Source organism: Coffea eugenioides, chromosome 6, assembly GCF_003713205.1.
Source record: "Coffea eugenioides isolate CCC68of chromosome 6, Ceug_1.0, whole genome shotgun sequence".
NCBI lineage: Eukaryota > Viridiplantae > Streptophyta > Magnoliopsida > Gentianales > Rubiaceae > Coffea > Coffea eugenioides.
In genome coordinates this window covers 55802649-55874737 of record NC_040040.1, presented here as the reverse complement: position 1 = coordinate 55874737, position 72089 = coordinate 55802649, and the positions used below count along the sequence as shown (strand labels likewise).

The following is a 72089-nucleotide window of genomic DNA, read 5'->3' as shown; positions in this document are numbered from 1 at the left end:
ATAATTACATTCTATGATCAACTTTGCAAAATTTAATACAAACAAGTGTAGGCTAAAAGAAGCATGAATACCAAAACAATAAAATGCTGTCGGAAAAATTTTCTATATTGGGAATAAAAGATGAAACATCTTAACAGACCCCATAAAGTTTTGATACTGAATTACTCACTAAAAATATGCTAATCACAAGTTAATATCAGCTCATAACAATAGGTAGCATTGAGGATGTCCAATTGGTTTTGTTAGAACAAATTCATATTGATGTTCAATGGATTCCTAGATAAGCAAATAAGGTTGCACATAATTTAGCAAACTAGGCTAAATCTACCAATCTAACTGAATCTCTTTGGAATTCCTCCTGACATTGTCAAATAAATTGTGTTGTATGATTTCCAGCTAACTTATTAATAACTTGTTTGGATAGGAAGATTTGAAAAAACTACTTCAAAATTTTTTCTACTTACATCATAAACACAATTTTCAACCACTTTTTATCTCATATACATTACATCACAAAAAGTGTTACAGTAATTATTTCAAATAACCTCCTATCCAAACAAACTCATTGGTTTTGCGTTTTCTATATACATATACATATACATATATATATATATATATATAATGAAAACAATGGGTATTACTCCTCAATCTTCTCCACATATATATTCCGTGTAGATGTGGGACTTTATGAAATTATTGAAATTGTTATGGCCAGGCTGAATTCCTCATTTGAACCTAAGCTGATATCATATCCTATCCAATGAAGGAAAAAAAAATCCTGAAAATGACAATAGCTGACTTATGAATTAAAGAAAAGAACACTTATGAAATTAATTAATCTCCACCAAAATTAATGACGTGAAATCTAAATTAATTTTGTAAAGAATTCAATCCTGTGTTTGTGTAATGAGAAAACAACAATAGCTGACTTATTCATATGTTGTACGGATATTCTTGAGTAGTACTTGTTGCTTGGGTGGCCATAAGTCAATGTTATTAACAAAATCCCAATGAGTCTTTTGACTGAACAAGAAAAGAAATTAAATCCCACTACAAAGCCCACTATACATGGTGCGATAATCGGATATTTCCAAATACAATTAGAGCTGATCGCGCTTGTGCAACTCAAGATTTTCGGGACTTATTCCCTGAGTCAAAAATCAAACATGTGCATTCTAAAAAATAATAATAATAATAAAAAAAAAAAATCCCACTACAAAGCCGTACCTACCTCTGTAAAGCTGATCCGTGTTGAATTGCCCAAGTTGGGACGGACGAGCGGCCAATGACAATGACCAAGTCACCAGCAAATGAAAGAGACCCCATCAATTGACGCTGGACTTGATTGATTCTCCAGTTAGTTACAAGGACAAATAAATCTTGTCATTTCTTGAAATTACTCGAGTAGAAATTTTGTAAGCATGTGTCTTGGCATATCGAAGAGATGGTTGCTGTTGGTTATTAGTGGAATTATAAGTCCGTTCATCTGTTAAAGGTCATATAGCTGGTCAAGCGTCATCGAGTGACAAATCGGGATTAAATGTCCCTATATAGACTCAAATTTTTTTTGGTCCAAATATATAGACTCAAAATTGGCTCAGCGAATATTGTCCCTCGGTTCGAGAAAATTGATGAGAATTAAGAGTCAGCCACTTTATTTTCAAGTTTGGCTGTAGGTTCTAGAACTCTGTCTCATGTTACAACATTAATATCTCATATTTGTGTCATCAAACAGAACAATTGATTATTGAATTTTCATTAGGCAATTATTAAAACATTTAAATCATACCTAAGTTTTTATGTAAATGCATACACTCATCGTTATTGTACCTCTGACTTTTCCAAAAAAAAAAAAAGAATGCCTGAACCCTTCTTAAAGATTGCCAATGGTATCCATTAGCCAAACTGTTTTTTATTTACTATAGACAAACAACTATTTGTTTCTACACTCAATGGACATTCTACTAGACGCAAAATATTTTAGGTGAGATAATTTGGTTTCTTTCACGCATGAATTGAAGAAGAAAATGATTTATCAACATCGTCACTACAACTTGAGGTAACCTATGCTAGTGTATAGCCCACTTGCTAGAAGATATCACATATTTAGTAATCCTCAAATAAATCAATATATCTTATTAAAACAGTAGGAAAATATGCTGGATTTTGATCTACTAGGCTTGGTGCCCGCGGTTTCGTGGGGTGTCCATTATTGACTATTTTAGGGTAATTGAAGATTTATTTAATAATGTACGCTTAGAGTGCTTTGTATGATAATAGAGTTGGAATAGTGGATAGATGACCGATGTATTGGATTGATTTATTTATAAATAGACATAGTAAAATTGATGTGATTTGTTGCAATAGTAGATAGAGGAGTAATATATTGGATTGATTCATTTATAAATAGATATAGTAAAATTGATGTGATTTGTATTGTGTTTTTCAAAATTAATATGATCTAAAGATTTAACGGATAATATTGGTTTCAAAAAAATTTGTCTTTTTTATTATAATTTAGTGATAAGTAAATATTATTTAAATTAAAGGAATATATATTAATTTTTTAAAGTTGATAGGATGCAAAATTAGGTTGAGAATTACATTGATAGATTGGGAAAATGTATATTTATTGATTGAGTAATCCTTTTTTAATTCAACAAATGTTAGATTGATTCATTCATAAACAAATGTCACTGAAACTAATGATATTTGAATTATTTTTTTAAAATTAACAGGATTTGAAGATTTAAACATAACATACTCTTGGATAGTTTGCTTGTTCATTGATAAGATAAATTAATAATGTTTAATAATTCAATGTTATACACTACTAAAATACTTATTTATCGATCAAACAACTCTTTTTTAAGTCAACTAATATCACATTGATTCATTTATAAGGGAACGTTTATATTATGATCGCTTCATATCAATAACACTTATGTCATATTGTTTAATTTTAAAATGAAAAAGTCCTATATTAGTAATTCTGCGATTAAGAAACATTATTCAATAAATAAAGATTTTTGAATGGAGGGAAACTCTGTTTTGTTCTCAAACCAGTTAGTCATGAGCTAATAGAAATTGGTAGAACTTGTTTATATTTATTAGTTGCACAGTGAATTTTTATTCATTTATAAACAAACATCTAGTTGATGATCACTTTGTATTCCGCCGCATCTATGTTATGTCACTCAATCTTAAAATGCAAAAGCTTAAAGTTAATAATTCAGTGATTAAGAAATATTACCGAAGTAACATTTTTAAAACAAAGGGAAATTATGTTATAATTTTAAAATAATCAGTTGTATTAATGTAAGTTAATACAAAGCAGTACAATTGGTTATATTTATTAGATACACAGAATTTTTGTCGATATATATATTTTCCAAAAAATCAATATTCTTTTGATATATATATATTATGCAGAAAATCAATATATATAAAAGGGCACACAAATAGGATGTAAGAATATATAGATTTGTTACGTGTGAATCTCAAAATCGTGACTTCTATTTTGGGATTGGAAAATAGTTACTTCAATTTCGGAGTAGCAAAATAGTGAAAATATTATATAGCAATATAGCGGGAGAGTCCCTCTAAAGGGTACCTTCGCAACTGGGCTCGTGGAATTTGGTATGTGTCGGGTTTCCCAGTAAGAATCTTCAAATGGTCTCCAGCCTTTCACGTAGACAAAGAACCCTCTGTTGTTCCGGTTTGGTTCCAACTACCCAAGTTGCTGCTGCACTACTTCCACAAAGAAGCGATCTTTTTTGGGATGACTTGGTACACCCCAACTCAATACCAAGTGGCGACTCCTACTTTTTTCTAAAATCTTTTTAGAATATTATTTTGGCCAAACCGTCGCATCTAAAAGTCCCATGTGTTAGGGTGGTTATCTAAATTTAACCATTGGTGAAAACCATCACCTATTGAACCCAAGATCTATATGGCGATTATTAAGAAATAAATTAACAAGAAAATTGCGGAAGCGTACCTGAATCCATATTGATAAACTTGATACTTGAATCCCTAGAGATTTGGGGTGGCCTTCCAGGTCAACAGGTATTCACCGATCCTTTGAGAGAGGCCTTTAGTTTCTCTCTGGTATCTTTCCTGACGATGGGATATCAGGGAAGAGGTATTTTGTGGTATTAGGGAATACGACAACTAAAACGATACCTGTGACCTGGGGACCATAACCCTATTTATAGGTAACATTCCTGTTACCTTTGGAGCCCTATTTCAGCCCATCATTGAAATAGGAGCCCATAAGTTTCTACACATAAAAGGGCCCACATCCTATTAGATACATTAAACCCAAACTATATTTGATCACTTTAATTGGGTTTAACCTTAATTGACAGTTTGCAATACATAATTATTCACATATAAGTCCAATGTTGGATTAAGGATCCAACAATCTCCCACTTGGACTATATGTGTAACCTTATAATTATATTTTGCAATTAACCGTATGAGCTCAACTTTACTGTCATTATCACAATGTATCTGCAACCAATTCGGTCCATCAATTACACCAATATAGGATCAAAGCGGCCTTTGTTACAATTTCGTAACTCGACCCATCAATGGTCACATATATCAATGCAATTGAATGACATGAATTATGATGTGGATGTGTAGCATGAAAAATTTCATGTAATGTGACCAAAACATGCCTATTTCCAACTGGTCCACCTTAAATTTTATGAGATCAAACCATACCAAAATTAGAGTGCAAATAAATCCAAACTTTATTTATGCATAAAATATCCTTAAATCCTTAATAACTGAAAAATATCATAAGAGCATTTAAAATAACAAACTCCCACAAAAAACTATACATCATTTAACACGACACCCATATGAGCAGTATGCTCATGAAACATTTTGGGTGGCAATCCCTTAGTAAGCGGATCCGCAACCATGGAGTTTGTCCCGATGTGCTCTATTGATAACTGTCCATTCTGCACTCTTTCTTTAACAGTCAGGAACTTGATATCTATATGTTTAGATTTGGTCGAGCTCCTATTGTTATTGGAATATAAGACTGCTGACTTATTGTCACAGAATAATTTGAGTGGTCTTTCAATGCCATCCACTACACGTAATCCTGTGACGAAATTTCGCAGCCAAATTCCCTGATTGGATGCCTCATAACAAGCTATAAACTCTGCAGCCATAGTGGAAGATGCTATGAGGGACTGTTTAGCACTCTTCCAGGATATGGCACCTCCAGCCAACAAGTAGACATAGCCTGACGTTGACTTCATAGTATCTTTGCATCCAGCATAATCGGAATCAGTATACCCAATGATCTCCAACTCATCTGACTTCCGATACGTGAGCATGTAGTCTTTTGTTTTCTGTAGATACCGTAAGACCCGTTTGGTTGCTTTCCAATGATCTAATCCAGGATTACTCAAATATCTACCCAACATTCCAGTAATGTATGCAATATCCGGACGCGTACATACTTGAGCATACATTAGACTCCCTACTGCTGAGGCATAAGGAATCTTTTGCATCTCTCTTTCCTCAAAAGCATTCTTGGGACACTGCTCAAGACTAAATTTGTCTCCTTTAGCCACAGGGGTGTCACCTGGTTTACAATTTTGCATGCCATACCTTTTAAGGACCTTTTCGATATAGCCCTTTTGTGATAGTCCTAAAATACCCCGAGAGCGATCACGGTGTATCTGTATGCCTAACACAAAAGATGCATCACCAAGATCTTTCATCTCAAAATTCTTAGTTAGAAATTTCTTGGTTTCATGCAATAGACCAATATCGTTGATGGCAAGCAAAATGTCATCAACATACAATACCAGAAAAATATATTTGCTCCCACAGAACTTATGGTATATACAATCATCCACTAAATTCATCTCAAAACCAAATGAGATGATCACCTGATGAAATTTGAAATACCATTGTCGAGACGCTTGTTTGAGCCCATAGATGGATTTTTTAAGTTTGCAAACCATATTCTTTGGATCTCCTGATACAAAGTTTTCTGGTTGCACCATATAAATCGTCTCATCAATGTTACCATTGAGAAACGCTGTCTTTACATCCATCTGATGTAACTCAAGATCAAAATGTGCCACTAATGCCATAATAACTCTAAAGGAGTCCTTTGAAGAGACTGGAGAGAAGGTTTCTTTATAGTCGATACCTTCTTTTTGTGTAAATCCCTTAGCGACAAGACGAGCTTTGAATCTTTCCACATTGCCTTTCGAATCCCTTTTGATTTTAAATATCCATTTACAACCAATGGGTTTCGCACCTTCTGGCAATGGGACAAGATCCCAAACATCATTGTCCTTCATGGATTTAATCTCCTCATTCATGGCATCGATCCACTTTTGAGAATTTGAACTTTCCATGGCTTGACGGAAGTTGATTGGATCATCTTCCATCAATCCAGAGTCATCCTCATGTTCTTGGAGAAAAACAATGTAATCATCTGGCACTGCACTTCTCCTTTCTCTAGTGGATCTTCTTAATGGCACTGGTTCTTGAAGAGGAAGAGTTTGTTCTTCTATAACAGTTTGCTCTTCGACATTGTCTTGATTTGTTGTATCATGATCAAATTCAGGAATAGGGTCCTGAGCAAGAGTAATGACACCTGTGGGAATATTAATATATTCCTCTTTAAAGACAATGTCCCTTACTGTATGTTCTCCCCCAAACTCGACATCCTCAAAGAACCGGGCATTTCCTGTCTCAAAAATTGATTTGGCTGTGGGATCATAAAACTTGTAACCTCTGGATCTTTCAGAATATCCAATAAAATAACAACTAATCGTTCTTGAATCCAGTTTCTTTTCATTTGGCCTGTAAGGCCTTGCCTCAGCTGGACACCCCCAAACATGCAGATGCTTTAAACTGGGCTTTTTCCCTGTCCAAAGCTCATAAGGGGTTTTGATAGTTGCTTTAGTTGGAACTCTGTTAAGAATATATGCTGCAGTCTTAAGTGCTTCTCCCCAGAGTGACTCTGGTAAGGTGGAATGACATATCATACTCCTTACCATGTCTTTAAGCGTTCTATTTCGTCTTTCAGCTACACCATTCATAGTGGGTGAACCCGGCATAGTGTACTGTGGAACGATACCGCATTCCTCTAGGTATTTAGCAAATGGTCCTGGACGTTGTTCACCTGAACCGTCATATCTACCATAGTACTCACCACCACGGTCAGATCTGACGCTTTTAATTCTTTTGTTGAGTTGATTCTCAACTTCGGCCTTAAAATTTTTGAACACGTCCAGTGACTGTGACTTTTCAGAAATGAGATATATGTAGCCATATCTTGAAAAATCGTCTATGAACGTTATAAAATATTGTTGACCATTCCAAGCAGATGTAGGAAATGGTCCACAAATATCTGTATGTATAAGTTCTAAGACGTCTAAGGACCTATTGGCTTCAAATCTCCTTTTATTGGTTTGTTTCCCCTTTATACAGTTAATACAATCATTAAAATCTGTAAAATTCAAGGGGTCGAGAATTTCATTTGACACAAGTCTTTCCATTCTCCGTTTGGAGATATGTCCTAATCTCTTGTGCCATAATGCAGCTGAATTCTCATTGGCTAATTTTCTTTTAACTCCTCTAGTACTCAAATGCAGAGATTCATTAAATGAGACAATTGTGTCAATTAAATATAGATTATCGTAGTGCATTAAAGAACCAGAGCCAACCAATTTTGAATCATGAAACAATTCAAATTTTCCATTTCCAAATGAACAGAAATAACCAAATTTGTCCAAAGCAGAAATAGAAATTAAATTCCGTCTAAATGACGGTACAACAAATGTCTCATTGAGATCCAAATAAAATCCGGTCTTTAACAATAATCTAAAAACTCCAATTGCCTCAACTTGAACTGTTTTGCCATCGCCCACGCAGATATATCTTTCACTATCATTGGGCTTTCGGCAATTCAGGCAACCCTGCATAGACACACTGATGTGAGTTGTTGCACCGGAATCTAACCACCATGTGTGTCTAGGTACCGAAGTTAAATTAACCTCAGAACAAACCAAATTAAGAAGCATACCTTTCTTAGCACGCCAAGCGTGATAGTTGGTGCAATGCTTCTTTTGATGCCCTTCAGCCCCACAGAAGAAACAACTATTCTTTCCCTGATCATTTGATTTCTTTTGTTGTTTCTTTTGTGGCGCTGTACCTGCAGCTCCTTTTTCCTTCTTTCTTTTAAGTCCCTTACTTTTATTATTAGTGGTTGACACCAGATGAGCACTTTCTGTCTGCTCTTGCTTCAACCTTTCCTCTTCCTCTACACAGTGTGAGATGAGTTCATTTAGAGACCAAGTCTCCTTTTGACAATTGTAACTCACCTTAAATTGGCTAAATTGTGTAGGAAGAGATATTAAAATCAAATGCACTAGTAACTCTTCGGAGAGTTTCAACTTAAGTGCATTTAATTTCGAAGCAAGATGAGACATCTCCATGATATACTCTCTGATATTGCCTTTACCACTATATTTCATTGAAACCAGGCGTGTCAAGAGCGTACTAACTTCAGCCTTTTCGTTCTTGACAAACCTTTTTTCAATGTTCTGAAGGAACTCTTTAGCGGTTACAGTCGTTTCTGACATTGTTCCCCTGAATGCTTCTGGAACGGCCTTTTTAATGATCATCAGACACAAGCGATTTGATCTCTCCCACCTCTCATTATTTCTCTTTTCATCAGAGGTACTCTGATCTGTAAGAGGTGGGGGAGAATCATCCCTTAACGCAAGGTCGAGATCCATTACTCCAAGTACTATCAAAAGATTTTCTTTCCAGGACTTGAAGTTTGTGCCATTCAGCATAGGAATATTATTGATGTTGGAAGTAATATTTGTAAGATCATTCGCAACTGAACAGAAAACATAATATAATTAAAACAATGCTCACATAAACCAAAATAATAATAAATTTAAATAATGGCAGTCCCATCTCAAGATATCGATATTCCATTAATATTTCGTCTTTGGACAAAAATATTAACTTCTGAGTGATATCTTGGTGCAGTAATAAATACTGATAATAATAACATGTCGAAAATAAATTTTCCTTTGGGCCAATTTATAAATCACATGTAAAATCCAAATAATTATCACGTATTTATTACCACAAGTGCACATGTAATTTTATTAAATATGGACCTTCCTTTGGGCCGATCAATATTCATAAAATTACAAGTACTCAACTAGTTATATTCTAAAATAAATTAATTTTCCTAATAGAGGTCACTTTGGTGGCATATTATGTCAATTAATTTATTCCAAAATATATATAATCATACCAATATTCAAATTTAAAATTATACAAATTAAACAAAATTTTGATTAAAGTCAACTTTAGTCAACTCCAATCAACCAATTAATTGGACCAAAACTTATTGGACCAAAGGTCCATATCCATAATTTGACCCAATTTACTATTCAAGCCCAAAAAAATTTTCTTGAAATCCATAAGTACTTTACAAAATTACATATTTAATGGGCCACACATATGAATTTTATAAGGCTTGAATATTATATTTAACTTTATTAGGATTCACTTAAATTAAAGAAAACCCTAATATTCTTAACATAAATTACATGTGAACTGGCTCTTAAACAAAATACGCAGTTAAAGAAGATAGCAACAATTGATTGACCACATCCAGAGAATAAGCCAACTAAGTATCTTAGTAAAATAAAGCAGCTAAAGTTTGACTACTGTAGGATCTACCAGAATGTCATAGCAAAACAATTGATTCGTGTAACTCATGAATTGCATTAAGTGAATCGGCCAAGTGAAAACAACAAAGCAAACAACCATGGTTTGACTATTATGGGATCTGACCGAAGGCACAACCATAAGCAACTAAACAAGATAACTATTTCATTCTCGTGGGATCCACTGAATTCAATGATCTAAGTTGACCAAAGCTGCAAAACAAAGGTATAATTGATACAAGAATGCATGCCAACGGAGTCATATGCCACCGTGGAGCCCACTGAAAGTCAAAGCCATAACCTTTTGTTTTCATGGTCCAGGATTCATGTTGAATCAATAAAACCAAGTGGGACCACTGAATTTAATCAAACACTGAATCGTATAATTCATGAATTAGCTATTGTCATGAAAACTGACTGAATCCTTATTGCAAACAATCTGAGTGCCGTAAAACCCGAAAGCCGAACACAATGCAATAAATTCTTCACAAATATTATACATAATTTTCTTAAACACAAAAATTACTAAATCCATATTATTTCCTAATAATCAACCATAAGGGGCTCTGATACCACTTGTTAGGGTGGTTATCTAAATTTAACCATTGGTGAAAACCATCACCTATTGAACCCAAGATCTATATGGCGATTATTAAGAAATAAATTAACAAGAAAATTGCGGAAGCGTACCTGAATCCATATTGATAAACTTGATACTTGAATCCCTAGAGATTTGGGGTGGCCTTCCAGGTCAACAGGTATTCACCGATCCTTTGAGAGAGGCCTTTAGTTTCTCTCTGGTATCTTTCCTGACGATGGGATATCAGGGAAGAGGTATTTTGTGGTATTAGGGAATACGACAACTAAAACGATACCTGTGACCTGGGGACCATAACCCTATTTATAGGTAACATTCCTGTTACCTTTGGAGCCCTATTTCAGCCCATCATTGAAATAGGAGCCCATAAGTTTCTACACATAAAAGGGCCCACATCCTATTAGATACATTAAACCCAAACTATATTTGATCACTTTAATTGGGTTTAACCTTAATTGACAGTTTACAATACATAATTGTTCACATATAAGTCCAATGTTGGATTAAGGATCCAACACCATGGCCTTTCCCTTTATTTCTCACAATTCACACACTTCACATATCTCATGCACACTACACATTATGATTTCAAACCACTTTATTCTTTCTTATTTTTTTCAAAACAATGGGGCGCAACACTTGTTGCTCAAAACTTCGATTTTAGTTTCTCTTGTTTTGTTTGAAACTTGGTTTGGAACTCTTGTTGTGTTAAAAATTTCAGAGGCTCATTTACTTCTTGTGAATTTTGCTGAATTTCCAAACATTGCTAAAAAACCAAGACTGGTTCTGTCCTATCTTCTTGAAACTGTAACTTTGAGTTGAAATTTGAATACTTTCTGGTTAGAATCTTGGAAAAGTGTTTTCAGTGAAATTTTAGTACTTTCAATCTAGTTTTCAAAGGTATAAAGTTTTCTATTTTTGGACTTACGAAACTCAAGATCTAATTTTTCAAGTTTTGTCGCGTAAAACTGAGAGTTTCTGGTTTCATAAGAAATGAACCTTTAAGAACTTTCCATTCTCCTTTGCAATTGTTGGATGGTTTTAGGTGTCATTTCATGGTGGAATACACGGTTCCGTTAGAACTTTAAACCTTCATTTCAAGTCTTGGTTTCCAAAGGTTAAACCTCTCTTAATACATTTTCTTGATTGTTCCACTTTATTGGTTAATGATAACTTATTTTATACTTGAGAAATGAACTTCAAATCCTAGTTTTTGCCTTGGTTTCCGTGAGTTTAAACTCCAAAAAGGGAACGTTCTGGTTAGAGTAGTTCTTGGTGAATTGCACTAGTTTTGTACTTGAATTTTGAAACCTTAATTTTGATATTTTTCTATGAAATGAGTGGAGTTTTGGGTATGTTTGACTCCATTAGTTTGGAAAAATGTGAATACTCTTTATCTTCTAAAGTTTGGACATGAGATTTAAAGTTTTGAAAAATGAAAACCATTTACTCTTTTCTCGATTTTCATACCAAAAGTGAAAATGGTACTTTCTCTTGGATTGAGATTTACTTACCATGACATGGATCAAAAACGACTTTTGAGTTCTCTTTGAGCAGTATTTCAATGATTTAGCAAGAAAAATGCTTTTAAATTGATTCGAACTTGTGACCTTAAACCTTCATTGGTGAATTTCAATTTTCAATAAAATAAACCTTTATGATGCATTGTTCTAGTTCTAGGCAAGCGAACTTTCTTCTTTGTATGCTTAATTGTCTAGGGTATCCGTGAGTGATGGTTGGTAAATATTTCTTCAGGTGCTCAAGAGGGATTCGAAAGGAATTCCGGCGAGAAACACTAAAGGACTTATTTGCTCATTTACTTTTGACTTGGTGAGTGTCAAGTGCATGACTTGTTGTATAATACTTGAAATACTTCCTGTTGAATATGTGAATTAGACTTGTCGAGTTGAATGTGTACTTTATCGCACTCATTCTCTTTTACTTGGTTAGATAATTGACTTGCTCATACTTGAAATTATACTTGTGTTTCACTTGATGTCGATTGGAGTGAATCTCATCGACTTATACATGTAATCGTGGGGGACGCCCAAACTCATTGGCTAACTTTGCGACTCGAGTCAGCATGGGCTTGGTCGAGAAGCTTAGTGAACCGTGAGAAATCATAAAGCTTGATCTTTTGAGATCTTGCTTGGCATACTCGCGTAATATTGCCATGATATACTCGAATAATATCAAAACTTTTGACGAGTGGGCCAGGTATAGTGGGTGTAACGGTGAACGAAAATCTTGAAAAAGTGGAGTTTCTACGGATTTGATACTTGCTCGGTTGACGGAGAGTCAACGTGGGATTTGGATCAAGACCTTGACCAAGCTGCATGGGTTTAGCTCCTGAGAGCTCCAGTATCCTTAATTGTTTCTACTTACTTTTCCTACTTGAAATGTTAATTACTTGAAACTTCTAGTTTTATTATTATCTCGATTTTCTTTCATGCTCTCTTCTACTTGCTCTATTATGTGCTTGCATATTTTTTTCTTGGCCTCACTGAGCGTTAACTCACCCCATTAGTTTGTTTTCCTTAACAGGCGTTCGGAGTGGAAAGTTTTTTTTGGAGAAGCCGACTTGATAACCTTTTGATTATAATTTTGGATATAATTAATTGGTCGACTTATGGTGGTTGTAATTATGGGGAGATTTGATGTACCTTTGAAAACTTGTAAAGTAAGATTTGAATATTTATTTAAGAAAGCGACCTTTCCTTGTATATACTTTTATTATTGGTTATTTACCTTTAAATTTGAATTGGATTCGTATTGAGTCCAGGTGAGAGCTAGGCAGGCGTCCCGCCGATACCCTTGGGTTCGCTCTAGGGAGAAGTGGGGGCGTCACAGACGGGATCCCTTCATTTGGTAGATGTCGGAGTTCGCGTCAAAAGGTTTGAATGGCTAAGAGCTAAACATTTTCCCTTAAAAAAACCCAAATATGAGGAACATTTTTTAAAAAAAATGGAGAAAGTGTATGCAAATATGAGAATATGTTACTAGTTGTATTAGCTTGCTGATCCATGAGTTTAATGTTGAGATTTTGCTTAATAGTCGAACCATTTGTTAACTGGTTGAATATTTTATGTTCCTTAGATTAGTTAGTCGAAAATTGGAAGAGTTCTTGATCTTGAAAGCTAACTGGAGAGATATTTCTTGCAAATTAGCCACTAATGATTGACATATGTTTTAATTGTATCTTGACAATAGATGATTTGATTGATGTCCATTGTTTGAATTCGATTGTTTGATTTATTGTTCTCATGCTTGAGGACAAGCATAGTTTAAGTGTGGGAAAAATTGATAGGTTGTATTTTTGTTATTAATTTTATGATTGTTTTCTCCTTTTATTTTACCAAATATTCATTAATTGGTAAGTTCTACTTATTTTTAGTAATTTGTACTGGTTATAGAGATTTGGAGTAAAAAGGGATTAAAAGGCGTGATTTCTTCACTAAACCTGTAGTTCAGCATTGTCACGGCAAAATTAGGACTCTACACGTCTGGAGGCTCGGGATTTGGCGCGTGACCTTTGATCTTAAATTGAAGAAGTAAAAGTCGGATTCTACACCAAATGGATAGCCTCCTACTTTTGTTGAAATACTAGTTTAGGCTATTTTGTAGGATATTTTGGAAACGATTTGTTGACTTATTAGGATTAGAACTCTTTGGTTAGATAAGTAATTTAATGTTAGTAGGAAACAAAAAAAGAGGACAAGAGGATCGTTCCTTTTATTCCTTCTTTTCTCCACGGGATGGGCTAGTAGTTGATAGGTAACTTTTCTTTTCTCCTTAATCGGGAGAAACAAACAAACGTCTTATCTTTTTCCTTCGATACTTCATCTCATCTTTTTGGAGAATAGTCTCGGCAATCAATCAATATATTTTGCTTGTGGCTTTTTCCATGGAGATGAACTAAACTACTATTTCTAGTAAAGAAACAACAGAAGATTTGGTTTATCTAAAATTGTGAGATCGAATTGATTATTTTTATTTCTTTTATTTACTGGTATTCGTATGTTCTCTGATTTAATTTCTTATGATTATTAGTTTATTTGAATATCAAGGACGTCTGATATTTAATTTAATCTAATAATCTAAAACTAGTTAGAGTAATTAAATCCACAATTATTTAATTATTTTAAATTAGTGATGACTAGCATAATTGGGTTTGTGTCAGGGGAACATATGGTTTAATTTAAAATAACCATTGTAGCGTGTTATTTGGTTAGAACATAACTTTTCTAGTTCTTAAGGCAATTGAAAAATTCAACTCTAAGATCGTATCTAGAGCTATTTCTTGATTAAGGAAGTGATTAACGACCGTACCTTGATCATTGATATAGTAAGGAGAAATTGATTGCCATTGCGTGTTTGGCAATTATAACTTATTTATTAGTGAGTAAATGAAATTACCATTGCATCGATGATCAATTGAGTGAACCATCTCCAAAATTATTTCTTGGATAGAGATTATTCATGATTGATTTAATTTTGCTAAATTGTCATTTAGTTTTTATTTTATTTAATTTATCTGAGTTGTTTAATTATCCTTAATTATATAAAAATCCCCCGAACTTTGGGCATTAGAAGAAACGAATTATCTCCAGTCCCTATGGATTCGACCCTACTTACCCTATATATAAAAATTATATTTTCTTGAATATATATTTATTATTGCATAGTTTCAACACCTGTCAATTCCCTAAATTTAGAAATTTAGCTACTCATATGATATAAAACAAGAAAGAACATAACTTCATTGCATGCACATATAATAAATCACAAGTAAAGAGAGAGAAAGAGAAAGTTTAGCTAAGATGATGAACAAACTCCCAATATCTTCTATTTCTTCAACAAAATAAGTGATACAATGAATTCTCTAAGTTTTTCTTACAAGTTTCTAACTAGAGAGAATAAGAAAAGGCTAAAACTGAACTCTTCAACTAAAATCTGATAATAACTCTCTCTAATGATTAACTCTCTCTTTCTTCATTGATTTTTACACATATCATGTTAGGAGAGTCAAAAGGTGGTTCATGATGTGACATAAAGCTCTTGTTCTTTTCCTTAAGGAATCTTGAGCATGTACAACTGAAATTTTGAGTTAGAATTGAGCTAGAAAGTAGTGTAAAAATAGAGCAAGTTACAGAGAAATAGAGCACAATACGCGACCTCTGAATACGCGACCTATGCCCACGTATTTGAGATTGTGTTTTCTCATTTGGTTCGCTTTCTTGCTTCTTTTCTACTTCAATTGATCACTAATATCATAGGCAAGATATCCAAATGTTTGCTCATGTTTTTCACCAATAATACTTGCATTTGATGCCCTTCTACTTTCTGAATTGCCGTTGAATCAAGCACTAATGAGTTCGAATTGAATCCATCACGATCCACCATTGATAATTCTCCTCAAATCCTATGAATATGACCAAATTTGCACATTAAATTATTCAAATGAAACTTGCAAAATTTAGAGATTTAGAGAGCAAGTTACATCTTAAAACTCCTAACTTGTACCAAAAATAAGTACAAAATGCTACTAATAACCATATATAATAAACACTTATCTTACATGTTATGTATACATGCAATAGTTTAACTTCTCATATAGATTCTTATATCTAAAAAATACAAGCATTTTTATGTATAATTATCCTAGTAAATTTATATTTGTAGTAGGCTCAAGTAAGTTGTGCTGAAATACTTAACGAGTTTTACCTTGGCTCAAAATTCATATGGATCATCAATGATTTCAAGTAGTTTATGTTACCACATTTTTCTTTTAAGTGTGTGAGTTGTTATACTGCTATAGTAGTATTTGATTGTTGTCCTTCCATTTTGTTGTTTCGAAGTGAAAATGCTTTTGCTCTAATTTTTATAGGACTTTGTACATCACAGAGAAAAAAATTGGCCACTTAGTGTTCAAATTTATATGACTAAATTATGGCTTTAACATTTGAAGGTGATTGTTTGTACAATAGCAAATTTAAAATACTGTAAAGTTACGTACAAGGAAAGGTACAATTGGACACACACAAAGAAAATGTAGACTTAGAAACTAAATGATCTAAATTGACACAAAAAAAATTCAATTGATAAAATGTTAATTTGAATAGCTTGGTAAGAATTGCCCTATTACATTATTTTTAAATCAAGTGGATAAAATCGGGATTAGGGCCTCAACAATTGTCTTAAAAAGGAAATTGGTCTAGAGGCAAGTACGTCTTAATTGTCCAAGTAAGAATATTATTCCCGATTAATATTCATACTTGGACAATTAAGATATACTTGCATCCTGTCAAGATGGGGATTAATTGCATTAGATGTTGAGCTGATTGAATTGTAAATGAGAGCAAAACGATGTAGTTTTTAGAATTAGCTTTACTTGGGGTGGTTAAGTCGGTTAATGACCAAGTACCAGAATTGTTATGATTGTTAGAAATAGTGAGACCCACAATTGTACATCAACAGAATTTTGGCAATAACAGATTCATCACACTCTCTCTATCCTTTCCTCTCTAATTCTCTCCCTCCTCTGCTCTTCTCCCATTTCTTCTTTCTACTCTTCTAGAATGATCATCCACCTAGCTTGATTCACGAATTTCACTTGAGTTATTGACAATTGGTAGTCAGAGTTGTAGATCCATGGAGCTTATCCTGCAAAACCATGGAAGAAAGCACAAGATTCAGAACATTAGAGGAGCAAGTAAAAAAACAAGAAATCAAACTTCAAGAATTGGTGGAATCTCTGCACTCATACTAGTCTAAGCAACAACAGATTAGGAATGAGCTGAAAATGGAGCTCAAAGAAAACAACAAACGGATGGAGAATCTCTTCTAACAAGAATGGAGCAGAATTTCAATAAAATCCTAGAGCAAAAGTTCAATAATCTTCTAATGAAGATGCCCCTAGGAAGGATAAGGCAACAGAAGGGGACGGCAAAGTGATGATAGATCAAACACCAATTTTGCCAACTCCACCAGCTCATCAGAGGTTGCAAACTGAAACGGAGGTTCAGAAAACCTTCAAGAAAGATTGGAGTAAATTTCAAATTCCAAATCCTCCTAAGATTGATTTACAGTTGTTTATTGGAGAGAATCCTAGAGATTGGTTACGCAAATGTAACAAGTATTTTTTGAACTATCAAGTCCCGGAGGAACAGAAAATTGAAGTAATTGAAATGTATTTAGAAGATAGAGCTGACAAATGGTTTCAAGGAGTAAAAATTGAGAAACCTAGACTGAGTTGGGAAGAATTTGGGGAACTATTGTGTAGGCGGTTTAATGATAGAACTTGCAGGGATGTAGTGGAAGAGTTTAATAAACTGCAGCAAGTAGGTAATGTTAAGGACTATCAGGAGAAATTTGAAGAACTGAAACCCTTGATGATGGTCAAAAATCAAAATCTTGATGAAAACTATTTCATTTCTATCTTCATAAGTGGGTTAAAGGAGGAAATCAAACCTATGGTCAGGATGTTGAAACCTACTACATTAACTGAAGCTTTTGAGTTGTTTTAGTGGCAAGAGTACTCCTTAAGAGTCCAAAATAAGAGTTCTAAAGAAAATACAAAACATCTGGGGAAGCACAGATTTGGTATGACAAGGAGTGATGCCACAACTGCAGGAATTAACTCGTACAAACTTCCTATCAACAGTACTTCCAAACATCCTAAGCTTAGAAATTCACAAGAGGATGCAAGAGATTTAAAGAAGATCTCAGCACAGGAGATGCAGTATAGGAGTAATGGACTATGTTTCAAATATGGGGAAAAATATGGGGTAGGCCACTAGTGTAAGGTTGGTTATTCAAACTGCATGTTACTGGAAGAGGACGATGATTCTGCATTTGAAGATGCGTTGGGAGAACAGAATGAACAAACTAGAAATCCTAGGCAGACTATGGAAATGTCCTTACATGCCTTATCTGAGGCCTTAAAAAGAAAAACAATCACATTCACGGGTATTTTTGATGGGGAAGAAGTGCTAATACTAGTAGATACTCGGAGCTCAGATAGCTATATTAGTAGTCAGTTGGTCATTGGAATGGACATTAATTACTAGTGGATTGATCAACCATTCATCATGGGAAATGGAACATGTGTAACTAGCAATGCTATTTGTCCTAATGTGCGCTGGATAATTAACCAACACAATTTCAAGTTTAACCTCAAAGTAATGGAACTTGAGGATCGCGATATAATATCAGGAGTGGATTGGATGACACACTTCAGTCCCATCATATTTGACTTCCAACAACTCAGAATATCATTGTACCATGAAGGAGATGAGATTCATTTGCACGAACAAGCAGAAGATTGTGATATGGACCTGATCGAAGGAAAAGATTTGAGGAAGTTCATCGAGTACAAAAGACAGATGTGCATGGCAATGAACTCACAAAATAATGAAGAGGAAGGAATAGAACCTACACCATAGGAAATAGTAAAACTGCTATAGGAATATGAAGATGTGTTTCAGACTCCAAATATCTTGCCTCCAAGCAGAAGTGTAGACCATGAGATGCCTCTCAAACCAGATGCACAACCATTTAAACTGAAGCCTTACAGATACCCTCATTGCCACAAGGAGGACATAGAGAAGTAGGTTTCTGAGATGCTTCAGAAAGGCCTAATTAAATATAGCAACAGTCCCTTTGCTTCTCCTGTATTGCTAGTCAAGAAGAAAGAAGGAACCTGGAGATTTTGTGTAGACTACAGGAAGTTGAATGATATCACTATCAAGGACAGGTTTTCAATACCTGATGTGGATGAGCTATTGGATGAGCTAACAAGTTCTGTATTCAAAACTAATTTGGATCTTGCTTAAAGCCATTAATCATACAGTTATTTCTTTGATTCCTAAAGTTGATTGTCCCACTGAAATCAAGCAATATAGACCTATTAGCCTTTGTCAAGTGGTCTATAAAGCCACAGCCAAAATTCGAGTTAACAGGTTAAAGCCTTTTCTCACTCACTGTATCAGCAAAAATCAATCTACATTTGTTCCAGGTAGGCAAATACTAGATAATGTCATCCTGTCTCATGAGTTAATGCATTTTCTCAAAATGGAAGGCATGGTAGAGTTGGGTTCATGGCTGTGAAACTGGATATATCCAAAGCATATGATAGGGTGGAATGGAAATTTTTGAAAGCCATAATGGAAAAAATGAGATTTTGCTCCACTTGGATAGGCTGGATATTATCTTGCATTAGTTCAGTTTCATACTCATTTAGCATCAACGATGAACATAAGGAGTACATTACCCCTACCAGAGGCATAAGGCAAGGCGATCCCCTCTCTCCCTATTTGTTCATATTGTGTTCAGAGGGATTCTCAAATCTCCTACAGAAAGCAAAAGTGGGAAAGGAGTTGACAGGGGTAAAAGTTAGTAGAGGAGCTCCAGCAATTACACACTTGTTCTTTGCAGATGACTCCCTAGTGTTTTGCAGAGCTTGTACTTAGGAAGCTGATAAACTTAGAAAGATCCTACAAGTGTATGAAGAGGCAACTGGACAGCTCATTAACATGGACAAATCAGCAGTCTTCTTTAGCAGGAACAAGTGCCAAACAGTGAGGGAAGAAATCTGTCAGGTCATGGGATCAATGCAACAAGTTAGCCAGGGTAAATACTTAGGCCTGCCTATGATCATAACCAGAACAAAAGAGCAAGTATTTGGATTTATCAGGAATTCTATAGACAAGAAGCTGCAAGGGTAGAAGAACAAATTACAGAGTCAGGCAGGAAAGGAAATAATGCTCAAATCAGTGGCAATGGCTATGCCAATATATACCATGTCTTGTTTCAGACTGAACTCCAAATTATGTAGAGAGATTAGCTCCAAAATGGCAAATTATTGGTGGGGGGAGGCAGAAGGAAAGACAAATGTGCATTGGATTGGATGGAAGAAGATGACAAAGGATAAAGAGGCTGGGGGATTGGGATTGAAAGACTTGCAAATGTTCAATAAAGCCTTGTTGGCAAAACAAGTTTGGAAGCTGATTACTCAACCAAACTTGCTTGTCAGTAAGGTTCTGAAGGAGAAATACTATCCCAAGCAGTCTCTTTTCAATTGTAAGGTCCCCAATAATGCCTCCTGGATCTGGAAAAGTATTTCAACTGTAAGAATGGATATGCTAGAAGGAATAAGAAGAAGGATTGGCAATAGCAGAGGAACAACAATCTGGGAAGACAAGTGGATCCCAAACAGGCCAGATGGAAAACAAACAACTGATAAGCCACATGGATGCCATCTGAAATAGGTCTCAGAATTGATCACCAACAGCAGGTAGAATAGAGTTCTCATCTTTAAGACATTCTGCCCTCAAGATGCTGAAAGTATTATGAGCATACCAATAAGTGTGACAAGAAGAGAAGACAGCTACTACTGGATACATGCTCAGAATGGGCAGTATACAGTACAATCTGGATACAAGAGATGGATGAAGGGAAGGGAACAAGAAGGTGGAAACGCAGGAGAGCAGGCTGGTCTAAGCTACAAAGGTACATCCACTATTGTCTGGAAAGCACTGTGGAATCAGAATGTGAAGAAAAAACTGAAGGTTTGCATCTGGAAATGTCTTCATGATGCTCTCCCAATCAGAGAGCTAATATTCAATAAAACAAACAAAGGCAATCCCATGTGTGGTGGCTGTGGAGAAAATTTAGAAACATTAGGACATATGTTGTTTCAATGCAAGAAAGCCAAGGAAATATGGGAGATGGCTCTAGTGCAATGGGATGGCTTAGTGCACCTAACAGAAAACTTCCAAAAATGGTGGTCTGCTATGATAGAAGCCCAGATGATCAAAGGAAGCGAGGAGCAAATCAACCTCACAACCAACATTCTCTAGCAAATATGGAAAGGCAGAAACAATAGAGAATTCAATCAGAAGGATAAGGAACCCCACAGGATAATTGAAAAGGCTTCTATAGAGTGGATGGAATTTGAAGAGGCTACCAAAGGGAGGAAAGAGAGAAGGAGCATTCAGGAAACAGGAGTACAACAACGGATTGAACAAAATCATGAAGCTGGGAGCATGAGAATACTGTTAAAGATCCATACCCAAATGGACAAAGGTCAGTATACAGTGCGGCTACAAATCACTCAGGACTACTACGTGCAGCTTGGGCACCTAGAGAAAGAATGACAGGAGATCCACTGCAAGATCAAGCGGAAGTTGTCAAACTAGCTCTAATGAATGCTGCCAATCAAGACTGGAGAAACATAGAGGTGGAGCTAGACAGCAGTAAACTGAAGGAATACATTGTGGACTCAAGACATAGTAGTTGGCGGGTGGCAACTCTAAGAGAGGATATTCAGTCCATTAGTAGCATGTTTCATCAGTGCTCCTTTTCAGTAACTAATACAAGGAAACAAGATAGTATTAAACTGAGCTTGCATGCTCTTAATAGCTGGTTCGATGAAGAATGGGTAAATTCCAATCTTAGATGCTAACGCATCAAGGATCATCATGGGACAATTGTCTCTTTTGTTTGGACCTTTGTCCAATTACTGTAAAGCTTTTGTGATAAAATACAATCTAACGTTTCGACAAAAAAAAAAAACCAATTTGGATTTGACTGCAGGGTATCACTAGATCAAGGTTGAACCACAGGACACTTTGAAGACAGCCTTTCAAACTCACTGTGGACATTTTGAATTCCTAGTCATGCCTTTTGGGCTTACAAATGCTCGTGCTACATTCTAGTCATTGATGAACCAGGTATGTCAACCTTACCTGAGGAAATTTGTCCTGGCCTTTTTTGATGATATACTAGTATATAGTCCGACACTGGAAGATCATATTCAGCATCTGAGGATTGTATTGGGTATTTTGAGGGACAATCAACTATATGTAAAGAAGTCTAAGTGTGCATTTGCGCAAAAGAAAGTAGATTACCTGGGACACACTATCACTGATAAAGGGGTCAGCATGGATGACTCTAAGGTCAACAGCATTTTACTGTGGCTAGTACCATAGTTTGTTAAAGAGTTGAGGGGATTTTTAGGACTCATGGGCTATTACAGAAGGTTTATAAAGCATTATGGTCTTGTGTGTAAACCACTTACTGAGCTACTAAGGAGGCACAAGCTTGTTTTGACCACCTTAAGAAACTGATGTGCTCAGCCCCAGTTCTAAAGTTGCCAGCTTTCAAGAAGGCTTTTATAGTTGAAACAGATGCCAGTGAGGGAAGCATTGGTACGGTCTCAATGCAAAGGGGTGTGGTGACCCCACTTCCCCCTAAGGCGAACCAGAGGGTTGGCGGGCCGTCTGCCTAACTCTCGCTAGGACTCACGCAAGCACACTAATCCAAATCCTTCCGGAGATTTAACCTAAGCTATTACAATAGAGATTCAACCAAAATAAATCGATTTCTATCACCACATTAACTTCAAAGATAACAGCGTCCAAGGTTAGCCAATCGACGGCGCCTAAACACTTCACACGTTACTCACAAGTGTTAAAACCATACCATACCAACACAAACATACAAACCAAATATCAGAATTAGGGATTACACTTTTTCAGCTTCAAGTGGCAATCCGAAATGAAAGGTACAATGCTTAACTTAGAATTCATTACAAACCGAAATTCAAATTCAAGTTGTTCAAGTACACTCATAGGAAATATAAGCAGCTCATATTCTTTCAAACTTCACAACCTGTAAGGAAAACAAATGGACGTGGGGTGAGCTAAAACTCAGTGGTGCCCCAAAACATGCAATCACATAAGGCAAGTAACGAGTATTTAAATTTCACACTTAGTAAAAACAGATAACAGCACAAGGTAGGATACAGGGGCTCTCATGAGCCATTTTCCTCGCTTGATCACCATTCATCGTAGTTGACCCTCCGTCAACTCTCACTACTTATGATCCATGTAGAGTGTCTCATTTTGTTACCTAACCCGTCACCATTCATACCCCTGTCCAGGGCCCGAACGCCGACTAAGGAAGCAGTATATTCGAAATATATCTTTAGAAAATTGGGAGCAGTATACTTGAGTATACCCTCAGGAAATTGGTCGAAGGATTCACCCAGCGACATTTCCGTAGTTGGATTCAGGAGTCGAGGGATTCACCCAACGACGCAACTACATTTTGATTCACGGATTCATGAGAAAAATGCTTCACGCAAGTCACCACTCGAACGGCTAGTGCGGTAAAGTACACACTGCTCACTTCGATGGATCTAAACTCGTTTTGCAATTTATCACATATTGAGTCAAGAAAGTACTTTAACCAAGTAAGCATAGAACAAGTAGGGACACTCACCAAGAGTGAAGTTACTGATCAAGTTGGGAATCAAAGGCTGCGTCCTCGCTAAACCCTAAAATACCAAATTTTAAAACTATAAGTTGGCTATACTAGTTCTAGGATTATGTAGGAAAATTATTCGCAGTATAGCTAGCTTATTTGTTTGGAATAAGTCACAAACCATGTATTATTAAAACTAGTAAAATACTTTGTAAAGTTTCTGTAATATCCCTTTTATTGTAAAAGTGTTACTAAAACTAATTTTACGTGAAATAATGTTTCTTGCCGAACAAGTTTTCTACGCTTTTAGCTAAAGTCACTAAAATCTCGTATTTTAGAAATTTTCCTCTAGAACTAGTCAAGGACAATTTTTTTTTTTAACGAAAGAAAAGGAATTAAGGCGAGACTTGAGTTTTTGAACCAGGTGAAATCATTTCCTAAAAGTAGTAAGGCTAATTTAAGCTTAAGTAGAAAACGTCGAGTCGGCAAGGTTTAGAAAATCCCCACACCAGAATTGCTAACTTAAACGTTCAATACTAAGCTTTATCGATTAATGCTAAGCACCAAAGTTTTTGAATAGGTTGCTTAAGCCTTCGCGAATTCGCAGGGTTGAAACGAATTCACAAATTCGATCCCATTTCGAAATCACATTATGGTTCAAATTTGCCAACGCATCAGAATCACATTCCAATAGCAAGTCACTAGGGTTTCGTCAATCATTAGCCCTAGGTTTCAATAATTTCATTTCTGATCAAGAATAAAATAAATGACCAAAGTTTCGTCAATCATTAGCACTTGATTTTGACAAGCTCATGTCACACTTCAACTTAATCACAATAATTATAAGGCCCCCAAGCAATTTCCAGCAGTTAAGTTTCATTACACTTTAACACTTGTATAAAATCATTCAAATGACCAAGGGTTTCATCAATCATTAGCCCTTAGCATCCAACAATTATTTCTCATAGCAATAAGGCCAGAATTTCAAGCGTTTAAGATCACTAACTGGTATATGGACTTAAGGCAGGATTGGCGACAATATTTTCATCCAAGACCTCAACAAAATCTCATTACACATAATCAAATGCAGATTAAACATTTCACCATAGTTATTTTCCAAAATTTTGCATTCCAATACCGATAACTTTATCACAATATTACAGTCATAATAAAATCAAATTGTCACTCCAAAATGCACAAGTAAGACCTTCTTAATATAGTTTAAAGTGAAATCAATGAACATAAGATATTTTACAGCTCAAAACAGCATTTTTAGAACTAAAATCCGCCACAAGAAATCTGGAAAATTCCTTTACTACTTCTATCAACTCGCTTGAAAATTTTTCAGGTCTATACTTCAACATTTTTGTTTAATTCAACCCACAATTCAGGTATTTCACATCTACGCACCTTATAGAACTTTAAAACAGCATATTCCAGGCATTTCTAACCATTATGCTTCAAAGAAAAATTTTCAAAACCAAGCTGAGATTCCAACTCAACCTTCGGCTTTCCACGAAGAAAATTTCCAGCAATTATATTCCAACAATATATCGAGTATTTCATCGCTAAGCAACTTACACAGCTTAAATCACACATCTCACATGTATTTCTAAAACCTTACATTCCAAGGAAAAATAAGATGAAAATCCAGAAACCAATTAAAATTTCCAAACACAAACCTCTCGGCTATCAAAACTTTTCCAGTACTTAGAGGTTTATAAGTCCAGCTTTTCCTTGGCTAAAACAGAGTGTTAAGGGCTCAAATTCAACATGCCATCACTTAGCTAGTTAATTAACCTATCTAGCACAGAAATTAAGTTCGATTAACGATAAAAGTCCTCTAAAATTTCCAGAAATTTCTGGCTAGTCTCGGTTGCAGCTGCATGAAAACTGATTGCATTTTGTTTTTTTTTTATTTTCAGTACTAACTCAACTAATTAACTTCATGCAAAGGTCCATTATCTTGTTATTAACTAGTTAGTTATGGTTATAAGCTCAAAGCAACAAAATTAAACCAAATGAAGCTGCATAATTCAAGACAAGCTCTCGGCAGGAACATTTCATCACAACAGAGTTTTTGTGCTCCTTAATTCATCATCCGAATGCACGAAGTTATCATGCAAGGCTTTAAATAAGTTAATTAGTTACTGATTAGTTACTTAATCGACATTGCAAGCTCAGATTATCAAGGATTATACAGATTAGTTTAGCATCAATCCATAACAGTCTTGCAAGTTCAAGATTCCAGCGCATGACAGCAAAATTTTTTTCTTCTTCCGATGGTTTAAAATCAACATGCAAAGCTGGAACTAACTTATTCATCTTGTCTTAAGCTAGGGATACACATCTTTAAGTTCAGATTGCCACAGGGAAAGAAAATGAAGCAGCATTTTCACCTCAGCTCCTCGGCTGAAACATTCATCGAAACAGAATTTTTCTAGTGGCTTGATTTCATCAACCGACTGCACAAACAACACATGCAAGCTCTGATATGACTTCATCTACTAGTACTTAACTTAATTTAGCCCAGAAATTACCTCAGATACCAGCTAAGCCTACGCACAAGAAATCTGAAATTTCTTTCTTCCTCTCGGCTCTCACGCACAGGTTTGGTTCTGGGTTTGGTAGCTGTGAGGTTGCGGCTGGAACTGATGAGATGTAGCTTGGTTGAAGTTGAAAATGGTCACAGCTAGAAGAGGGAAGGGTGTAGGTCGATTGTTCTCACGCGGTGGTCTCCTGGTTTCTTCCCTCAACTCGCGGACAGAACAGGAAATTTTCAGCTCAGAGATTTCCTTTCTGCTTGCTCTCGGTTGCAGCTGGTAGCTCTCACTCCTCTCGGTCGATACTCACGAGGCAAGGTGGAGTGGAATGTTGCTTGTGATTGTGGTCCGAGATGAAGTGGTGCTGGGGAGGTGGAGTGTATGGAAGGGTTGAGTGTAGAAATGGTAGAAGTTGCATTGGCCGGATGGTGAGGTTGATCATAATGTTGTCCGGGAATGTTTTGGGATTGCATGGTGATTTTGTGATATTGTGAAGGGTAGTTTAGACATTTCACATTGCCCTACTAATCCTTACTTGAGTCCTTGATTTTTACTTAACACCAAAAATTTATTCCAATGCAAATTAAACTCCTAATGATACACTAATATCACCAGGTTCAATTATCGAAATTTTTACGTCCTACACGTATTTAGTATACTTATATTGTTTTTACCTAAAATTTATCGGCTTCGTCCAATCGTGAGAATTTTTGGTAGTATTTAACGTTATTCACTGGTTAGGATTAATTATTGGACTTCAGGTGATTTATTTTAATATAGTAACATTAATCCACTCAGGTGATATTACTTTAGCAAAATAAAACTAAGTACTTTAGTATTTTATGTTGAGGTGCTAAAATTTATTCTAACTCTAAAAGTATTAATTTAGTCTAGCAAAACCGAGAAATTTCATGTCTTAGAAAAATTATATTATTCCTTTCATGAAAAGTGTTTTTACGCACTTATTTTGAAACAAGTGAAAGTAATACTAGTATTTACTAATGAATTAAAAGTGCAAATGAAATATGAAATGATATTTGTATATATATTTTCAGGGTTCTCACATTCTCCCCTCCTTACGAAGAATTTTGTCCTCAAAATTCACATTTTCTAGAGAAATAAATCGGGGTGTTTTTTCTGCATTTTTTCTTCTAATTCCCAAGTTGCTTCCTCGAATCCGTGATTCTTCCATAAAATCTTCACCAGAGGAATTTTCTTATTTCTCAGTTCCTTTACTTCTCTTTCTAGGATCTTGACTGGTCCTTCCTCGTACATCAATGACTCATCCACTTCAATTCCCTCCAATTGCAGCACATGGATTGAGTCGGGGTAATATTTCCTAAGCATGGAGACATGAAAGATGTCGTGAACCTTAGCCATGCTTGCGGGCAATTCCAATTGATATGCTACTTCTCCAATTCGCTTCAAGATCTCAAAAGGTCCGATATATCTTGGTTTTAGCTTCTTACCCTTCTTGGATACTACTCCGCTCTTCAAGGGTCTAACTCTTAGGAAAACCTTGTCTCCTACTTCAAATTCCAAATCTCTCCTCCTTGTGTTGGCGTAGCTCTTTTGTCTACTCTGGGCAACTTGAAGCCTTTCTCTAATTAGTTTCACTTTCTCCTGGACTTCTACTAGCCAAGGTATTGCTGTTGGATTCACCACTTTCTTTTCTCCAACTTCATCCCACTGAATCGGAGATCGACACCTTCTCCCGTACAAAGCTTCATAAGGTGCCATTTGAATCGAAACCTGATAGCTGTTATTATATGCAAATTCTACTAAGGTCATGTATTAGCTCCATTTACCTCCAAAATCTAGTATACACGATCTCAGCAGATCCTCCAAGGTTTGAATTGTCCTTTCCGACTGCCCGTCGGTTTGGGGATGGTACGCAGTACTAAATTTCAACTTGGTCCCCAAAGACTCCTGAAATTTCTGCCAAAAACCCGAGACAAACCTTAGGTCTCGATCAGACACGATACTTACAGGGATACCATGTAATCTTAGGATCTCTTCTGTGTATAACTTGACCAGTTTTTCCAAGGGAAAGCTCATGCTTACGGGTAGGAAATGTGCAGACTCAGTAAGTCGGTCAACTATTACCCAAATTGCATCAAATCCTTTTTGACTTCTAGGCAATCCCGTTACAAAATCCATTGTTATATGTTCCCATTTCCATTCGGGGATTTTCAACAGTTGCAATAAATCAGAGGGTTTCTGATGTTCAGCTTTTACTTGTTGGCAGATCAAGCATCTCTGTACAAACTCTGCCACGTCCTTTTTCAAACTTTCCCATCAGTGTAATCCCTTCACATCATGATACATCTTGGTCACACCTGAGTGCATAGTATACTTCGACCGATGTGATTTTTCTAAAATTCCTTTCCTTATCTCCTCATCTGCTGGAATCACAATTCGATCTCGAAACCTCAATACACCTTCAGGCCCTAATTTGAAGTCTAGGATTTTCCCTTTTTGCACTTTCTCCAAATTCTTCTGAATCATAGGGTCCATTTTTTAGGCCTCCTTAATACGCTCTAGTAATGGTGACTTCAACGATAAGTTCCCAAATAAAACCTTCAATTTCTCCAAGCGAGGGTTCCAACCACTTATTTCTTCTAACATGTCCCACTTTTTTTATCATTAACCCTGCTATTTGGGCCTTTCTACTTAGAGCATCAGCTACCACATTGGCTTTTCCTGGGTGGTAGTTAATCGAACAGTCATAGTCTTCCAGGAATTCTACCCATCGCCTTTGTCTCAAATTTAGCTCCTTTTGGGAGAACAAGTACTTGAGGCTCTTATGGTCCGTATAAACCTCAAAAGTCACGCCATACAAGTAGTGTCTCCATTTCTTTAAGGCGAAAATTACTGCAGCTAGTTCTAGGTCATGAGTTGGGTAGTTTTGCTCGTGGGGTTTCAATCTCCTAGAAGCATAGGCAACTACCTTATCAATTTGCATTAAGACACATCCTAGATCTTCTCTGGATGCATCGGAATACACAGCATAACCTTCTCCTCCTTCAGGTAATACCAAAATAGGAGCGGATGTTAGACGCTTCTTTAGTTCCCGAAAACTTGACTCGTACTTCGGAGTCCAAATAAACTTAGTCCCTTTCTTGGTTAGCTCAGTCATAGGTCCTGCAATTTTCGAGAAATCTTGGATAAACCGCCTATAATAACCTGCTAATCCCAAAAAACTTCTAACTTCAGTTGGAGTTTTTGGCTGTTTTCAATTCATAACGGCATCAACTTTTGCCGGATCCACGGCAATTCCATCTTTAGAAATTCTGTGCCCTAGAAAAGATATTTCAGTCAGCCAAAACTCACACTTACTGAATTTGGCATACAGTTTATGTTCTCTTAGTATCTGCAAAACCACCTCTAAGTGCTTAGTAAACTCCTCTCGAGTCTTGAAGTAAATCAGGATATCATCTATGAAAACCACTACAAACTGGTCCAGATACTTCTCAAAAATTCTCTGCATCAAGTCCATAAAAGCAGCTGGTGCGTTGGTTAGTCCAAAAGGCATGACTGCAAACTCAAAATGTCCATATCTTGTACTAAAAGCAGTTTTGGGTATATCTTCCTTCTTAATCTTCAACTGATAATACCCTTGCCTCAAATCCAACTTAGAGAAAACTACTGATCCTTGCAGTTGGTCAAACAGACTATCAATCAACGATAGAGGGTATTTATTCTTAATTGTGACCTCATTTAACCCTCGGTAATCGATACATAACCTCAAGCTTCCATCCTTTTTCTTAACGAATAGGACGGGTGCTCCCCATGGTGAATCACTCTCCTTCACAAAACCTTTCTCCAACAAGTCCTGTAATTGAATTTTCAATTCTTTTAACTCGGCAGGAGCCATTCGATACGGGGTCTTAGAAATTGGAGCCGTTCCAGGCACCAAGTCAATTTTGAACTCTACTTCTCGCTCTGGCGGTAAAGTCTTTAGTTCTTCGGGAAACACATCCAGAAATTCCCGTACCACTGGTACATCCTCCAACTTCACTTGATCACTGGGAGCGTTAATCAGGAAGGCTAAGAAACCTTGCACTCCTTTAGATAACATTTTCCTTGCTCGAATTCCTGAGATCATAGCAGACGATGCTAACCTACCCTTAACATCTAACCTCAGGGTTGCTTCTCCAGGTATACAAAATTTCACCACTTTTGCTCGGCAGTCAAGTTTAGCATGATAATGGCCCAGAAAATCCATTCCTATTATAACATCGTAACCTTTTATGTCCAGACTGATCAGATCCACTAGCATTTTACGCTCTCCAATCCAGAATTCACAATTCTTGTAAGCCAAACTAGTGATTACATTCTTATTGCCCATTGGTGTCCTAACTTCAAAATCGAAGGGTAGTCTAACAGGTTTCACGTCAACTCCAGACATAAAAGTTAGATTTACGAATGAATGAATTGCACCAGGGTCAATTAACACTTTAGCTAATCGATGAAAAAAATCGGAAGTGTACCTTCCACAACTTCCGAGGAATCAGGTACAGGTTGGTCATCTATAGCATACACTCTAGCAGGAACGGTCGGCCGGCTCCCTCCAGAAGTGTTTGGTCTAGCGTTCGAAATAGTCCCTTCCTGCACTTTTGGACAACCAGAAATTTGGTGCTCACTACTGCCGCACCTCAAGCACTTTCCTTGCTTCTTCCAGCAACCGTCTATAGTATAACCAGGTTTCTTACGGTAGGCACAAGTCACTTGGGGAATTGTTGCTCGGCCGCCTAGCGAGGTATTTCTAGGTTGTCCCCTTCCATTCGATCCTCCTCTAACTCCATTATTTCTTCCCCTTGCATTCCTTGCCCCGATTCCTCTTGCTTGTGCGCCTCGTGGTGCTCCAGGACTAGTCACTCCACTGGTTCCTCGGCCCACTTTGACCGGTGGAGCATTTCCATATGCCGGCTCCCGGCTACTGCTAGGAGCAAATCTTTTCTTGGCCTGAAAGGATTTCACTTGGGCTCTAGCTACCTCAACTCTCTGGGCTCTCTCGACGGCATCTGCGAAAGTGTCTATCCTCACGGCGGCTAAACCTTCCTGTATTTCCACATTCAGCCCCTGCACGAACCTTCTGACACGCCTTTGCTCCGTGGCTATCAATTCAGGAGCAAAGCGGGACAGATTCGTAAATTGGATCTCATATTCGGCGACACTCATCGCCCCTTGCTTACATTTTATGAAGTCGTTCTCTCTCTTCTCTTGAATGAGAGGTGGAAGAAATTTGGCATTGAACTCCCTTGTGAAGTTCGCCCAAGTCCTTGGAGTATGGTTCCTGTCCCAGGTACCCCTTACCAGGTTCCACCAGAAGCGAGCATCTCCCTCAAATTGGAATGCGGCATACGTCACTTGTCGCTCTTCCGAATAGTTTAAAGCTGCAAAGATATCGGAGATTCTCTCCCACCATCCTTCAACTACATCCGGTTCAGGTCTTCCATAAAATTTGGGAGGTCCGAACTTCAGAAATCTCTCCAGTGCCCGATCATCAGAATCGGTTGGACCTCCTTGGTGATGCACCGGTCCAGAGGCTTGGTGTTCAGTCAAGCGCTTTAAGACATCAGTGATACGGTTAATTGCAGTAGCCACTCGATCTCCGCCCACACCCTCTTGCCCTTGGTCTTGGTTGACCTCGGGTTCCCTATCACCACCCGCTTTCGGGTATTGTCTAATGGGTCTCCCACGGCTCCTTCCTATCACTTGGCGATCCATAGTTTAGTTATGTCTATTATGAAAAGGAAGGCAATTAGGGAAATTGTTTGTTTATGTATAACTGTTATTATTCTCTTTGTAACTAATAATCAACTTAGAAATGGAGGGAAAAGAAAATAAAGCATTTAGCATATATTCATGCGTGAAAGTCATACAGATAGCAGGTTGGGACATTTTCCAAAAATAAGGCACATGAGTTAGCAAAATACATACAAATAATCCCTTAAACAAAAATTAGGGATATGGTGCCTTGGAAGCAAATCATCCACCTAGACAAAACTTGATGACCTAACTAAGGTCCCCCTATCCTAATCCTACATATCTAGTATGGTCAAATCGATCCCAGCCTAACCCTCAGCAGGGCTATCAGGAGCTACGTCCTCCTCTGGATCCTCCTCCGGGTCCTCCTCCGGATCCTCCTCCGGATCCTCCTCCGGACCCTCCTGCTCGACACCCTAAAGGATACTCGTGGCCTCATCTATCATCATCGCGGCATCAGCCCTGATACCGGCACTCCTATCACGTATCCTCTCGGCCAATCAAGTCACCCTCGATCTCTGTCGCGCTATCTCCACGCGAGCAGCCTCCAGCCTAACATGCTCAGCTGCTACCCTCTGCTCTAACTCAGCTATACGGTCGAATTGAGTGTCCACCATGATACTCAACTCCTCTACATCCTGAGTCAAAGTAAATTTAGCGTCTCTCAACTGGCGACGCTCATCATCTAGGGACAGTACTAGCTCGTTGGGGTAGGCATGGGTGGCCCTATACTGACACCGAAGATGCCTATCAGCTGGGAAGTAGCGTATATGAGCTCCTCCGCCTCGTGGCCTATAGGAGATGGACCTAAGAGACTCTATATGCCCATTAGACGCCCCATTACCATTAGCATGTCCATTACCATTCTCCATACCTGCAAAATAATTAAAACTTAAAGGTTAGAACTTAAATAGCTAACTGAATCAGGCATTACTTAAGGTATATCTAATGGTCTCAATTCTTACTTTTGAAAAGAATTAGGGTTTCTAACTCGTCTAATATATCTCCCAAATAACTTTTCTAACCTAGGCTCTGATACCACCTGTGGCGACCCCACTTCCCCCTAAGGCGAACCAGAGGGTTGGCGGGCCGTCTGTCTAACTCTCGCCAGGACTCACGCAAGCACACTAACCCAAATCCTGCCAGAGATTTAACCTAAGCTATTACAATAGAGATTCAACCAAAATAAATCGATTTCTATCACCACATTAACTTCAAAGATAACAGCGTCCAAGGTTAGCCAATCGACGACGCCTAAACACTTCACACGTTACTCACAAGGGTTAAAGCCATACCATAGCAACACAAACAGACAAACCAAATATCAGAATTAGGGATTACACTTTTCCAGTTTCAAGTGGCAATCCGAAATGAAAGGTACAATGCTTAACTTAGAATTCATTACAAACCGAAATTTAAATTCAAGTTGTTCAAGTACACTCATAGGAAATATAAGCAGCTCATATTCTTTCAAACTTCACAACCTGTAAGGAAAACAAATGGACGTGGGGTGAGCTAAAAGTCAGTGGTGCCCCAAAACATGCAATCACATAAGGCAAGTAACGAGTATTTAAATTTCACACTTAGTAAAAACAGATAACAGCACAAGGTAGGATACAGGGGCTCTCAGGAGCCATTTTCCTCGCTTGATCACCATTCATCGTAGTTGACCCTCCGTGATCTCATTTTGTTACCTAACCCGTCACCATTCATACCCCTGTCCAGGGCCCGAACGCCGACTAAGGAAGCAGTATATTCGAAATATATCTTTAGAAAATTGGGAGCAGTATACTTGAGTATACCCTCAGGAAATTGGTCGAAGGATTCACCCAGCGACATTTCCGTAGTTGGATTCAGGAGTCGAGGGATTCACCCAACGACGCAACTACATTTTGATTCACGGATTCATGAGAAAAATGCTTCACGCAAGTCACCACTCGAACGGCTAGTGCGGTAAAGTACACACTGCTCACTTCGATGGATCTAAACTCGTTTTGCAATTTATCACATATTGAGTCAAGAAAGTACTTTAACCAAGTAAGCATAGAACAAGTAGGGACACTCACCAAGAGTGAAGTTACTGATCAAGTTGGGAATCAAAGGCTGCGTCCTCGCTAAACCCTAAAATACCAAATTTTAAAACTATAAGTTGGCTATACTAGTTCTAGGATTATGTAGGAAAATTATTCGCAGTATAGCTAGCTTATTTGTTTGGAATAAGTCACAAACCATGTATTATTAAAACTAGTAAAATACTTTGTAAAGTTTCTGTAATATCCCTTTTATTGTAAAAGTGTTACTAAAACTAATTTTACGTGAAATAATGTTTCTTGCCGAACAAGTTTTCTACGCTTTTAGCTAAAGTCACTAAAATCTCGTATTTTAGAAATTTTCCTCTAGAACTAGTCAAGGACAATTTTTTTTTTTAACGAAAGAAAAGGAATTAAGGCGAGACTTGAGTTTTTGAACCAGGTGAAATCATTTCCTAAAAGTAGTAAGGCTAATTTAAGCTTAAGTAGAAAACGTCGAGTCGGCAAGGTTTAGAAAATCCCCACACCAGAATTGCTAACTTAAACGTTCAATACTAAGCTTTATCGATTAATGCTAAGCACCAAAGTTTTTGAATAGGTTGCTTAAGCCTTCGCGAATTCGCAGGGTTGAAACGAATTCACAAATTCGATCCCATTTCGAAATCACATTATGGTTCAAATTTGCCAACGCATCAGAATCACATTCCAATAGCAAGTCACTAGGGTTTCGTCAATCATTAGCCCTAGGTTTCAATAATTTCATTTCTGATCAAGAATAAAATAAATGACCAAAGTTTCGTCAATCATTAGCACTTGATTTTGACAAGCTCATGTCACACTTCAACTTAATCACAATAATTATAAGGCCCCCAAGCAATTTCCAGCAGTTAAGTTTCATTACACTTTAACACTTGTATAAAATCATTCAAATGACCAAGGGTTTCATCAATCATTAGCCCTTAGCATCCAACAATTATTTCTCATAGCAATAAGGCCAGAATTTCAAGCGTTTAAGATCACTAACTGGTATATGGACTTAAGGCAGGATTGGCGACAATATTTTCATCCAAGACCTCAACAAAATCTCATTACACATAATCAAATGCAGATTAAACATTTCACCATAGTTATTTTCCAAAATTTTGCATTCCAATACCGATAACTTTATCACAATATTACAGTCATAATAAAATCAAATTGTCACTCCAAAATGCACAAGTAAGACCTTCTTAATATAGTTTAAAGTGAAATCAATGAACATAAGATATTTTACAGCTCAAAACAGCATTTTTAGAACTAAAATCCGCCACAAGAAATCTGGAAAATTCCTTTACTACTTCTATCAACTCGCTTGAAAATTTTTCAGGTCTATACTTCAACATTTTTGTTTAATTCAACCCACAATTCAGGTATTTCACATCTACGCACCTTATAGAACTTTAAAACAGCATATTCCAGGCATTTCTAACCATTATGCTTCAAAGAAAAATTTCAAAACCAAGCTGAGATTCCAACTCAACCTTCGGCTTTCCACGAAGAAAATTTCCAGCAATTATATTCCAACAATATATCGAGTATTTCATCGCTAAGCAACTTACACAGCTTAAATCACACATCTCACATGTATTTCTAAAACCTTACATTCCAAGGAAAAATAAGATGAAAATCCAGAAACCAATTAAAATTTCCAAACACAAACCTCTCGGCTATCAAAACTTTTCCAGTACTTAGAGGTTTATAAGTCCAGCTTTTCCTTGGCTAAAACAGAGTGTTAAGGGCTCAAATTCAACATGCCATCACTTAGCTAGTTAATTAACCTATCTAGCACAGAAATTAAGTTCGATTAACGATAAAAGTCCTCTAAAATTTCCAGAAATTTCTGGCTAGTCTCGGTTGCAGCTGCATGAAAACTGATTGCATTTTGTTTTTTTTTTATTTTCAGTACTAACTCAACTAATTAACTTCATGCAAAGGTCCATTATCTTGTTATTAACTAGTTAGTTATGGTTATAAGCTCAAAGCAACAAAATTAAACCAAATGAAGCTGCATAATTCAAGACAAGCTCTCGGCAGGAACATTTCATCACAACAGAGTTTTTGTGCTCCTTAATTCATCATCCGAATGCACGAAGTTATCATGCAAGGCTTTAAATAAGTTAATTAGTTACTGATTAGTTACTTAATCGACATTGCAAGCTCAGATTATCAAGGATTATACAGATTAGTTTAGCATCAATCCATAACAGTCTTGCAAGTTCAAGATTCCAGCGCATGACAGCAAAATTTTTTTCTTCTTCCGATGGTTTAAAATCAACATGCAAAGCTGGAACTAACTTATTCATCTTGTCTTAAGCTAGGGATACACATCTTTAAGTTCAGATTGCCACAGGGAAAGAAAATGAAGCAGCATTTTCACCTCAGCTCCTCGGCTGAAACATTCATCGAAACAGAATTTTTCTAGTGGCTTGATTTCATCAACCGACTGCACAAACAACACATGCAAGCTCTGATATGACTTCATCTACTAGTACTTAACTTAATTTAGCCCAGAAATTACCTCAGATACCAGCTAAGCCTACGCACAAGAAATCTGAAATTTCTTTCTTCCTCTCGGCTCTCACGCACAGGTTTGGTTCTGGGTTTGGTAGCTGTGAGGTTGCGGCTGGAACTGATGAGATGTAGCTTGGTTGAAGTTGAAAATGGTCACAGCTAGAAGAGGGAAGGGTGTAGGTCGATTGTTCTCACGCGGTGGTCTCCTGGTTTCTTCCCTCAACTCGCGGACAGAACAGGAAATTTTCAGCTCAGAGATTTCCTTTCTGCTTGCTCTCGGTTGCAGCTGGTAGCTCTCACTCCTCTCGGTCGATACTCACGAGGCAAGGTGGAGTGGAATGTTGCTTGTGATTGTGGTCCGAGATGAAGTGGTGCTGGGGAGGTGGAGTGTATGGAAGGGTTGAGTGTAGAAATGGTAGAAGTTGCATTGGCCGGATGGTGAGGTTGATCATAATGTTGTCCGGGAATGTTTTGGGATTGCATGGTGATTTTGTGATATTGTGAAGGGTAGTTTAGACATTTCACATTGCCCTACTAATCCTTACTTGAGTCCTTGATTTTTACTTAACACCAAAAATTTATTCCAATGCAAATTAAACTCCTAATGATACACTAATATCACCAGGTTCAATTATCGAAATTTTTACGTCCTACACGTATTTAGTATACTTATATTGTTTTTACCTAAAATTTATCGGCTTCGTCCAATCGTGAGAATTTTTGGTAGTATTTAACGTTATTCACTGGTTAGGATTAATTATTGGACTTCAGGTGATTTATTTTAATATAGTAACATTAATCCACTCAGGTGATATTACTTTAGCAAAATAAAACTAAGTACTTTAGTATTTTATGTTGAGGTGCTAAAATTTATTCTAACTCTAAAAGTATTAATTTAGTCTAGCAAAACCGAGAAATTTCATGTCTTAGAAAAATTATATTCCTTTCATGAAAAGTGTTTTTACGCACTTATTTTGAAACAAGTGAAAGTAATACTAGTATTTACTAATGAATTAAAAGTGCAAATGAAATATGAAATGATATTTGTATATATATTTTCAGGGTTCTCACAAGGGGCACCCTATTGCTTTTTTGAGCAAGGCACTATTAACTCAAAACTTGGGTCTATCAGTTTATGAGAAGGAATTACTTACTCTGGTAATGGCAGTCATAAAATGGAGACACTATTTGGTTGGAAATCACTTTATCATCAAAATTGACCACTAGTCATTAAAGTATCTATTGGATCAAAAACTGAACACTGCTCATCAACATAAATGGATGACTAAGCTAATAGGGTTGGACTATGAAATACAATACAAGAAAGAAACTGAGAATCAGGTGGCAGATGCTTTATCAAGGAGACATGAAACTGCATCCAAACTTTCACTTAACTCCTGTCTAGCCATTACCACTATTAAACCTGGGTGGATTGAAGATTCCAGAAGAGTTATGAAGCTGATCCAAACTGTCAATGCATCATGGCTCAGTTGCTACTGGATTCCATCTCTCACACTAACTATACTTTGGTAAATGGAATACTGAAATACCAAGGTAAAATCTATGTTGGGAATGCAAATAATATTAGGAGTCAAATTATTCAAGCATTGCATGCTTCAGCAATAGGTGGTCACTCTGGTCAAAGGAACTGTTGACAGAAAATTAAGGCATTGTTCTACTGGCCAGTGATGAAATAGGAGGTGGTATCCATTGTACAGAACTGTGATACATGCCAAAGAAACAAGTCTGAAAATGTTCCTTACCCTGGGTTATTGTAGCCAATTTCAATACCTAAGCAAGCATGGTCTCATATTTCTATAGATTTCATTGAGAAATTGCCAAAATCACAGGGGTATGACACTATATTGGTAGTGATTGACAGGCTCACCAAGTTTGGTCACTTCATCATGCTTACTCATCCATTCACATCAAAAAATGTTGCTCAAGTCTTCATGGACAACATCTACAAGGTACATGGCTTACCAGAGTCCATTATAACTAATAGAGAAAAGGTCTTTACCAAGGGATTCTGGAAGCAACTTTTCAAAATAATTGGGACTGAGCTGCATTATTCATCATCTTACCACCCTCAATCTGATGGTCAAAGTGAAAGGCTCAATCAGTGTGTGGAAAACTACCTAAGATGCATGATAGGAGAGCTTCCTTCACGTTGGAGCAAATGGTTGTCCTTGGCTGAATGGTGGTACAATTCCTCCTATCATTCCAGTATTAACATGACTCCCTTTGATGCATTGTTTGGGTATAAGCCAGTGCCCTTAGCATTGGGGCCGTATTTGGATTTAATGATACCTGCAGCTTCCAATATGGTCCAGGAGAGAAACACTATGCTAATCACCTTAGTTTTCTTGTCAAAAACAACTAATCATTCCCTTGGCAACCTTTTGGGCTTCGGACATCAAAAAATGGTAAGCTATGAAATTGAAGAGGATGAAACACTATGCTGATCAGCACAAAACTGAAAGGGAATTCTCTGTAGATGATTGGGTATTTTTGAAGCTTCAACCTTATAGGAAACAAACCGTGGCTGTTAGGAAATGTCTCAAGTTATCAGCCAAATACTACAGTCCATTCTAGGTAGATGAGAGGATTGGATCAGTAGCCTACAAGCTGAAATTACTAGCAAGCACAAAATTGTACCCTGTGTTCCATGTGTCATTACTGAAAAATAAATTGGGACCAATGCAGAACAGTTCACCTAAGCTACTAGAGTTAGACACACAGGATCAGTGTCCATTGAAGCCAGTAGCAATCTTGAAGAGAAGAGTTATTCTTCGAGATAGGAAGCCTGTTATTCAGTTCTTGATTAAGTGGAATCATTTGGATTATGAAGAAGCATCCTAGGAAGACAAGTCTTTTATTGAGCGACAGTATCCTAATTTCCAAACTTGAGGACAAGTCTACTTCTATGGGGAGGGAATTGTTAGGATGGGGATTAATTGCATTAGATGTTGACCTGATTGAATTGTAAATGAGAGCAAAACGATGTAGTTTTTATAGTTAGCTTTACTTGGGGTGGTTAAGTCAGTTAATAACCAACTACCAGAATTGTTATGATTTGTTAGAAATAGTGGGGCCCACAATTGTACAACAACAGATTTTTGGCAATAATAGATTCATCACTTTCTCTCTCTATCCTTTCCTCTCTAATTCTCTCCCTCCTCTTCTCTTCTCCCATTTCTTCTTTCTACTATTCTGGAATGATCATCCGCCTAACTTGATTCAGGAATTTCACTTGAGTTCCTAACACATCCACACCAATTTCCTTAACAAGAAAGAGGTCCTAGTCTGGGATACATAAGAGTTCCCGATCCTCATTTGTATATATAATCAAGAGTCACAATATACTGATTTTAGTTAATGTTCTTATAAGTGATATGTCCTGCACCTTACTACTGAGTTAAATACTTTGTAAGGGAATATTAAATTTGAGAATATTTCTATTTGCGATCCATGCAATTTGGTCTCTCAAATTTACTTATTTTTTTATATACAAACATGTTTTGTTCCTTACTTTATAATTTAACAGCATACAAATAATTGAAAAAAGTTAACCAAAATTGCTACTGTAAAGATATATATTGCTTGATGAACACATGGATTTTACTTCGCTATTGAGGATATAATTGATTTAAATGATTACATGGGTTGTTCCATTTGTGGGCGTTGTCACCATTTCAAAATCAAGAAAATTATACTTGCTCCCTAATCTCAGGTTTAGAGTTCGAACAGTTGAAATTAGGAAGGGTGTGAGGAGGAATGGGAGGATAAAATAAGAAAAATAAAAAATATACTTGCTTCCATTGTATTTCATTAGTGTTGATTAAGTTTTATAGTGAAATATAAGATATTTCATCTCTTTTGTATTATGAAGTGTTCAGTGCTAAACATAAAATTAGAAAGGAATGCAAATGACACATGAGAAATTGATTAAAACTTAAGAGATCCCTCCAAAGCAAAAAAAAAAAAAAAAGGAATTATTGGAAACTAATATAAAATCTAATATCAGCCAGTAAATTATTGATAGATTGTAATTTGTTGCTAAATTTATGATTATTTTTTCTTGATTTTAGCCAAATATTATTTTAATTTGTGGATTCTACTTATATTTGGTTAATGGTGCTAATTATAGGGAGGTGGAGCAAAAAAAGTGATAAGAGAGGTGATTTTTCAAAATTCCTGTCAAGTCCAGATGATTCGGGATTTGCACGTATGAGGTCTCTTAGTTCAAGTCAAACTCTGGACAGCCTTTGGTGGAAGATTTGGAAATTATCTTTGTTAGTGTTAGTATTGGATTAGGAAATGTGGAAAATTATCTTTTGTAGGTTATTTTTCTAATTAGGAGAGTTTCTTTTATTATTAGTAAGTAGTTGATACGAAGTAGGAAACAAGGAGAATTGGGAAGTCGGCATCCCGTTTGATTAGCACTTCGGCCAGAAATAGAATTGCATCGGGACTCTTTGGCCTTAAAAGAATAGCGGCTGCTTGGCTTTCGCTTGGTCCTTTCTTTTCTGTAGTTTTTCTTCTTTCATTGAACGTTTATGCGATTTCCTTCAATGGAATCGCACAGATTACTATCAATGGAGAGTTACTAATTTTCTTTACTAGCGAGAGTAACAAAGGATTTGGTTCATCTACATCTATGAGACCTCATTGGTTTTATCTATTTCTTCTATTTGTTAGTATTCGTATGTTTTCTGATTTGATTTCTCATAGTTATTTTGTTGTTTGGATATCAGGGCCCGATATTTAATTCAACTTGATAAACTAATGCCAGTTAGGACAGTTAAATCTGTAATAGTTTAATTGTCTTAAATTAGTGGCAACTAGCATGACTGGTTTCATGTTAGGGAGATATATAATCTAATTTAAATAAACCCTGGTAGTGTGGTTATTGATTACAACAGGATTTTTTTAGTTTCTAATACAGTGAAGAAATTAAATTCTACGGGTTTATCTAGGGTTATTTTTTAATTAGGGAAGTAGTTAACAGGTGTACCGTAATGAAACAGTAAGGAAAAGTTGGTTGTGATCGATTGTTTGGCAACATAACGAATAGATGAAATAATTATTGCATAGATGAACAGTTGTATAAACCACTTCTGAAGTTATTTCCTTGGTTAAAGCTTGTTTATCCTCGAGATGAATTTAATTTACTTTAGTTTAATTATTTTTAGTCACGTTGATTGTTTACTTTAGTTTTAATTCTCCAAAACCCCGCAATTGATTTTGCTTGGAAAGAAATAGATTTTCCCCCTAATCCCTATGGAGACAACCCTACTTGTTATTATATTCATTTATATCTTGTCGTGAGTATGATTTTATTATTGCACAGACACGATACTTGTCAATTATGTATGGAAAAAAAAAACTTAGGGTAAACTATATGCGTGGTTATAAAAACATTTCAAAAGTTTCTATTGAGCACTAACCAATTTATTTGATGCTAATTTAACAATTAAATTTGTATATGTGCACTACTGAGGTAATTGTGCCTCCAATTATCTGAAAGATAATTATAATCATTGCACGTGACATTTGCACAACCACTCAAGGAGGGCCATATCTTAAAAATTTTAGTAACCAATCTACTGCACCTATTAAACCTTTTCTTGTCATATTTCACCGATGGAACTTTAAAATGTGCATGTGATGTTAACTTAGGTAAATTAGTGAGATTACCAACTTAAATAACGTGTATATAGAAGTTTAATAGGTTAATTGACACAACAAGTCTAATGGCGGGTGAAATTTTGAAATTTAGTGGCTGCTTGTATAGACTTTAAAAGAATATTACAGATGAAAATTAATAAAAGATGACTGGAAAAATGACTTTAATAGTAAAGCAAAAGATACAGTCTTCCTTCTATAGATAAGATAAGATCAATGGAATTGAATACGACTAAGTGTTATTCTATTTAAACAGTCAATTTTCTTATGGACCCAATCAATCATATCCAAGTAATATGGACTCATATTATAAAGAAGACTCGTCTTAGTTATTTAGTGAACCTATAAAATGACTCCATGCCACTAATAAATTCTTCCGATTGAGTTTTTGATGCTGTGTAGTGGAATGAACACAAATGTTGACTCTTTACATTTGGGTTAATGGTACGGATGGTGTATTAACTAGCTTAGCCAAAAAAAAAATCAGATGATCTGATCACAAGCAATGTACATATATATGCTATTAGGAGAAATAAAACAAAAAAGACAAAAAGGTAATTAAAAAAATTAATAGAATTGGATTAAAAAAAAAGGGTTTTTTCTTTCCTATTTTTCTCGACAAAGAAAATGTTTCACTGGGTCGACGACTGGCCAGCAGAATATAAATGAGAATATGAGGCTTGGGCACGATTCCAAGAAAAACTACCGAAGTATTTCTAACCTTAATGTACATAAATAAATTGATCAATAAGTTAGTTGTATAAAGTAATAAAAATGTTCATTGAGATTATCTTCATGTGTAATAATACCTATTCAAAGTTGTTCAAATCTGGCTTGTATAATGCAAGTTTACCGAATGAATATAAACAGCATATGCATGATGCCTAAGTTATTTTCCAGTTGCAATCATGCTAATTAGGTGTGCTGTAAATGGTTTTATTCTGTCTCTAATAGCTATTGGCGGCTTTCTATCATTTCAAACCAAAAACATAGCTCAGATGCTGTTCAAATAGAGTATAGCAAATTTGTTTTGCAAAGGATGATTTAGGGAATAACTCGAGGAAGACAACTAAGACTAACAGATAAAACAAAACTTTTCCCAGATAATGGAATCAAAACCCTTAGAGTTCTCCCCACTGTCAGATTTAGGGTTCGAATTTTGAACCTAATAGTTGTGGGTAGGAAAGGTACTGTAACGAGAGATGGAAAGGTTAAACAGAAGTGTAGAAAATCACAAGAACATACAAGAGCATGCAACATTCAAACTAATCCAATTTGCCCTAAACGTCAAATTGTCTCCAAACTGAAATGGCTAATATAATTCTGGAATGTTAATGGACTCTAATTAAAATCCATCCATCCATCAAGTTAATTTGGGATTTTTTTTTTCCATGGAGTGATTTAGGTAGAGTTGAAGGATGAATCAAATTACTCGATACTCGAATCGGGATCAGATTGGTAAAAGTTCGTTCGATCTTAGTGTCCCAACTAATCAAGCAAAATTTGAACAGCTTTTTATGTTTTAACATTCAAATTCGATATAAAACTTGTTCAAACTGGATTTGACAAATAAACAAACCAAACTCTAAGAATAATGGCCAATATAATTTTGGAATGATAATGGACTCTAATTAAAATCCATCCATCAAGTTAATCTGGGATGTTTCTTTCCATGGAGTGATTTAGGAACTCTAAGGATCCAACCGCAAACGCAATATCAAACTTTGAGAGACAAACTTCACTAAACGCAACCAATAATTGAATAAAAAAACAAATGCTTTGGATATATTTAAGAAAAACTTATTAATTGGTATTTCCAGTCACAGAGCTGCAACTATTTACGCCATAACATTAGTGTCTTCCCCTTATATATGATATATTTATTTCATCTTTGTTTCCTACTTTTCTTTCAAAATATTTTACCATACAAAAATTTCTTTATTCATACTACAAAATCCATCCTAACTTGAAAAAGTATTTGAATTAGGGTTCACACTTTGCGAAAACCTAATAAGCAAAAGATAGTGTATGATCGAAATATCATAGAAGGAGAAAAGATTAACAAATCAAATCTGTCTTCCAATTAATTTTGTAGCAAATCAATGGGGAACCAGCAATTTCAGCACACAATATAATGATAAACAGAGGGAGAACAGAAGATGAAGTATTTTTTTATGATGATTTTGTTACAAACTAAATATTTGTTAATTAAATCTTTTGATAATCAATACAAGCTTCAATAAGTTGCTCATTTGTAGCAATGAGATGGCACAATATGGTAAGCCATCAATATAAACTCAGTTTATACTGAAAGTATATAGAAGATTTACTCTTTTAGCTCATTGCATTTGGTGTCATTTGCTTCATAAAAGAGTTAAAGTATTTTAGTGGGAGCGTGTATGCAATTGAAGCAGTCGATGGTAGTTCTATACTTCTCATAATGGCTCCAACCCTCACCTCCAATGTTTTTTCCTTTTCTTTTTGTGCTTTTTATGTGTCTCTAAGGCACCCAACTAAAAATAAAACCAAGCACATATTTTAATACTACCAAAAATAAGGGGAAAAATGCTAGAAATAGTTTGTCAACTCATTTGTAGACGATATTGATATTCAAGAATAATTACTTTTGACATACGATTACATACGAAAAGTGGTAGTTATCATGTATGATGATGCAGGAAAATTAATGTAACTCTTAAAAATGTATATGATTTACAAGTAAACTCATATACCAAGAACCTACTAAAGTATTTTTCAAAGAGAAAAAAAATGAAAAAAGAAGTGTCCTCCCAATATAGGACCTAACACTCTACCGACATAACCCAAAAAAAAATGGAGAGATTGAAACTTGATTTGCCAATGTATCCAAAATTGTATCCCTCATTTATGCTTGTGTGAGGAACCGAAAAACATTCATAACAACGAATGCTGATTGAAAAGGAACTAACAAACAAGATATGGATCACGTTGGCATTCAATCAATAGCAACCATGTCAACTTGTTTCATAATGCACGCAGTTTTTTTGACTTCCAATCCATTGTATTTTGCTTCTTTTGCTCACGACCCTACACACGTGGTACATTGAACGAATCTGACTTGCTTAATCTAGCAAGTGGTGCCTGTCCTTATGCATCAATGTCTACTACTTGACCTGTACCACTAAGCACCACTCACTGAGTTCATATTATTGATTGATAAAGTTGATCTCAGAAAAATATTAAAAATAAATCATTAATTTAGGGATCGGAGACATCACAAGTTTAGTTTCTATCTAGTTTATCTAGTTCAAACTGACCATTATAATTCTTATATTTTTTAGTATAAATTCATATAGTTTAGATGTAAACTTGAATTTGTCAACTCATACAACTAAGTTGATGCACAATTCATAATTACTTCAAAATTGCACTAAGTTTATACTAGAGGTTGTAAAAGTTCCAGTAATTTGTGTAAACTTGACATATTTCAACTTGTGAGGTCTGGATCCCTGACTCAGACTGATTTTTTGCTATATATAGATGCCATCTTTACTCTTTTCAAACAACTCTTTTGAAACACGAATTGCAAAGAGATTGAAGATTGGAGATGGCTAAATCTCGACTGATCAGCTACAATACCTTGGTTGCTGTCCTCTTCTGCTTTCTCCTCATTGCTTCAATCGGTTAGTTGTCAAAAACTTTCACTATTTATACCGAACTTTGCAGTGAATCACGCACCTGAAGTCATTTTTTATTCCAATTTCCCAAGTATGTAATGCTCTGGCATGTTGTCATTTATCAATATTAACATTACATAACAAAATTTTAAAAAGAATCAGTATAGTACTTAACTACAAATAATAGTCTTAAGTCCAAGAGAGATTATCAAAGTTGGATATAAAAATGCACCTCTCTTACACTACATAAACTAATGGTTTTTTTTTTTTTTCTGAAATGCGGTCATCAACTTTTTTTTCTGTCAACCGACATTTACAACTTAGCCCCTCACTTGTTCTCGTTCTTTACTTAGGCCTACTGTACTTCCTTATGAAAATTAAGGGTTGCATGAAAATCACATATTTACATTAATCTTTAGGGCCCTTTAGAAACTATTAGAAAGGGTAAACTTGATTTAGCTTTACTAGGCATCATTCTCTGATCACATAAACAAGAACAATTAACATAAAAACTGAAAAATTTTTAACATGTTCTTGCTTATTGTGTACAGAGTTACAGATGGCGGAGGCCGTAGGAAAAATTTGCTCGAAGCGCAGCCAGACATGGACTGGGATATGCATCAAAACTGAGAATTGCGACAGCCAATGCAAGAGTTGGGAGGGAGCTCAGCATGGAGCTTGTCACAGAAGTGGCTTTGGATTTGCATGCTTCTGTTATTTTAAATGCTGAGTGATAGGGTATAATTTGTTAGTAATTTTATTATTAATTTCCCCTTCTATCCCTGACAAATATTGTGTTAATTGCTGGTATTTACTCATATTTGGTATTTGAAATCAATTTCAGAAATGAAGCGGAAAATTACCAAACATGAGGGTCTTTTTGGAGAAAATTGGGACTTCAAGCAAGTCGCAGGTCATGGCCACAATGCTGAAAAGAATTGGACTCCCATTCCTTTATTGTTGTTGACCAAGAAGATTACAGAGAGAGAACTTCAAGGCTTGGGCCTTTGACTTCGGTAGGGACCACGGAGGAAAGAAAGAGGGCTTTGGTCCTTTTGTGCTGAAGAAAAAGAAAAGCAACTTGGAGAGCAAGAAGGGACTAAGAAGAAATTGGGAGACTTGTGCCAATTGGTGGGGACCGCACATTAGTGTCACTTTCTTTTGACTTTTAAAAGAGGGCAACAACGTACAAAGGACGGCGGGAGCTTTACCTCTATTTTTAGTCTTTTAGTTTAGTTTTAGTTCTTCTTTTCCGCCTGACTGGCCTCTGACACACGCCAGGTATTCGACAATATTTCCCAACGGGAAAAACACCTTCTATTCCTTGCTTCTTAATAGAAAACGCAATGCCTTTGCAATCTATTAATTCGTGTGGTGATTTAATTATGCGGCGTGGCTAAATCTTCCATCTAGTCAAGGGTCAACTCGACGGCGCATTCCCGAAAATCTGTGAGATCTAATTAGTTTTCACGTGTTCCTTTATTTATTAATATTTGCACGTTGTCTGCTTGAATTTTCATGGGATTATTTCATTAATTGGATGTCAAGGGCCCGATGTTCAATGTGATTTATTAATCTCGTGCCAATTTAGTCAATTAAATCCGTAATTGTTTGATTGATTAATATTAGTGGCAACTGGTGTGTTTACACATTAGGGAAACGTGCGATCTAATTTAAATAACCCTCGTAGCGTGTTATTGATTAGGGCTAGGTTTTTCTAGTTATTAATGCAATTGGGAAATTAATTCCTATGGTCGTACCTAGGAGTATTTGCTGATTAGGGGTAATCAACGGTCGTACCTTGGTTACCAATAATTTAAGAAAAAATTGGTCGTCAGACTATAACTAGCCTATTACTAAATTAAGTGAACCTCTCCTGCATCAATGATCGGATAAATGGACTGTGCCTGAGTAGTTGCATCCTTGGCTAGAATTTATTTATTCCTGATTAAATTCCTGCTATATTTGTGCTAGTGATTTATTCATTTTTAATTAAATTGTCCAATTATTTTTAGTTTCATTCGGGTGAAATCCCCCCTTGTCAATTGGACTTTGAAAAGAAACAGATATCTCCAGTCCCTGAGGAGACGACCCTACTTGCCACTGTCTACTATTCAGTAATTTTCGTCAACTAATTAATTCTGGTATATCGGGTTAAGCAAACTCTTCGGGAACAGGGTGAATCAAGTAACCCATTGCACACCTAGAGTCCCTGCTCCAGTACCTAGGATTAATTATTGACTGCTCTTAGTGGTAGCTAGGTTCTATATTTATTATTATTATTATTGCACAGGTTGACGCCCTGTCACTGAGTGAAAACTCCATCTTTGGTTCCATTAAAACTGTCTGTGTTTGCTGTTTCTGGAGTTACAAAAAGCTAGCTGCTGCAAATTCCCAAGATTTGCAGGCAGAAAATGGGAACAAATGATGTACTAGGCACAACTATGAACGTCCAGAGTAGTTTTATTTAGAGGTGACAATATGGATAAATGGTTCATAATTGGTTTTGACTTAATGGATGGTGGATGAAATTTATCCAATCCATTTAGATCCATTTATTAAATGGATCTAAATGGATGGATCTAAATATCCATTTATTAAATGGATCTAAATGGATGGATCTAAATGGATTAAATAAAAACCAATTATCCATTTATAATCCATTTAAATATTTTGTTACTTTATTTTTGTATTATCATTTCTTGTAATATGAAGATACTTTTTATGTACTTGTAAATTTTAGGTGTATTTGGATGAGAAAGAGGACAAAATACTTAGATCCTATCAAATCATTTTTGGACATGTATGTATTACAACTTTCTTATACATTATCAAACAGCTGCAAAATGTTAAGAACTTAGGTCAGTAAAGGAAACTGCAGGCAGCAGTTATGTGATTTGCACCTCTCAAAGAGAAGAAAGAGGGACAAAGTTCTCAAATATAATTAGCGTAATTGAGTCCTACAGTGTACTTATCCATTGCTTCATAGCGGAAGAGAGGGGGGGGGGGGAACAGAGCATTTGGTGGAGCCACTTACATCAGCATAGCTCGGGTGAAATAATGGAACGGTTGGTTGCGACAGAATAAGCTCTTCATAGCAGAAAGCTGCGGCCTTTGTATTGGATCAATAATTAATCAGTTTTGGAGGGTCCATTTTTAGTCATTTCCTTTCCATTTCTTTTATTTGGTTTTTAAGTAAATGGATATATGTGGTTTTTGTGGATAATCCATATAAATCCATTTAGTTTAATGGTTTTATTTTGATTAACCATTTAAAATCAATACTATAAATGGATAATCCAAATCCATTTATTTATGGATTATATGGATGGATAAATGGATCTCAATCCAAATTGCCACCTCTAGTTTTATTGTTGCTAAATAAGGGTATGGCGTTCCCGTTTGATCTGTTTGTTAATGTTATTTCTTGTTATCCTAATATTGGAATATTATGCAAGAATCTTGTATTGAATTTTATTTTCTAATTAATATAAAAGGTCATGTAAATCTGTTGGAGAGTATTCTCATCAATTCTTATCTAATAGATGCAGATATTAATATATGAACAAAAAAATCCGATAGAAAATATTTCGATTGGAAAATCATCAAAAATTTATCGTGAAAAAAGGGCTGGGACAGGATCAATACTAAGAGTAATAAAAGTACTGAGATTGGTACTTATTCTGGTAAGGACAAAAGGGAAGAAGGCTGAGCTTGAATTGGACAATTTTAAGAGCTGTCTTGTTGACACCATCTCTTATGGCGATGTGCTTAATCTTTGTCCAAATGACTCTTACCAAAAACTAAAACCAGAACTCCCAACAAGCTCTTAATACCATAAGTTGCAGAGAAGCCACAATTGCATCAAATATGAAACAAGATTTCTACTGAATCGAGTCATCTACCAGGTGATACTGATTCATCAAGTGGTACAAAGCTATTGATTGATTGAGTTATACGAGTTACCAATACCAGCAAAGTAAACGACTGGGACAGGTCAATCCTAGAGAACCGAATAAAAGTTTGCCTTCCAAGTTGAAAGAAAGAGCTGGCAGCATCTTTTCTAAATTTGTGAACCAAATTTCGTCAAGAATAATACATCATTTATTTGTCATTACACAAGAATATTTCCAAAATTTTAATCAAAACAAAGGTAGAGATCAGGAAATATGCTTGCTAAAATTACATGCTGCAACTTGCAACTACCTAAATCTAAGGTCAAAAAATCATTCTCAATGGAGAAAAAACATTTCATTTACTCATAATCCAAGCCATCATCACCATCCTCAAACTCTACTTCAGCATCATTAGACCCACCAAGAAGGGAGATAAAGACCAATACTGCAACAAGTTGGGTTACCAAAAAATATTTTGCTCTCCTCTTGAACTTCTTCTCTTCCTCTGTCTTTTCCCTCTTAGGTTTACTCTTAGGATTCGATTCTACATTTTTTCAACAAAAGCAGCATCAATAAAAGGTCAACAGTTTAAATCATAATGAACATGTGGTCAACGTATTTTCAGCACATACAGCAGCCAACAAGAAGGCCAAAACATTAAATACCAAGGAGAATACAAATTCCAATTAAACGGTCCACGGCTGCTGATTTCATGTTACTGGACATCGATATGACCATTATCTAACTAGGATACTATGATACACTGAAAATAGCACTTAGCAGTCAACAGTGTCAATATCTTCGCTAAATGTTCATTGCAAACTCATGCACTAATGTCCAGACTTCCAGGAGCTATATTAAATATGATATTCGCCTATGGCCATTGTTCTGATGTATACCAAAAGCAACAAGGAAAAATAGCCTTCCAGTCACATCGAAATTATGTAGCAATGTGCTGGCTTATAAGATTGTTAGCATATCTGACAGCAGACAAAGGATATGGAGGTTGGCCTCCTCATTTTTAAAGGCATTAATCCATTACTTCTAAAGCCCTAATTGACATAAAAGGCAAGCTTCTCACTACATCAAATGAAATCCATATGCAGAGAAAAACAAAAAAAAAATTTGAGCATCTAGACATTTTCCCAAAAGGAGACAAGAAATGAGGCTCAATTACCCTGTATTACTGCACCATCACATTGAAATCGGAAGGACTCACCTTCGCATTAAGCAAAATTCCCTGGTTAAATCTAATTTTTACATAGTTCTTACCAGCTGCATTTGATTTTGCTCAGTGAGATTGCAACTAAATAGAAATACATAAAACCATCCACAATGAAATTAAGCTATGCTGGTACACGCATGTTCAAGATAAAAACTTCAAATACTTTGAGGTTCTTGAATGAATTACGTTCTTGGAAAACAAGTTTTAGCATAGCAAATTAAAGCAGAATTGTGGAAAAAGAAGACAAGAAAGTCCAATGTGGTGCATGGCAAGAATAAACTATTCCAATCTCTGGACAAACATTGATGTAATGCTTTGAGCCTTTCATTGTTTATGCTAAACGGTAACAAGAAAGTCAAACGTGTATGAACTTCTTTAAACTGTGGACAAAAGGATGATGTAACACATTTCAGACTTATCTTGTTCTACTATGATCACTAACTTACGATGCTTCCCATTACACAAATTCAATTACACTAAGTGAGAAGAAAATCGTGAGTGATCTAACAAAACATAAAGTTTTACAAGCCTTGTTTGAATTATCAGACTTATAAGCCAAACAATTGTTAAACGTCAAAGTTCAGCTAGTCTGGGCTGAAAGATAATGTCATCCACCCCTTGGCTCTCCCTACCAACCAAAAAAAAAAAAAAGAATATCTCCAGAACACAGAATTTAAGTGAAGGATAAAATTTGTGGTGTCTTTATACCGTTGCTTCCATGGCAGAATATTATAACAATCCAACAAATAGCACACAGAATCCAATTAATGATTTATCTGTATACAAAGTACCCATGAGCACCTAACTTAACATATACCTCCATCACACATAATCACTACGGTTTAGAGAAATTCAGTTCATTATGAGTATCAGTTTCTTGTTTCCAAAAGAACATTAAAATGAGCCAATCAAAATAAATCAGAACTTACCATGATACTAATTAGGAATAAAATCATCTCAAGGATAAAAGGGAAAGTAGAACACACTCAACAACGGCTAAAAACAAATAGTAATCTACAATTAGTTGTAGTTTAAGCTTTCTTCTAGAGGTATTGATTGCAGCAGCTGGATCAATAAGAAGTTTCCAGGGATCATTAGCAGCATGGACTAATTAAAAACATATGCCTAGTAAGATGTAAGGTGTTACCATTGCAGATAAACCAAGGAAAAACTACACACAAGCAAGAGACCTAAGACTTACTCCAATTTGAAGGACCTCTCTTAGGCACTGAGGAGGAGGGATCAGACCGAGATGGCGAGACAGAAGATGAAGAAGAATCAGCATCTACAAACTCCGCTTTTAGATTTTCTGCATATCTAACAAGATTAGCATGATCCAAAAGCTTACTTCGCAGTACTGACGTCTCCTGTTTGCATGCAAGTAAAGCTAGGTGAGATTAGAAAGTCAGAAAACAAATCATCAAGACTTCTAATTGGAATTCATGCCTGAATCGTATTCCTCACTTGATCAATCTCACATGCCACTAATCGTCTTTCATTTTTCTTTGAAGCTATTTCACATCAATTTGCAGAATAGTGACCAAAAAATGTGATCAGAGCAGAGGAAATACTAGTCCAATAAATGGTTTCACAGTTCTTTGAAGAAGCAAATAAGACACTTTTACCCTATCCTCTTGAACATGAAGCAAAACAAGCATAGAAAAAGGAAAGGAATATATTTCGCCTAAAATGTAAAAGTTCACCATCTCTTTACTTTGACATTCAATGCAGGGCATGAAGGAGCAATTTCTAGAAGAAAAAGTTACATGCTAACTCTACATTCATAATAAAAATAGATATCACTACGGAATCAGGCACGTCTAATCATTCGAAGAAATGTCCAGCCACTTCATCAAGAAGAATACCAAGTTCATATGATATGATTTGCCAATATTCAACAAAATAAATGAAAATAAGAACTCGCTTGACAAGGATGCCCCAGAGCAACAGAAGATCAAGCTAGGTATAGAAATCCCCTTTTTTTCCCTGCTAAATGCAACCAAATGCATTTATACTGGAAGTCAACATCAGATGACTTTCACTCTCCTCAATATACAACTGTCCAATTTATTGATGCATTTGTTCAAAGATGTGTTCACGTGTTATTTGCTAGTCGTGCTTCAGCAACTACATTTTCAAAGGCTGTCACGAAATTACCATTTAACAGCATTAATTACATTTAAACTACTTCATTAATTTCCGTTGTATTGAAGGTCCTATTCACAAGCAACTGATATACAAATTTTCAAGTTATTTAATAGAAACCAAAATTTGTTCTCTTCGTATTGGTTCTTTGCCTAAACAAGAACCAAAAAATCGTCTATAGATTGGAAGAACTTGCCCTTCTGCGGAATTAATTGTGTTTTGGTTTTAATCATAGTTTTGTTTCCAAATTGCAGAGCCAATTTTAGGTTATGTCATCAAAAAGAGGTGCTGAGACTTGATTATGTGTAACAGAATATCTCTGGAAACTGACTATGATTCAAAAGCAATTCATAAGCATTTTATTCCCTTGAACACTGTATGATGTAAGTTTTTTAAAGTCTAGCCTCAAATGGTTGATATACGTCACAACCAACTTCCACTTTAAATTTTTCAATCTAAATGATTTCCAGGCTAAACAGAGCATGTTATTTTGGACAGAATACCTCGTCAAACGTCAAGGCTTGAATGTTTTTGGAGGGTTTCATATTAGGAAAATAAATTCAGAATTGTGCGAACTCAGTAAGAGATACATGAAAATTATGCTCTAATTTCTAACATCCTGAGTACTCAACTAAATTCAAATCCAAACCCTGGGGTAAGAACCTACCTCCTAATCCCAATCAAAAGACGTATGCGACGGGGTTGTGCCCAGGAAAGGCAATCAAAATGTGTTATGGCCTCGAAATCTTGAAAAATGTGGTGCTTAAGCTAGGTAAACAAGTGGATATTCACTAGTTTATTTATACAGAACTCTAACAACCATTGTTCAACTGAACAAAAAACTAGCTTTCTACGTGACTTAGTACAAATGCAAACCTCAAGAAATCATTCACCTTATGCCAGAATGATCTAAGAAAACAACACGAACACTAAAAAAACCCTAGCTTATTACAATATTAATTAGATTCCCACTGGCCACTCAGAAAATTTTGCATCCAGGTGCAAAGTTTATTCAGACTCCTAGAGTAGCTATCCATTCATTTCAGTAATAGCCAGAGTCACCTGATAGTAACAGCTATGTTTGAAACTTGCGAGGATCAGTTTTGAGTTAAAAATCATATACGACATATTCCAAAGCCATTAATCTTCACTCAAAAGCTTAACGTCCTATGGTATATACTAAGAAAAGAGGGGAAAACAGCACTTTCTGACAGAAGTTGCATATGGGTCAGGCCTATCTACAGGACAATGCACTAATCCAGGGTCCACTTCAATCAAACCATGAAACAAACTATATTCAAGATTTATGCAACCATTAAATTTTGCATGAATATCAAAATCTCTTTTGCGCTTTTCAATTTTTTCTTTAATTTCTTTTTTCTTTTTAAAAGAATGTGTGTGATATAATTCCCAAGGAGGAAAAAAGTCCATAGTTGTTGGAATGGGTAAATACAGATAAAACCAGAGTCCAAAAAGCAAGTCCAATTTTTTGGTGGTACTGATCATTCAACGAAAAGAGAAAACGGCATGCCACAGATTTAATGCTGCAGCAAATTAAAGTGAGCTTGAAAATAGATCAGCATGTAATAAGTTGCAAGGAGGCCTTAGTCTAATGGCTAAGGGTTGAGATCTCAGGACCTAGAGATTCTAGGTTCAAATCCCCTTTCCCCCTCCCCACTTCTTAAATCCCACCCCTTCCATGCTGGAAAATTTTTTTTTTCATTGTAATAAGTTGCAAAATTACTCACAGGTAACGCATGAAGTGTGAAAAGCGCATGACCAAGAAATATGGCATCCAGACTTGTAGGCCTACATTAGAGAAGAAACTTAAGATCTCAAATGAAAACGAATATCAGAAAGTAAACAGCAAGAGAATTTATTATATCTGACAAATTCCAGATCAACAAAAGATAAAACTATGTGATCTTAAGAAATTACCTGTTCTCAAAGAAAAAAGATTGTTCACCTAACCTAGTTGACAAAGCATTATAAGCAGTCGCAGCTCTCCTATAGATCTGGCCAGGGAAAAAATCACAATAAACTTCTAATTTTGAACAAGTTTAAATATCGGATTCTAGCATTGTTGAATCCAACAAAAGAAAAAAGGGAAAGTCATTCACCTCCTCTTCCCTTCTCTCAGCATTCCCTTTAGTTATTCCGAGTAGTTGTTTCACCATATGAATTTGCTTAAAGTATAAACACTTTCCTATAGGCCACGGGAGATCAGAATAATATATCTTCTGTGCTGAACTTCCATCAGACCCGACCCAAAGCTCATACATGACAGCTTCAGCAAGCCATGATTCCACCATTGCTTTTGTTGATACCCATTCAGGGATACCAGAGACATCGGAGTCCAAATCAACAGTTTGCTCATCCTTTAAACTCTGGATAACTCCACCTTTTTCATTGTTATAGACCACGTGACTACCGAATTCAACGTAAGGTATTTGATCTGCAAATATTAACCAACTTACCATGTTGTAATAGCCATAGAAATATCAGGATTTGTTCACAAAAGCTATTACAAAAGAAGATAAACCAACTCAAGCTGAAACAATACACCAACAAATGAAGGTAACTTATATTCTCCTCAAGCTAACCCTTCCTTCCCCTCATTTTTCCAGAATACCTTCATGCCTATTCTGGGCTTTCCCTAATTGCATAGGAAAAGACAGATGATGAGGACACAAATGATAAATAAATGTGTTAAATGTCTACTACAAATAAGACCAGGCAGAAGCCATCAAATCCTCTGTTTTCTAAATTATGCTTCACATTCCAAATTATGCTTCATATAAGGCCAATCCAAGGTTGACCAACAGCAGATGTTTTCAGACATGTAAACCCAGTTTTTACATATCTAAAGAGGTTTCCTACTAAAAATGCATCAAAACAATATCAGAACTATTCAAAACCCCCGACTTGAACGACAAAATTCAGCACAATTATCCCATCACAACCACGAACTCTACTAAACGGAACCCATTCGATATGGGGGAAAAAACTGCCGCAGACAAAAAGTGCATATAGGGAAAACAGAATACTTTAATCAATTGCAAGCCACCACCAAAAACGCAATTTACCAAAACATACAAATACACTAAGCAATGTACTTATCAACATTGAGTAGCACCTTATTCTTAGAATGTACCACCAAGGCCACCAACTAATGAAAAATTACAAGGAAAGCATGAAACTTGCAGCTATCCAACAAAATTACAAAATCAACTAATACCTTATGCTGCAAAAGTTGTACGTTGCCTCCCAAAAAAATTCTACACACCCAATCTAACTCTAATAAGAAGGAAAAAAAACCAGAAACCCAGAAACCAACCGTAAAAAGGGGCAAAAAGCTACAACAAACAGCTAACTTTCACCAAAATATACAATCTATCGTAGAAAATCACCTGCCTCTATTGAGTAGCACCTTAGGCTTAAAATCTCGCTCCTAATACCACAAACTAAATTCAACTAAATAGCACATTTATCAGCACAATACCGAGAAGAACAAAACTTGCAGCTATTACATAATAAGACAACCACAAAAGCAGTACTTTAAGCAATAAAAGTGGTACTTTTAGACCAATAAAGAAAATATTTATCAATTCAGATAGATACAGTACCAGAATCAGGATAGATGAGATTGTATTCAACATCAAAAGGGAGTTGAGCGAATCTGAGATAAATATAAACGGGTAAACAAGTCGGGCATGCGGTGGGTAGTCCGAAACAGGGCTTCCGTGTCACTAGCGTTAGCTTTTCTCCGTTCTTCACTTCTTCCATTGTCAATTAGAACTAGGACGCAATAGATATATTTACAGAAAGCAAGAAAGAGGGATTGAATTGAGTTTTGAATTTGGAGGAGAAAGAAGGCGGAAGGAGATGGCTGACTGTAAAACCCTAGGGGTTTTGCTGGAGCCACCGGTGACTGTGAGTAAATGTAGGCCTGCCCGGCCCAGATTCGCTAATTTTTTCCAAATATGAGTTTAAATATAATTTCGTTTACCTGACTCGAATCGGGATTCGTTTTTTCTAATAAAAAAGCAGGTCAAATATGAAATATTGAATTCTAACTCGTATTTGACTCAAACTATTTAAATAAATTAATAATTATAAAATATATATAATTATTAATACAATAATACTTATTATTATAATAATATATACTTATTATTATACAATAATACTATAATAATATATACACTTACTAATACAATAAGAGTAAATTTTATATATACTGTCAATGTATACAGAATCACGGTTGGAAGGGTGACACATGAGCAAATTTTAAATTTCAAATTTTATACATGTGTCATATATCTAATGGTAATAATGTATACACTAATAGTGTATATAAGATTAATCCATACAATAATACTTATTATATAATAAATTAATAATTATCAAATATATATACTTATTATAAAATTCGATTCATATACGACCCATCTCGTATCCAGGACCCATACAGTCCGGATTTGGAAGATCAAGTGTAAGACCTGTTGGGTATACGGTTGAATCCGAAACATGTCTATTAAAACTAGTTTAGGTCTGAAATGTTCAATTTCGATTCGTACCCAACCCATTAATAAGTCTAGGTAAATGAGTGGGGAAGATTTTGGAACAGGTTGGAGACTTTAAAAGAGCGGTGATGATATGAGAATTCATTCAATAAAAAAATAATAAGGAAAAAGAAGCCCAAATTCAAAAGTTTCACAAATATAACTTTGTTTTGATTATTGTTTGACCAAATTACCTAGGGTTAAATATTGTACACAAAAGCCCCAAATTTGGTTTAGCCAAAATTCAGGAAAGTCTCAATAGGTCAGTACAAGTTGGTTCAATTGGTAAGAACCGGTCACTTCTTCACAAAAGGTCTTGTGTTCAAATTCTATTGTCGATGTGAGAGTTGTATTGGTGAACAATTAGTAAGAAGGTCCGTAGATGACCGATGGTTTCGGAGAGATACCCTGACCCTGACTCGTAGTGGTGATTAGAATTGACCCCACCCAAACTATTTCCTACCAAAGAAAAAGGGAAAGCCCCAGCAATTCAAAAACCTTCCAAAGAACCCCTAAGACTAAATTAAAATATATGAAAAGCACCCAAATTATCAAATAAAGGTAGAAATATCTATTATGTTGCATTGCCGCTCCTTATGTTTTTATTTCTTGTTTGTTTTATTTCTATTTTTTATTTTTTTAGGCCAAAAAATAATATTTTATTGATAATAAGGAAACACAACATACATATAATGAGAAAATCTCAAAACTAAACAAAACTAGCCAAAAACTAATAACCAATGAACATTATACAAGTCACTGATATAATGGGTTTATCAAAAGTTTGGCGGGTTAACACAAGATTTCTAAAACTATTTGTAAGTTTAACAAAAACTTTGTAGGTCAAAGCGAAATTTATAAAATTTGCCTTATTCATGAACCGGCAGTGGGAGTGGATTGGGCCGCATAGTCGCAAGCTATCATTGTTGGTGGCAAAATTTAGGGAAATTTGCACCTGAAAACTACCAATTTGTTGGATAGATCATAACTTTCATGTCTAATTTAGCAAAAAAAAACTACAAATTTGCACAACTTTTTTGTTATTTCCCTTGCATCCACACACTGACCAAGTGTTCTGGACACAATCACCCTAGGCTAAAATTAAAATTTGCCATAAATATTAGAGTAAATCTTATATACACTGTCAGTGTATACACTATCATGGTTGAATGAATGACACATGGGCAAAATTTTGATTCCAAATTCAAATTTTGCACATGTGTCATATATCTAACGGTGTTTGTATATACATTGATAGTGTATATAAGATTAATCCTAAATATTAAAGATAGAAAATGACTATTGAATGGATTAGTCAAACATTTTCAACAGTCATTATCATCCTCTTGAATGGATTAGCCAATTTCTAACCTTGTAACTAGGGATGCTGTTGAGTCGAGCTCGAGCTCGAGCTCGAGCTTGAGCTCGAACACGCCCCTGACTCCAACTTGAACTCTCACTGTAGCTGTAAAAAACTCGAGCTCGACTTGTATAATATTCGAGCTCGAGTACTCAACTTGAGTTCGAAAAATGAGCTCGAAAACCTGTGTTATCCAGATCATAATTCAGCAAAAACTGAGTGCGAAAAACATGTGCTTTCCTTCAGCAAAATAGCAACTCATATTAAAACATGCATTTTGTTTCATTTCAACACGAATGCCAACCATGTGATTCTAGCACTTTAAAATCCACAATGACTAGTTAACATGATAGTTTCTCAATAGCCAAAATAGCCATGCAAGCAAAAGAATTAGAGAACTTGATCTTAATAGAATTTAGGCATAACACGCTGAATGTACAGATTTGAGATCAAGTTCTCTATACAACATTCTATCAAAATAACTCATGTATAGATTTTAGTCAAATACAAGTTGGCAGCAGCTATACAATTTCACTTGAGCGAAAAAAAGAAGTCACCAGATTTAGCAAAAACTATACAGATTTGAAACAAGTCATTTGAGGTGTTAACTGCATAGAGTCCAGACTCCAAAATTCCAAGTTTCTAACACCCATTGCCAACCAAAAATTAAAGTCCCATCAAATATCACCAAAGACAAAAAATAAATCAAATTAAGGTACAAAGTTATTGAGAACTATAAATAACCACAATGCCAAACTTGATTCAAAATGAGCCCTTTGCAATAAACCTTCAAACCTTGGGCAATTCAATTTCTTTGATTATTTTAGCTTGCTATATTTGCAATAAAAACCACCCAAGGCAAATAATTTAGAAATAAAAGAAGTCGTAACTTGTCGAACTTGGCCACAAAAATTGAATGATAAAACAATAAAACTTACTTTCACTTTCTTTGAGATTCCGTGAAACTTTCTACACTAGTCCCCTGCACACAATGACACCTAAACTATATCTGGATGAAGGGAAGCACGATAGCTATCACTAACTCAAGTTTTGGCACTAAATGTGGCCCCAGATGTCACTATAGTTACCGGAATAGCCAAGATGTCAACCGCCATTTCGGATAATATTGGACACGCAATCCTATTGCTTTTCCACCATTCCAAGCAATCATCAGCAGCTGGGTTGGAACCTATTTTTAGTCAAGCCTTTTCTAAATAATCCACCAATTCAGATTTCTGTGGCTCAGTAGTCTCCATTTCATCACAGTACTTAACAAATTCAATTCATTTAGAACAAGATGCTGCATTTTTTGTGGCTCTTCTGAAGCACAAGTTTGGACTGCATTTTCTTTTCCAACTGCATTCAAATCTACATACTCATATAAAGCTCAAATAAGGCTTTCTTCACATTGGAAATATGTTCTTGTGCCTGAAAAGATGGAAACATTTGAGGGAAGGCGAACTCTACAACTCATTTTCGGCCTTGGATCTAAAATGGCAGCAATAACCATTAACAAATTGCATTCGCCCCAATATTTTTCAAACTTGGCCTTCATCTTTTCAACCATAGCTCGGATGAAGCCATCTTCATCATTCACTCGAGAATCTAAGAATTTCTTAATTTTCACAACCTCTTGGAGGAACAAATTGCTCGTAGGATATTCACTCCTAGTTATTACATGCGTGCTACCCAAAATTTCTCTAACACAAAGCACACTTTTTTTGCTTTTTCCCAATCCTCATGAGCTGGACAGGAATCATAGGGTGGCTCTCTATCTTGAAAACGAGGAAAAACATCTTTGAATTTCATAGCATAGCTTAGCATTTCAAAGGTGGCATTCCATCTTGTGCGACAATCATAAAGCAACTTTTTCCCCAATATTTGAAGTTGTTGTGCAATATCAGTGAACGACAATAATATGGTCTCTGAGCGATTCACAAAATCAATGTTGTCCCTAATTTTGTTTACAATATCCACGATCTCAGAAAAGGCCAACTCAAACAATAAGATTCAAGATATGTGCATAGCATCGAACATGGAATAACTTGCCTCCACCTAATAGCTTCTTCGATCTACTAAAATTATCCCGCAAAACTCTAATAACCACATCATCGGGCATAGTATTGTCAATTGAAATTCTGTGTATCTTCTGCTCGATACCCCAATTCTTCACACACTTGAAGAGTGAAGCAGTAATCTCAACCCCTCGTCTAGGAGGTGGTATGTGAACAAAGTTGAGCACTCTTTTTTGTAGCTTCCAATCCGAATCAATCGAATAGCTGGTGATAACCATATACTCATCTTTTAATTTTTGGATTTCCAAAAATCGGTTATGAGGCTCATTTTTTTCACATTTCTCAACTTGGTTTTTAGCTTCTTTTTCTCAAGTTCATAGATTGCCACACAATCATTTTTTGCTACTCCTGTAGTGATCCTCTGCCACTCGGGCATGCCACACTTTAGGAAAATATTCAAACCTTCTTCTTCTAGTATGGTGAAGGGATGTTCGTGCATCAAAATCCAATGTGCAATTGCTTCTTTCATTTTCTCCATATCAAATTTCTCGGTATGCAAAGGTGGTACAGTAGAAAATGCCTCATCAGCAGGCTAAAAGTTTAGTTTCGTTTGTTGTGCAGCTTGTCTTAAACTTGCTTTTTCTAGTTGGACATGAATTCCGGTGCTGCCACATGCTAGATGTTTGCTTTGATTTACTGCTAGATAGCTTTTTATTGCAGTAACCGCAAATGGTATAGTAATTGCCATTTTCTTCATATTCCTTGAAGTCCTCCCAAGCTTTAGAAGTTATATTTCGTTTTGGAATATGGAATTCATCATCTTCATCTAATTTACCTTTTTCTCCTTCTATATTGTTATCCTCAGCAGCCATAGCTTGTTGTCTTTCTTGTATATTACCCAAAGGAGTACTTTGTGTAATCCGATTAGTCATCATGTTTGTTGGATTCATCGTTGACTCATTGGAGGCATACATTGTGAGAGCCCAAAAATTATTTTTGTCATCCATGATTTCATCTAGAATTTGAATGTGTTGCAATTTGCATGATATGATTTACTTTCCATGTTTGCTTGTTTCATGTGATTAGATGACTTGAATGCACCCTCAATTAATGTAAGATATCTTGCTTAACCACAAAACATTTTGTCTAGAAATGGCAACATTTTTTTTGACTAGAAATTTTCTTTAGTCTAATTCCTTGCCTCCATTTTTGATCAAGAGAAAATTTGTCCAAAATGGCTTACAAAAGTTGACCAAGTCAAAACTTCATTCCTTCTTGTTTCTTTCTTTTAACTTAACCGAGAGAGAGAGAGTAGAGAGAAACCTTCATTCTTTTGTCCCCACAAACAGCCGAGAGAGAGAGTTAGAAAGAAACCCATTTCCTTCTCCTCCTTTGCTTTCTAAAAACCAATGGAAAACCACAAGATTTAACCATGGGCTTTCTTCATTTTTCAACCATTAACATCAGCCAAGAAACAAAGAAAATTAGCCAAAGTCTTCCTCTTGTTTTGCTCCACTTTAGCCGAGAGAGAGAGAAGAGAGTTGAGAGCAAGAAAACTCCATCTTCTTCTTCCTATCATCAGCCGAGAACCAAGGCTGATTCAGCCATAGAAATTTCACAAAAATTCCCCTATTTCTTCAAGCTTAAACCGTGAGTGAGAGAGTCAAGAGAGTAGAAAGGATCCAGCTATGTTGGAGGGGAGAAAACAGAGGAAAGCCGGTGCATTTCACCCTTGAGGAACCGAAGGAGAAGCAAGTAAGCCGTCTGCATTTTTTCTTCAGCTTTGATTTGTGAGGAAAAAGGGAGGTAACAATTGCTATAAAACCTCTCATTTTCTATTACTCTTGAGTACTCTAGTTGTATGTTAAATTTAAGCCAAAAGGTAGGAGTTTATTGGAAGAAAAATGTACTTTTCTAAGCTATAGGTTACTGGAATTTTAATTTAGTGACATGTGCTAATGGTTTTGATTTCCAGTTTTGTATTTGGAACTTTGATGGGTTTCCTTGCTAAGAACTCAGGTCATATGTCTCATCTTATGTTAAAAATGATATATGGTGTATTTGCCATGGAAATGAGTGAGAAGTTAGTGGCTTGGATGAAAGAAATTTTGAAGGAACCTAGTTGGGAAAAAAATCCGTGGGCTGACCGATTGCATAAAGCTACGATTTCATGTTTTATATCATGACAACCATGTATATAGAAGTTGGTATGTTTATATGGTTGAATCATAGTTTCATTGATTTCGCTGAAAATTTGTCTAAGAAAGCTTGAAATTTCGGGTGACAGTCACCCCTAGACAGTTTTAGTAAAATGATCATAATTTAGTGTGAAAAAATCAAAATTGAGTGCTGTCAATTGCGTTTGAAACTAGACTCAGAGAGCTTTCTAACGGTATAAAATTTGAGCTGTGGTTCATTTTATATACACACCAGAAAATCAGCAAATTTGACTGAAAATTCTTCTCTGCACAAGTAAAAAACTGGAATGTTGTAGTAGCTTGTGGCTCAATTTGGACCAATTTGTGAACTGAATCTCTTTAAGGTGTCTTCTGAGGATTGTTAGTACTTGGAGTCTAATTTTTAACGGGACAAGTTATATGATTTTTTGATAATTATAACTCAAGTTATGATTTTTCAAAGGAGTGATGCTTGCTGGAAATTTTGTTATAGTCTAGGGCAGGAAAGAGTTTTTTTTTTCTTTGCAGTTTTCCTCCTTAAATCTTGGCTGCAAAATTTCACATTGAGATTCAATATACTTCATAACACCATAGTCATCATATGCCTACTGAATTAGAGTGAAAATAAAGCATTTTTTATGGGAAAATTTCATTTCTTCGTGTTACCAATGTGCTGGAATTTTCCAGTTTGGACCAAGAGAGAAAGATGATGAGATTTTTCAACTTTTCCATAACTTTTGGCTGCAAAATTTCATGTGTGCTATTAATCTCCCTTTATAATACAATAATATTGACATGTATGTGGGTTCTAAGGAGAAACTTGAGTTTTAAGATTGTTATTTTTGTTGGAATTCCTCTAGTTTTGGTCAAGAGAGTAAGAAATGCAAGTGCAGCTCTTGTTTGCAAATTTTGGTTGAGACATGCTTTATTTCTGCTCATATGATACCTATTATATGTTCACCATTGAATCTAATGGAAATTTGATAACTTGGCTAGAGAAAAACTTGAAGAATTTGCTGGAAATTTACTTCTACTGGAAACATGAAATTTACTTATACTTAGAACTTGTTGCTTGATTGACATTTAATCTTGACGAGCTTGTTGACTACTTGAAATGCTAAGCTACTACTTGAAATGTAATCTTGACTACTTGATTGATTGGTTACCTGCTAGTGACGTGTTAAGCTTGTCTGACTTGCTTTTGGCTGGACAAGTGTGTACTTTATCACACTTGCCCTAATTTGACACTGTTTACAAGTGAAATGATGTTCATGTGCATGACTTGAAGTCGTTTGGGTATATTACCAGTAATGATTGAATATTGGATGAATAATAAAGGTTAAATACCTAGTTGACTGATACATGTTGGATTATTGCCATTGAATTCCTGATAGAGCTAAGTGCTACGTCCGAAATGGACGGGAGCCACCTCTAGCTACGTCCGAAGCTAAGTGCTACGTCCGAAATGGACGGGAGCTACCTCTAGAGTTCGAATATGGATTATTGCCATTGATTTCCTGACGAAGCTAAATGCTATGTTCAAGATGGACAGGAGCCACCTCTAGAGTCCGAATATGGATGATTGACCTTGAATAACTGAGTAGAGCTAAGTGTTGTGTGGGGCTAAGTGCCACTTGCGACGGGGGCCACCTCTAGAGCCTACGGGACCAAGTGCCACGTCAGACAGGAAGGCCACATCTAGAGCCCGTATGAGTCATTTCTAGAGTCCGTATCAGTCCCGTATCCTTTGAAATTGATGGTATTATGTGTTATTACTTGGTTGTTCATGCTTGCTCCATGAAATATGTGACTGAACCACTGTTAAATGATATCACTGGATATTTCTTATTACATGACAGATGTGATCATATCTTAATGCAACTTTTAGGATGCCTGTTAGTTAGCTTGCATGTTTTCTTGGAGCCTCACTGGGCGAAAGCTCAACCCTTTAGTTTGTTTTCCTTAATGGGGTTTGGCAACGTGGAATCGGGAAAAATAGACAGCTCAAGAGTTAACGTCTTGCTTTAAGTAACTTGTCATCTTAGTTATACTTAGTGATTTGATTAAGCGACTTAGATAGTTATCCGTTTGGTTGTATATATATGTCTGGACGATTTGAAATTTTGGATAGTGTATAATATATAATCATGGAGTTTTTATGTTTATTTTGGTGTTCATGTTATTAAAGTTGGGAATTTTTTTTTTTTTTTTGTTTTTCTGAGATTCATGAGTGAGTTCTGGCGAGAGTTGGCCAGGCGGTCCACCAAACCCTTTGATTCGCCTTAAGGGGAAGGTGGGTCATCACATACATTCGGCTGTCCAACATAAATGGAGTACATGAATCAATATTGGAAACTAGTGGGATAAAAGAAATCTCGGGTTGACTGTCCTTGTCTCAGGTTGGCATCAGTCCATAAACACCATGCAATCCAAGCTAAAGAAAGACAATGAATTTTCACATCAAGCCAAGGGAATGGGTTATGAATTGATGTGTTTTTTTGATTGACTGCTAATTAACATACTTATATTCAAGACACGGATGGACTCATAAGTAGTCATAACCAAAGGCATATGCATTCAACTAAGTTTAGTATCGAACACATATCAAATAAAATTGATCAAATTAGAAGAGAATCGGTAAAAGAAACATGCGTACATATACCATTAACCAAAAAAAAAAAGAAAACTAAAGGGGAAACAAAGGGAAAGAAATTAGTATCATCTGCACATCATAAGGAGGACAACTCAAGGCTCAAATGTGATGAAACCACGGTGAAGTTGACGAAACTACAACTAATGCCTAATAATGTGCTCAAGGTAGAGCCCATTTTATTGTTTCCCAAAATAATTTTGAATTAGCATTTCCAAATTACAATTTAGGGTTTATAATTAGGGATACTCGATGATTGGGGCTAAAAACTCTACCATCAAATCAATAGCAATAAAAGGAAGTTGAGCTTATTTCATATTCGTACCTTAGTTCTTTTTCACCCTTGACAGCTTCCCACGAGCTCAAGCTAAGGTAGTGCTCAAGAGCTCCAAGTTTATGGGCGACAGATGGGGCAACAAGCTAGTGACGGTCTTTGCAGTTCACCCTTGACTCTCTTTGCTACTAAGCTGCAACAAGCCAGCGACGGTCTTTGCCGGTGAAATTTCACACAGAAGTTGCAATGAGTCAGCGACGGGCCGGGGAGGCACAACTCCAGAGTTGGAAAGAGGAAGAAAGGCTCGATGGGGAGGTCTCTCTCTAGTCTCTAGTGAAAGAATTTAGATCTTTTCCTTCTTAATGTTTTCAAATTAAGTTGTCTAAAAAATAAGAAATAAGAATTATGATTTAGGGAATCCTAGCTTTGCCCACACAAATAAATAAAGGTGGTAGAATGGTTCATTGCAAATTTCATAAGTTGTTTACTTGCATTAGTAATTTCATATTTTATATATATATATTTAAATTTTTTATGAGATACTCGATAGAGCTCGACGAGCTTTCGAGTATCCAATTACAAGGTTCGAGCCCGACTCACTGCTATCATCGAGTAGCTCGAACCAAGCTACTGGCCGAGTAGTTCACAAGTTACTCGGGTCAGCTCCACCCTTACTTTTAACAAATTCACAGCCTGCTGTGCTACTATTACCTTCACAATTGATAGCTTAATTTCATCATCTCTTTAACATCCTTAGCTATAGACACAAACAAAAGCAACAATGATTTAATCCTTTCCTTTGTTCTCTTTTATAAAATCTGGATCTAAGCTAATGTTAAATGGCGATTCATGAGTTACAAATTTAATTTTCATACCAATTATTCACTGAAATTGGGATTTATTTGAACTTGATAGAGATGGTGGTGTTAGATCTAAAGAATAAAGAGGAGAAAAAAAAAGAAAAAGAAAAAGAAAATGAGGGATAAGAAGAGGCTTATGCATATTTGTAGTTGTCTATAAAAGAAGAAGAAAACCTAGGAAGAATAAGAAAAGAAAAGGAAGGGCGAAAGAAAAAAAGACATGACAAAATGTAAAGAAAATCCAAGAAGGAAAAGGAAAGGAAAGGAAAGGAAAAGGAAAGAAAAGGAAAGGAATAGAAAAGGAAAAAAAAGAAAGACAAACGAAAAAGGATTATGAAGTTATCAAATTAGTGTTCATAAGGTCATTTTATACTTGTCTATTAGACGAATGCACTTAGTATCTCCAATAATATGGATGGTTTCCATGTTCTAATTTATTTTAAAGTACAGGTGAATTCTTTGAGGATTTCTGAATGTCATGGGATGTTTTTTTGACTTTTGCTAAAACTACATGAGGGTTTTTATACTTGATCATGGGGATTAGATATCCTTTGACAAATTTGCTACTTGGATAATCAATCAAACCATTTCCATTCACATCATAACACAAGGTAATTTTTTGAACAAATTTTTTACTTGAACAATCAATCAACCGTTTCCATTCATATCACAACATAGGGTAATTTCTTGGAAGTGTGTGGCTCTTCGGTAGGGAGGTTGTGCCAGCCGCCAGGGAGGCATTTCAATCTTCGAAAGCGTAGAAGTTTTCTAGAGTTAACCCGGTCCGGCAACTAAGTGATTGAAGAAGACAGAGCTATATACCCTATCCTTCAATTGCTACATTGCTAGGTCAAAGTATCTCATTTGAAATCAGGGATAGAAGTATGGCTATGTTGAAGTATTTCATTTGGAATCGAGGATAAGAGCAGGTACCATGTTGAATCTAGTATCTCATTTGGAATTGAATCCATTTGTGACAGCCAAAATGATTGTTAGCTGCATTGTACTAAGGAATTTAAGTCAGGCCAAACACTATCCCTTACTGAATTTAAGCCAACCCAAACAAACTATCCCTTGATGAGAAGGCAGCACCATGCATCCAAGGTATGATCTCGATTTTAACAACCTTGAATACACCAACTAAGCAATGTAATAGACTAAAAACAACTAAAGTAATACAATTAGCCAAATGACTATCTAAATAGGATCCGGATGTTAAAATTTTTAGACAACCATGCAATACAATCAATGAATCAAATAGGACCCGATTTTAACCACTATGATAAGCCAACTAATGAATACAACTAGCGGTAGAATCGAATTTTAAAAACCTAATAACTAAGCAAATATAACAACCTAATTTGGAACTCGCACACTATCCCTTGCTAAGATGGCAGCACCACACACTATCCCTTACTGAATTTAAGTTAGTCTAAACACATTATCCCTTACTGAGATGGCAACACCCCTGCGTATATGTGTAATATTTTTTTTCTTCAGTAAGTTAGTCTTAACACACTATCCCTTACTGAGATGGAAGAACCCTTGCATATATGTGCAATAATTTTTTTTGGTAAATTGGAGGGTTGGAACCTGTTAACTACTTACAAGGCTGAGGGTGGCTAGCCAATCAAATCTTCATACAAAAGACCTCTTATCCCATCAAGTTGTTCTACAAAATCTTCGATCGAAACTCAGTCGTTAGCCCCACCTTAGCAAGTTTGTTTGCTACTCTGTTACCTTCTCTCCAAGAGCAAACTAGCCCGTACTCCTAGCCCGTACTCCCAAATTTTGTTTAAGTACTATTTCACTTTCCATATTGCATTTGCATAAGGGCTGTTGGTGCCATCCTTTATAACCAATAGTGTGCTAATTACGGAATCTATTTCTATCACCATTTTCCTATAGCCTTTATCGCAAGCTAGTTCTATTGCATGGACTAGGCTCCAAAGCTTAGCTACGTTATTGCTTGCTAAATCCCCTCAGCCAATTGCCATTGTCATATCTTCATATGTATAATATATGAAAGAATATGTGATATATGAACGTAAACATTACAATGATGATATGTGTAATATATGAAAGAAAAGATTACGTATTTGTACATTTGGATTGTTAGGTTGACAATTGAAGAGTAAAATTGCTGGCCAAAGGACATGAAATGTGAAATTATTTGGCAATGGAGTTTTTCAACAATGGACCTTGGTTGCTGAACAGTAACCTGAGGCCACTGGTCAACCATGCAATTATTAGTATTCATAAGAAGCATTTAACTAGGTAAGTGAAAACAAGAAGAAGATGGAGAAAATGCCTATGGGAACAAAAGCATTAGGGTCCACATTCCTCATGATCAAAGCAGAGTACACCTAATAATCCATTCGAGGTCTCTTCTTATACTAGCATGCTCAGCATCTTTTTGAGAGAGTATTTGAAAGAGGTAAAGAAGAGAGAGAATACAGGTGGCGAATGCAAAGGATAGTTCTCAAAGTTAGGATGGAGTTAGTGATGGTGAATGTAAAGGGTACTTCTCAAAAAATTAGGGTGGAATTAGTTAGTGAGTAGGCAGATAAATGGATATAACCAATGGCACCTTAGGCTGTTGGCCACTAAAAAAAACTTAGGTCTTTGTGAGGTAGGAGGTTAAGGGTTCAAATCTTGCGTCCTATCATTTTGCCACTAACACGACTTCTCCAAATCTATGCGGTGCATAGTGTGCACCCATATGGTTCGATGTGGTTCAATCCCATCACTTCCCCAATTGTCTATTTGGGCCCTTCCCCCTCTCAGAATAGGCTAGTATAGGAGTAGGAATAGAGTGGGATATGGCTAGTTCTTTTGCCGCAATCTTCTTTTTCCTTCACTCACCCTCCGTCTTCCTTCTCCATCTCCATCTTTGTCGTCAAGAAAACTAAACTCTTATGATTACGTTAAGTGTTGGAGTATGGTACATGAGTGGATCTCTATCTCTGTTGTCAAGAAAACTAAACTATTGTGATTAAGTGTTGGAGTGTGGTATACAAGTAAAAAGTAGGTATGATTGATAAGTTTCTAGAAAACTCTATTTTGGCAGCAATACAAATTATCAAACACAAAGTTATTTTGGTTTGACGATTTGGGTAAAGACAATTGGAACCAAGACGGAAGAAATATGGCACTATTTTAAAATTAGAATTAGAATATATGGGGTATAATATTGAATTTGGATGGGATAGAGTTTCCATTTTATTATAAATCTAATTATTAAGGAACCATTCATTTATTTTAGTGTCTACTAAGTATCTTTATCTTTGATGAGATAGAGTTCTAATTCCTCAAGAAACCATGTATATGTGTATGTATGTGTGTATATATTGTAAATATTTATATTTTGACCCATGCTGTGTAAGGGTTTATATTTTGACTAAGAGATTACCATAGTTTTGTAAAAATTTATTTGAAAAGAATTTTAAAAAGCTCAAAGTGGTGCTAATTTTAGAGCCAATTTCTACCTTAAATGTGTTAAATAAAAGCAAGAAAAAACATCTCCACAAATGAAAGGTTGGCAATGGCCGCACTCATCAACATAAAAAAAACTATGAAATTATTTAGAAAATTGTGTTTAAACACACACACACACACCTATATACACATATATTAAAATAACGTTGCACTCTTATACTTATTCAATTTCAGTTTTCTTTCCTATATGGCTGCTTGACAAAGTGAGTTTCTTATACATGCTCTTTCAAGACCTCACCGTTATTATCTCTCCTTTTTTTTTATCCTTTTCAATGTTGGATAATCTTTTCTCAACAAATTTCTCTCTCACCACTCCCTAGACGCATTTTCATCTTAAACAACTGTGTAAATATCTTATCTTTTATCAATCAGAATCTTTTTCAAGTTAAATTTTAAATATAAAGTTATCCTTATCATCTAAGTTCTATGCTTGATTGTACCATCAGCCCTTTTATTTGTAAGGATTGTACTTGTAGGTACATCAGGAAGGTCTCAACTATCATTTTCTTCATTTTTTCTCCAAACTCTTTGGACTTAGTAATGGTTCCTTTTTTAATACATATCGAACTAGTATGACTACCCGTGCTACGCACGGTGTTGACATTATTGAAAGAAATTAAAAGAGAGAATGAATTAAAAAAAGTAAAAAAAAAATTGTACCAACATAATTAAAATCTAAAATTTGTCCAACAATAGTTCAAAATATGATAAAATGTGCACATCATTCAAGAACTGCATTTTTGCGGAAGATGGACCTTGAAATAATAATAGAAATTTATATTAGAAAATGAATGATATATGGATAGAAATTAATGTAATCAGATGTTTCATTTGATTTCAAAATGAAATACTTACAAATATTATGCATTCAATTTGATAATCTTATACGAATATGCAAATATTTTTCACACCAATAAACCTTTAGTACAAAAGTCAGTATTGGTAATTTAATTGACTCTATTAAATTTTGTAGAATTCGTACTACAAAAGAATGTTCAGTAAGACTTGTCTTTTTTGGAAGTGAATTACTGAATCTTTTGAAATATTTCAATGGGATCATTGCAGTATAGATTTCGCTTTGTGATTAGTTGTTTTCTCCCTTGTAATCTTGCAAGTTTGTAACTGATGTGCCATTCAAATTAATGATAGAGCCAAGAGAGATTGATAGGGGCCATGGCCCTATTAAGTTTTAAAAATTTAATTCATATAGTATGTGTGTGTCTATATATATATATATATATATATATATATATATATAGATTAATCTTTCCTATACTAACAGTGTATACATTATCAGCGTTGGATGAATGATAACTATGTAAAATTTGATTATAAAATTCAACTTTTGTACACATGTCATAAATCAAACGGTAATAGTATATACACTGTCAGTGTATATAAGGTTTACTATATATATATATGAATTAACCACATTTAAATTAATTTTTTCTTCAAAAAAAGTTTATTTATTTTTTACATACCTTTATAATTAAAGTTAATATTTGATATTTTTAGATGTCATATATTTAAATAGATAGAAATTATTTTGATCATAGCATATTAAAATAATTTTGTTAGGAA

At 35.7% G+C, this 72089-nt stretch overlaps 2 protein-coding genes across 2 annotated transcripts; one reads left to right on the top strand and one right to left on the bottom strand.

Moving 5' to 3' along the window:
- Positions 1 to 45773: 45773 nt before the first annotated feature.
- On the top strand, positions 45774 to 46573 carry LOC113774486 (defensin-like protein 1). The gene is made up of 2 exons (XM_027319014.1): positions 45774 to 45849; positions 46395 to 46573. The coding sequence occupies exons 1-2, from the start codon at positions 45774 to 45776 to the stop codon at positions 46571 to 46573; spliced, it is 255 nt and encodes an 84-aa protein (XP_027174815.1).
- Positions 46574 to 49919: 3346 nt separating this feature from the next.
- On the bottom strand, positions 49920 to 57051 carry LOC113775446 (mitochondrial outer membrane import complex protein METAXIN-like). Its single transcript, XM_027320330.1, has 6 exons — positions 56736 to 57051; positions 55230 to 55564; positions 55048 to 55124; positions 54858 to 54918; positions 52166 to 52331; positions 49920 to 50283 (listed from the first exon to the last, which is right to left on the bottom strand). Exons 1-6 carry the CDS (start codon positions 56893 to 56895, stop codon positions 50099 to 50101), a joined length of 984 nt encoding a protein of 327 aa, XP_027176131.1. The 5' UTR covers positions 56896 to 57051; the 3' UTR covers positions 49920 to 50098.
- Between the last annotated feature and the right edge of the window lie 15038 nt (positions 57052 to 72089).

Excerpts from the sequence above, each read along its gene's own strand:
- LOC113774486 (XM_027319014.1), top strand. The coding sequence starts at position 45,774 with ATGGCTAAATCTCGACTGATCAGCTACAATACCTTGGTTGCTGTCCTC. Across the intron at positions 45,850-46,394 it reads TCTCCTCATTGCTTCAATCG|AGTTACAGATGGCGGAGGCC; the intron begins GTTAGTTGTCAA and ends TATTGTGTACAG.
- LOC113775446 (XM_027320330.1), bottom strand. The coding sequence starts at position 56,895 with ATGGAAGAAGTGAAGAACGGAGAAAAGCTAACGCTAGTGACACGGAAG. Across the intron at positions 55,565-56,735 it reads TCTCATCTATCCTGATTCTG|ATCAAATACCTTACGTTGAA; the intron begins GTACTGTATCTA and ends TAATATTTGCAG. Across the intron at positions 50,284-52,165 it reads GAGAGGTCCTTCAAATTGGA|AATCGAATCCTAAGAGTAAA; the intron begins GTAAGTCTTAGG and ends GAAAAAATGTAG.